Below are 69,752 nucleotides of genomic sequence, written 5' to 3'. Positions count from 1 at the left end.
ACACACACACACACACACACACACACACACACACATCTGAACTGGCACATCCTCACTGTCCACCAGCTGCACTGCAGGCAGATTAAAATGCATTATCAAATCAATGCATTCGACCCAAATCCTTTTGAATCCTCGCTTTGGTCTTTTGGGGAAATATTTAAAAGCAAAGCGAACAACTTCTCAAAAATCCTTATTTCATGTTTCTGATATCAAAAGCTAATTATTTCCACTGACTGCTCGACCTTCTAAGCCACAGCCACCCTCAAGTCAGACTCCCAAACGCAGTTCTGATCAGGACTTTCTTCTTCTTCTTCTCTTTCTTCTTGGGTTGTCTCTTGAAAATCCTTGTTTTTTCGTTCATTTAAATGTTTGTATTCCAGATTTCTTACAACCTTCAATAGGTCATGTGGTCAATACTGTTATTAGAGACTTTGTGTAAACAAACAAACGCACACATACCTGTTGAGGAACTCGATGATGGTGAAGGGGGAGGCGTCAGCTGTAGTCGTGGCGACCCAGTACAGGCCTCCCTGCCTGACGTGGACAAAGTGAAGATCTTTGTGACTCTGCAGAGAAAAACACAGACCTGATGTTGGGTTTGTTGATTTGTGAGCTGATGTTCTCTCAGCTCTCTGTGTGAATGGGTTGCCTTCAAATCAGTCCAGATGTTGGGATATTTTTTTTAATAAACATGAACACATGGTCCTAACATATGGAACATGTTTGTAAAGGTTTTAAGTGAAGCTGCAGGTGCAGCAGGGCCTCAGACTCAATACTGTCCCTTTAAAGGGCCTCATAACATCCTCAGACAGGCATGCTGCTACCATGACCACTGGAGGCTGGTCTCCGGTCAGTGCTGTGACCTTCTCGTAGAAAATACTGACGACGTCGCTTCCTGCTTGTCCGCGGACTGGTGGCGAGGTTAAGAACGAAACAAGCTCAGCAAACAGACAGCAAAACGAGAGGCTTCATTCCTGATTCGTGCATGTTGCTCAGCTGCCACCTCCACACCAGCTGATGCAATGCAGGATCTCTTCCACACAGCGTGACTGATTTTGGTATCTGTGTCGTCTTCCCAAACGATTTGAGGATTAGAACTGGAGCAACTGTTCACGATGTTCACATTCAGCCTGTCATGTAGGAGTAGTTTCACCTTTCTTGCCTTTCATTGTGGTTCTTTACAAACACATAACAGGCAGAAATAAGTACAGATAAACAGTGAAGAGTAAAAAGTAAATCACAGTACAGAAGATGATGAGATGTCTCAGGGGACGTGACAAAAAGATGCAACAGAAAAACAGAGCATGTAAAACTAATGATACCATCTTCAACAGCATACACCAAAATAATATATGATATTAATATAGAAACATGATGGAAAAAAACAGCACAGTATAGTACTGCAATATATTTGATAAAATATCACAAAGACTAGTGTGAGTACAGCATAAGACATAACAAATATTACATATACTATAATAAAATAGAATAAATATTAGATACATTTGGTGTGTAAGGAAGGTGGCTATGGAAAGCAATGACCAGGAGGCAAAAACAAATACACACTTTTCATGTGGCCTCGGTTATTTTAGTGGCGGGACAAGAAGGATACAGTCTTTATAGATGAGGTGGTCGCCCTTTGAGGACAAGATGAAGATCTGAGAGATCATACTGCTGACAGACAGACAAACAGAGACAGAACCATATCAACTACAGCTCACATTATCAATACGGTTATTTTGTTCAATATTCATCATCAAAAAAAAACAAAAAAAAAACAACATGGTCAACATCAAACGTACATTAGCTCCCTCTGCCGGTGATAGTTGAATCCCGGTAATTTGACAAAATATTACTTTGCCGTTTCATTCAGTGTCTATAATACGCAGCTTCACTTTGGATGATTCGGTAGAAGTTAGCTAAAACTAGGCATGTACCGTTTGTTTGGTCTGGGGAATAGCTCTCACCAAACTCCACTTAATATTCGACCAATTTAAACACATTCTGCTGCGTCAAGTCTGACTTATCTTCTGCCGAATTTATCATAAATACCAGAGTGAGAGGAATTATTTAACTTGTTTCTAACATGCACATGAGATTTGATAACAAGTAAGTAAGTTCAATAATCGACTGAATTGCTAGCTAAGTGAGTCATTTTACAACTTACAACTACAAGATGTTACAACTATTAGCATGCGAAAAGTTGCCACTGACTCCAGATAGTTCTCTACTTACCCGCAGTGGGCTTGTGGTGAAACAAAGGTAAAGAAGTGAAGAGGACAGAATACCTGAACTCTCTGTTACTCGGCCAAGATTGGCTATGAAAGCAAATTTACTAGCTACTGCTAACGGTAGCCTGCAACCGGCTATCGCGGCATATTTAAACTTCTAAGAATTCATATGAGCTCTCATGTGAATCCATGATAAACTGTTCAGCGCGGACGTGTTTCTACAGATAAAACTGCTTGCGTTAAAAGCGCGACTGGAATCTAACTTAAATACAGTTAGTTGTCTTATTAGCTGTCTGCATCTCAACTGACCGACTACTGTTTACCAACCGGGTCAGCAGATGGCGAATAGCGTCACAACGCCACCTGCTGTACGGGCGGACAACATAAATACACGTTTATACAGAATTAACCATTAGTCAAATAATGTGTTTTTCGTATAAATGACTATGTTGGGCTTCTCGTGGTATCTAATTTTGCATACGTCTGAATCATGTAAATGTAACTTGTAGTGAGTCATCCAAACAACAGGTGGCAGCAGAAGCGGGAAAACCTGCGGAAGTGGCTCAAGTCAGCAAAGAAGATCGTTTTCAACCATAGCATTAAGCCTGGTTTAAGTGTCCGTTCAGTGTAGTTCACCATGAAGTAAGTACACATTTTGATATTAAAATAATGGGTTGCGTTTTTACCTACTGTTACCTTAATTCATACTGTCCCGGCATCTGCTCTCCGATGTTCACTAACCCGCTAGCCAGTGCTAACAGCTACCTGACTAACATTGTCGGTAACTTAGCTTCGAAACATCTCCTCATTCACTCCAGTTGCTCCGAATCATGTTAGAGATCTCTCAGTCTAATCATTATATTTTAATCGGCCCGTAAACACACTCCAACAAAAGACATGTGACGTTAACAAAGCATTACAAGCAGTTTTTGGTTCGTATTTAAATTGAGTCATAGTTTTGTTGTGTGTAATGGCGCTGCATGGCCAGATTTGGTGAAGGAGGATTGTTTTTCTTTCAGTTATTCGAGGTCGGATGATTTGCCGAATTCAAGAGTGGAGCCCAAACTTGTACGAAATGTGTTCATGTATCTCTCACACATGTGCATTTCCTGTTTGATGAGAAACGTAAAATCTGGCGGAGTTTGAATGGAGTCTGGTGTAAAGGGTTTTCCACGTGAGGAATAACTAGAAGCTTCCCAGTATCTGTGAATCTGTGTGTTTAGAATGAATTTTGGGGACTATTGTGAGTCAGCTCATTTAGGTTCAGACTTTAGTCCCAAAGGCCAGGGTAAACCTGGTCCACCTCCTAAAATGATCATAAATCGAGCCTCACAGGAATAAGAACAAATTTATAAATAAAAACTTTTCTCTGTTTGCAGTCCTCTAACGAAGGTGAAGTTGATCAACGAACTGAACGAACGTGAGGCCGACCTTGGGGTGAATGAGACTGTTTCCTGGCACACTGAGTACAAAGACAGCGCCTGGATATTTATCGGTCTGTCATCAATGAGAGCTTGAATACAGACACTGGTTGCATGATTCCTACTGAGCTCAGTCAAAATAGACTTAACTGTCTCAGAGATGTAACAGGAGACACTCAGATAAAGCAATTAATAGGTGTGATGTTTGATTACAGATTTCAGTTTGATATTTTACTGGAAATCAACCTCATACCAGAGGAAAAAGTGCATCCACTGGATCATAATATTGTCCATTATTAATATTAGGAAGAAAGGAGGGTTTATAGAGAGACAATGAACCGTGTTGTGCTTCTGCCTGATCTGTTGGTGTTTGTCTCCGGCAGGAGGATTTCCATACGAGCTGACTGAAGGGGACATCATCTGTGTCTTCTCTCAGTACGTTTCCCGCAGCCTTTCTCTCAGTCAGCTAAGACACACCTGCAATGTTACCGCCCGTTTGTCCTCCCTTGTTGAAACAGTCATGGTCAGAGAATGTGAGCATTCACTTTCCTTTTCTCCCCAAAAACCTGTCAGGTATGGAGAGATTGTTAACATCAACCTGGTGCGTGACAAGAAGACAGGAAAGTCCAAAGGCTTCTGCTTCATCTGCTACGAGGACCAGAGGAGCACCATCCTGGCTGTGGACAACTTCAATGGCATCAAGGTGACACAGGTGTTCCTTTAACTTGGAGAGATTTGGTCAGCCTGAACAGAGCCAGGCTGGCTGTTTCCCCCATTTCCAGTCTTTATGCTAAGCTAAGCAGCTGCCGGCTGCAGTTCCATATTCAGCGTTCAGGCATCAGAGTGGTATCAAGCTGAACATCTAACTCTCAAGAAAGCAAATGAGTGTGTTTCCCAAAATGTCAGTTTTGGCTCGTTAACACAGATGGAGGTTAAGGAGGTTCAGAGAGGAGCAGCGATGTCTCTCTGTGTTGTTGCTGTCATTGGCTAATTTGAATCTGTGCTGCGTTTGCTGTCAGATTAAAGGCCGGACTCTTCGCGTGGATCACGTTAAAGACTACCGTCCCCCCAAAGACACAGAGGACATTGACGATGTGACCAAACAACTGAGGGAGGACGGCTGCGCTCCCAAAGCCCGCGAGCAGTCTTCCTCCTCTTCGGAGGAAGATGAGCAGTACACAATCCCTGTGAAGAAGCCCAAAAAAGGTGAGGTCACTCCCTGTTGTCTTAAATGTAATCCTTTTGTTGTGCTCTCTACAGGTAGACGGCAGTAACTACAGCAGCCGTGAAGCTGTGAATAAATGCTTCAAACTATTGAGGCTTAAAGTTCTCCTCATTTCATTTCTTCTCTTGCTGCTCTCTGCCTCAGACAAGAAAGAGAAGAAGAAAAAGAAGAAAGAGAAGAAGGAGAAGAAGAAGGCCGAGAAGGAGAAAGAGAGGGGGAGCAAGGTGCTGCACTCATCCTCTTCCTCACCTCCTCTTCCCCCTCCTGCCATCAGAATCAAAGAGGAAAAGGCGGACGCCGCCTATGACAAGTACAACCAGAGGGGGGCGCCACCAGGAGGACAACAGAATGGGCAGAGAGCGAGGGAGAACGAGAGACTCCGGGGAGAAGAGGAGAGGAGGAGGGAGGCAGACAGGGAGAGAGAAGAAGACAGGAGGAGGAATCGTGAGAGGGAGGGCGACAGGAGGAGAGAGACAGTCTTCGAAAGAAAAAGAGAGTTTGATAGGGACAGGGACAGTTATAGAAGAAGAGAGACAGACAGAGACAATGATAGAAGAAGAGAGACAGACAGGGAGAGAGATGGTGAGAGAAGAAGAGAGACAGACAGAGATAGAGATGGTGAGAGAAGAAGAGAAACTGACCGGGACAGAGACGGTGACAGAAGAAGAGAGACAGACAGAGACAGTGACAGAAGAAGAGAGACAGACAGAGACAGTGATAGAAGAGACAGACAGAGATAGAAGAAGAGAGACAGACAGAGACAGTGACAGGAGGAGAGACAGACAGACAGAGACAGAGGAGGAGAGACAGACAGAGACAGTGATAAAAGAGACAGACAGAGACAGTGATAAAAGAGACAGACAGAGATAGAAGAAGAGAGACAGACATAGACAGTGATAGAAGAGACAGACAGAGATAGAAGAAGAGAGACAGACATAGACACTGACAGAAGAAGAGAGACAGACAGAGACAGTGATAAAAGAGACAGACAGAGATAGAAGAAGAGAGACAGACAGAGACAGTGATAGAAGAGACAGACAGAGATAGAAGAAGAGAGACAGACATAGACACTGACAGAAGAAGAGAGACAGACAGAGACAGTGACAGAAGAAGAGAGACAGACAGAGACAGTGACAGGAGGAGAGACAGACAGACAGGGCGTCCCTGTAAACACTGAAACCAGCTGCAGTAATGTGATGATGAAACTGTTGGTCAGATGATGTAAAAACGTGTAAATGTTAAACTCAAGCTGATATCGTTGCATCATTTTCCAGTGTTTGTTAATGACGGAGCACTGGAAGTGTAAAATCCTGCTGGCGCCATCTAGAGGCTGCAGCCCTCATTACACAGTACACTGATTTATTCTTCGTGGCCGTGCAGCAGAAAGCAGCACTGGGTCCACTAACACTGATTCATGAGGCTGTTAAAGAGATGCTTTCTGTCATTCAGACAGAGACCTGAATGTTCCTTTGGGCTTCATTCACAGCTGACTCTTTCTTAGTTCACCCAGTTCAGTGTAAACCAGTCAGTCGATGGGAGCAGAGATCTCCTAAATGTCCCAGAGCAGGACGGCTGCCAAGTGAAACGTGTTTAATCAGTGACATCCATTCCCATCTTCCCCCTAGAAAATTTAAATGTTTGTATTGTTTGAATGAGTTTTGTAATAAAACAAAGAAATGTCTTCGCCTGTGGCATCTGTGTTTTTTTTCTCTCACTGTATAATTTACAACAAGACTTAAGATTATTCAGTCATGCTAACGTTTGAGTACAACTGAGGCTGATGGGACGTCCTTAGTTATGCAGGTATTTGGACACATTGAAACAAAATGTCTGAACCACATTTCTTCACAATCTGTCCAATAGTAGTTGAGATGTTTCCATCTGGAGCAGACGGAGCATTGCCATCGCTCGAAGTGTGCAAGGCTAAAAATGAATGCTTCAGGTGTTCAATCACACAGCTCAAGCAAGCTTCGGCCGTCAATTGATAATTACACGATACAGACATGGATGGAAACCAGTGTCTGCCTGCACTGTAAGAAAAGCACAGTCAGCGATGTGATGGAGGAGTCACACGTCTCAGCGTGTCACCACAGGCAACAGCCAGTTAGCTTAGCTTAGCATTAAGACCCAAATCAGCTTGAACATCCAGAAACCAGCTCCTCACTGATGAACTGTCAATTAAGAAGTAAAGATCAGAATGACAGAGAAACAAACCGCACCCTTTTATTATAGAAAGACCACAGAACTGAGCAGAACACCGAGGACAAAGAGGTCGAATCAAAACATCCTCATTTCACAGTCACATGATGATTATTAATCTACTGCCCTGCTGCCATGATACAAACTCCCATAACAGCTGATGATCTTCACAGATTTATTAGGAAAAACAATCAGATTTTTAAAGGCAGCTTCGCAGTGCTTTCATACATCCATTTTGATATCACTGTATTTTACATCTTTTTTACTTCAGCTTGGTGGACGGCTCTAAATACTACAATGCCCATGAGCTTCAGATTCATCACTAAATTAATCCAAACTGCTGAATGTTTTATCAGGTTTCTACAGAGTCTAATTTTTACAGGATGTGACACTTTGTGGTTGGATTTTGTTGCTGAAATGCACCCTGGGAGATGTAGACTACTTTCCAAGAGTTTTTATGCCCACAGGCATCTTGTACCTTTGAGTTTTCATCAAAGAGCTGATATCTTCTCATGATTCAGGTTTTCTTCAAAATTAGCATGAGGAATAAATGCAGCGGCCTTTTGTTTTTAGAAAATATACTGTCATTATAACTTCATTTACAATATTTTCAAACATTTCATAGAAAGTCAGCAGGTTGTAAAGTGGAAGTGATTATCAGAGAGCAGCGTTTCCTCTGTGGTTATTATTCAGCGGTGAAGTTAGCGGCGTGTGTTCACGCTGCAGTCAACTGATATTGGCTAATATACATTAGCTTGATTGATGATGTTTGTTTTTTCTTCTAATTAGCGTCTTGGCTAAGACCAATTAACTTGCCAGATAAGGTTTGTTTTCCAGCTAACTAATTAGCTTCTTGGCTAAGACTCATTAGCTTGCCAGATAAGGTTTGTTTTCCAGCTAACTAATTAGCTTCTTGGCTAAGACTCATTAGCTTGCCAGATAAGGTTTGTTTTCCAGCTAACTAATTAGCTTCTTGGCTAAGACTCATTAGCTTGCCAGATAACCAGGGATACCAACTTTTCAGCTGAGTTTGGAATCAGATTCAGGATCAGTTCAGTCAGTGCATTTTATGAGAAAGCCATCTGTGACATGACTCACTCCTGTAAGTAAAATACGTCAATGACTTTTTTTCTTTAAGACAGACAGCGTTCAGTTTTCGCGTCTGTAATCTCAAAGCGGTCGACGCCTCTTTGAAATGAATCTGATTTATCGCCATCTCCATCAGGGGTGGAGGATTTTTTTTTCTCGCTGAACAAAAACAGAGGAAACGCCGCCGAGGTCTGAGGGGTTTACGGTTCTGTTACAGACGTGTCTGTGGTCAGAGGTATCTGGTGAAGTTGGTTTCTTCCTGGTCAGGCGCTACAAAGGTTTAGAGACAAGGAATGTTGGGAAATCGTTTTTTCTTTCTTTTACCCACCATGCCACATGAGCTTTGAGCTAAATAAAGATAATATTGTCTGACCATGGTACCAGTGTGGCTTTGAACGAGCAGTTTTTGAAAACTCTTTTTTCTGATATCAGTTCAGTCAAACAGTCTTGGTGGTATTTCCCTGGGCAGGTTTTCAGTGAAAAAATATCAGGTGAAGCACATCAGCACCATGACTCCCTCAGAAAGAGCTCAACAGGAAGAAGAGGAGATTAGCGGTAGAAAAGTAAGGCGCTGGCGGCTAAACAGACTGCAGGAAGAGGGATCGGAGGATTATTCCTCCATTTCACTGCTTTTATCTGAGATTAAAGACGGTCTGAGGATTAACTGGATTCCACAGCTCAGTCGGTTCCCCCAGAGGTCGAGCATTGACCTCAAATATGTGAGGATGAATCTGCGGTGAACCCAAGTGTACAGTCACAACCCTGCAGGATGCTGTCAGTCACTGTCTACACATAAACTGCTGCAGGGATTTGAACCAGCAACCGTCCACTTAGCCCCATGCAGCCCACGGCTCTGTTCCTTAGAGCACAACGTTACTGAACAGGTGCGTTCACATTATTCTGCTTTACCTGAACTGCCAGCAGCGTTTTTCAGGTCGAGGCCTCTGGAGTTGGATCGCAGCTTCATTTTGTTGTCTTTTGTCTTTAAATCAGATCAAGACATGTCAGCCAATAGTCATTTTTTAGTACAAACACATAACATGAACAATCTTGATCTCTTAGATTAAAGAAGGGACCAAGAGGGACATTTTACAGTGTGAACGTAAACTTATAATGCACTACAGTTTTCTGTTATCAGCTCGCAACAACACACGTGTGCAATAAGCTAATGTAAGGTAATCAATTTACATATGTGTCATTTATAGACTCTGCTGCAGACTCGACCCTGGCTGAAAGCACAAGAACTGCAGAACTTTTCCCAGCAAAGATCAGAATATCGTGAACACGTCGGGCCGACAGGAGGTCTGACGAACCCGACAGAGGCTCATGGGGCTGCGGTGGTAACGAATCTGTTTCCTTAAATGAGACCAGGATCCTTTCTGCTCAGGAGAATAAACTGAGGACAGCTCCGTCTCTGTCCAGTCCAGATGTCCAGGCCTAGAGAAGCAGGTCTGGACTCTTTTCCACTGACTCAAGAGGGACAGAGGCCCCATGCTCCTCACTGGTGGAGGGTCTTCCACTTTTCCTCTGGCGCCCAATCGAGGGACAGAGCGACGACCCGTTCTGTCCCGTCATTCATCACAGATCAAACACAGACATCTCCCAGGCGGAGCTGGCCTTCAGTTGCTGCCGTTGGGTTGTGTGAGAAGTTGTCTCTCAGCTTTTAAAACTGCTTAAAATGTTGTTTTTCCTCACAAACGACTCCAGCGGCTCAGCCAGCTGTACCACCGACACTGCAGGGCACTTACAGCAGAGGAGTCCCTGTAACCACAGAACCAGACAGACGGTGAACTCGACACCTCCCTGGCTCCCAAACTGATCCTATATTGCGCCTCCGTTGTGATGTCCCGTCTTCTGTGTATGACTGCGACTGCCTTAAACGCTGCTCTGCTCCCTCAGCACATGGAGATGGTGACATTGATCCCCAGGTTGCCGTTGTCTGCAAACAGATGGGCGATGGAGGTGTCGAACACCAGGCAGTCGCTGTTCATGATGGCGGCCGCCACCCCGTCGTGGATGGAGCGTGGCGTGGCCTCCCAGGTGAGCCGTCGGCGGTTGCCGTTGAGCTCCAGTCGGTAGGCGAAGTTCTCGGCCTGCTTGCGAGTCCCGATGAGCAGTACAACAGCGAAGAACTGCTGGTGGCCTTCGTACTTCTCCTGCTTCTCCAGGACCAGCATGAAGTGGTGGCTAAAACACGACTGCATCATCACCCAGTCCACGGCGCCCGGCAGGTTGATGTCTGTCGCCAGGAAGACGATGTCCTCCCCCTGCAGAGACAGACATCACAGCCTATACATCCGGACCTCCAAAGAAAGTCTCAGCTCTCGTTTTTGTGGATGGTAGTCGGCTCGTTGCGACACTTTCAAGCCCTCATATTTGTTCACAATCAATATGAGAAAAATACCGTCATGGGAATGAAGACCTGGACACAAACAAGCATTTGGCCTCTAGTCCAAACTACAATGATCCTTTATTTGGTGAACTGTAATTTGGTATAAATTACAAATATGATGTATAATGTATATAAAAACATTAAAATAAGACAAGGAAGCAACTCTGTACGTGGAGCTAAATGCTAACATGCTCACAATGACAATTCTAACATGGTGATGTCTAGCAGGTCTGAGTTCTACCATGACCCACTGATGTTAACTGACCTGCAGCGTGGTGATGGACTTGTGTGCGTGCATCAGGTGAGGCATGACGGCCTCCAGCGAGCCGTGCCACTTGCAGGTAGCTCCGGGACACGGACAGGTGTACGGCCTGAACTCGCATACCTCCTCGTGATCGGGCTTCTCGCTGTGGTGAAGAGTCAGCAGACAGCCAGCCGACGAGTACTGTGGGGAGGACACAGAGACGGGACTGCGTGTTAGAGGCTCAGCGTGTGGACGCCTTCCTGCTGACCCGTGAACCCACGAACAACTAGAACAAGACGTCTGGTGAATCTGTCATTATGAACAAATTCATTGAACACATTAACAATGAAGGCTTTGTTTCATGAACTCCTGTTTGGAGAAGAACAGGAGTTCAGAGCCACATGTTAGCATGGCTAACGATATGCAACAACAGGGCTGAATGAATTCTATGATGCAAAATCTGTATTAACTTGAGGATGAACTCTTCTGATGATGTTGCAGCTGTTGGCTGTTTCTCAGACACTGCATATCTGACTGAGGGCTGAATCTGTTCAGCAGCTGTGTGGAGGCGGACGGATGTGTGAGGATGGGAGGAAGAGCTAGACGACAGAAAGTCAACAGCACAAGTTTGGATTAAACGCAAAGTGTTTTCTGAACCAAAAAACAAAAACCATCTGTACTCCGGCATTTTCAGACTTTGAACGTTTGCTTGATGAGATCAGCTCATTATTCCTCCTTATTGTGTTCACTTTTATTTTTCTTTGAGTCAGTCTTACGGTCTCCAGCATCAGAGCGCCGTTGTTTCATATCAGGTTCTCTGACCTTTTTCACAGCAGGAAAAACACAAGCGGAGCAGAAAACAACAGCTCGTGTGATTAGCAGCACCTCCCTCCATTTTGAAACCCCTTAAATCGTCCAATCATTTTCTCAAACCATCCAACGTTCCGTTTGTGAGAACATTTTTTCGATAAATCACAAATGAGCTTCATATTTTCAAACACAGCCTTTAATCTTCAAACTGAGTGCACTGCGTTGTGTACGAGCTGTCGCCTGCAGCCGAGAGCAGAACAGCCTGCGTGTTACATTCAGTCCTCGTTTCAATGATCCAGATGGAGCGCTGATATAAATAAAGCCGCAGAGTGTTTCTATTCTGGTCGTTCAGGAGCAGATGACAATGTGTGGCTGCAGCTTTCTTCTCAAATGTGTTGAGATACTGAAGGTCACAGCGATGCGATTCTCCCTCCTCCTCTTTCATCTCCGACAGCACAGCACCTATAGACAGACCGGGAGCCTATAGCAGCGTACGAGGGGGGAGCACTGATGAGGACAGTAAACGAGGAATGAAATCAGCGAGACGACGAGGAGCTCAGGAAGAGAGAGAGGGACTCCAGGGAGGCAGGCGGCGGCGTTAGTGATGCTCTTTGAACATCTGAACACGAATCATGGCACAGAGAGAGCATCCATAAACATGAGGACAGGCAGATCCTCAGTCAGCTTCACTTCAGCTGCTGCAGGCAACAGCAGCCTGTTCACTGATTGGTCACCAGAAACCAGCAGTACATTTTCCCTGCAGACGGACTGTGACGGGACCAGAGCACAAAAACAATAAAACTGAAATCATCACCAATATATAAAGACAGAAAAATCCCCCTTCGACCGATCGGCTCTCAAAATGGCTGCAGATTGATTTTCTGTCAGATGGCTAATTGATCGTTATCGTTCATCAGTGTCTATGCTCACGTCCTTATCGTTATTGTTAGCATTCCTTGTGTAGATGGTCTTTTAGTCTCTAGTTGGGTCAAACACTGGATCCTACATTTCCCATAATGCAACTGGATAGTGTCTTTCATTAGAGCCTCCCTGCTTGGTAAACACCACCACCTTTCGATCTCCACACCTTCAGTCTGTACCTGATGACATCACTACGATGAGTACTTTGACAGGTAAAACTCTCTTTGAAGTATTCACGTGAGTTAGAATTCATTTTGGAGCTTCCACTTAATCGACTGTTGATCACCTCAGCTGTAAATCACCACACAGATCAAACTCTTTGAATGTGAACACGCTGGCTTAACAGACAGGATTTAACAGCATCTGTCTGTCACAGTGACGGACGGACGGACGGACGGACGCTGTTCCTGCCGCACTGCTGGGTGTCGACGGTCGTCTCCAACAGCACGGCGAGTGGATTCGCTTCAGGAGGGTGAGGTGCAGGATTGGGCTGCTTGTTTCCGCCACGTGTGCAGGATGGAGCAGGAACAGGCAGCGGGAGGATGACGGATGGCGGATGCTTCCATCTATTCATGAATATATCATTCTAACCTCTTTCTCTGGTTTTGTTTACCCAGGCCCGATGACACATTTCTTATTTACAGCAGCGGGCTGATGACAGAGCAGCTGCCCCAGAATCTGTCGACAGGAGAGAAAACAGCAACACGACCCGCTGCGAGGACGCGAGGCCTGACATGAAGAGCAGACCCCATCCAGACGACAGAATGAGAGACAAACACATTCACATGAAGGCGAAATCTCAAGTATTCAACCCCCGCAGCCTGCAAGACTTCTCAATTCTGCTTTTTCCAAGAGAGGCCTGGAAGCAAAATTATTCCCCCCAGATTCCAGCTGGTAATCTTAGTTTCTGTGCTGCCTCCTATACTTCCAGAGGGATTCAGAAGTTGGCCAATCAAGGACTTTCCAGGAACAATTCCTGAACCAAGGTTTGCTTGACTTGGACCTTCGGCTCTGGATCACTGACTTCCTGGGAAGTCCAGTGATTACCAACCTTCAGTTTACACCTGAGGGCATCACATTCTTCTTCAACATGGCCTCCATGATCCCATTTCACCAGTTGGGATGGGATCCACACGTGAAAATAGTTCCAGTTTAGCCTCATCACTCCACTTGGGGTGATATTTTAGTTCTTCCTGCAGGTCTTCTGATTCCCCTCGGAGAAACTTTGCTGACTGGGATCATAAATAAAAGACCTCGGAGATGAGGCAGGGAGCCAGACTACGACTTCCTCATAAGAAAAGACGCATTACCTGGCGTGTCTACAATGACATCATTGCACCATTTGATCTATTGATAACTGGAACAACGATCAGAATCATCTATTAGTCATGTGCTGAAAACAGAGGAAGGTGACACAGCAGGAGGTTCGCTGCTCATCTCATTAAATATTCATCAGCTGCAGGTCAGAACGCAGCAGCAGCTTCCTGAAAATGGCTGCAGGCTGGAACACGGACGGATTCATTAAGACCAAAGTGCTGCTTGTTTTCATGGTGTACAGTGAGGACAGAAAAAACCTCGTCCAGTGAAGAAGGATGAAAAATGACGCCTCTTTAGTAAAATGATGCCAAACTGCCAAAACTAAGAGTTCCAGAAGTCAAAATGTGTCAAAATTTCAGTCATGGTTCATATTTACACGTCTGTTTTATCTTTGTTTTGTAGCTATGAGGCAGAAAAAAGGTCTAATTTCATCTTCACACCAACAAATGGAAAACAGAACTTCAGTGGTGGAGGACTTTTCTGTGTGTGCGTATGTGTGACAGCAAGGACGTTTGAGAAAAGCGAGGACATTTTTTTCCAGTCGTCATTCCTCAAAGCCTGTTTTATTCAAACATATAGGGCTAGAATTGCAGTTGCGCCAATCAATACACTAATATCAATAAGGCACTGAGTGAGTCAGGTAGTAAGAAAGCCACAGAGATTACCACTAACTTCTTTAACCTCCTTCAGCTCCTAGTTTCGGTTGAGCGGAGCATTTCCCACCATCGCTAACCACCATAGTCCATACACCTCGCTCACGCTCACCCAGGCCTGGTCTTTCTTGTTCCTGACCCTGTAGAGGGGACAGGAACTGTCACACAGCTCTGGGTGAGCGGTGACGGCAACAATTATCTACTCCTCCATTGTTTCTGGCGGTTTGGTTTGCGCGGCGAGAGAACACCAGGACGTCCGTACGTCAGCACGTCGATGACGATCTCAAAGCTGATAGGCTTCACGCGAATTCGCCGCAAAAGTTCAATTATTTCAACTCGAGCGATGAAGCGATGCCGCGATGGGGAGACGCGATGGGACCGATTTTCCAGCGCATCGCCCGGCGCGATGACGCCTCAAATCGCGTCTTTGCATTGACTTTGTATGTAATCTTGTCGCGCGATCTTGCGACATCGCGTTTGGTGGGAACACATTTACACCGTACCTCCTGTACCCATCAGGTCACCTGAGCTGAAAAACCAACCCAGCAAGAAAAACACTCTGCAGAACCTCGATCGATGCCAATCAGGCTAAAAGCACTGTGTGCGCGCGTGCGTGCGTGGAGAGACAGGCTGGTAAATGGGTTAGAGGTAAAAGGACTGCCTGCATCAAGCTTCACTTCAGAGTGGTTCACAGCTTTTTCATTAGCAGGAAATCAGTGGAGTCAGTTTGTTTTAGATCAATAATGAAATCAGCTTCATTCAAAAACAGATGAATCAGCTCGTCAATGCATAACAGGACAAACAGCCGGAACGCTTGCTCGTGTCCCTGAGAGCCTGCAGTGTTTACAGTGTGTGAAATTACCCCAAAAGTAGTGATTTAGCTGTTTTTAATCAGACGTTTAGACAGAAAATATCACTGCAGAAAAAAAGCAGACCAGAACTGAAACACGTGGCTCTGTGCATCCCGACCAGGACGTGCAGTTTGTGTAATACATCCATGTTTTTTAAGGTTTATCACACGCCAAACGCTGCACAGATGTGTGGAATACTGAGACTATCAGCATGGCAACTATTTTATCTTTTGATGCAACGACTGGAGGTAACAAGTAGAAATCCAGCACTGGTGCACGTCACCCAGGAGTGGAGCTTTACTTGTATCATTCCACACTGCAGCAGCATCCAGCTGTTTTCAGACTGCTGCAGAGTAACACAGGGCCGGCCTCGCTCAGGAGCTGCTGCTTCAAACCAGGCAAGAATCACAGAGACCAGCGGCTACACCACGGTTCTCCATCCGGTCCAGACTCACCTGACTGCCAGCCAGCGGTTTGGTGCGGCCGACAGGGCGACTGGCTCTGCCCCTGACCTCTGACCCCTGCTGCCGCTGCTGCTGCTGCTGCTGCTGCTGTCCAGAGTTAGCAGTTAGCCCTGCGGCGCTAGTGGTACCAACTCCATGGTGGCCGTGCCAGCCCAGCAGGCAGCGCCACTGAGCAAGCTCCCTGAGGAGAGGCAGGCAGGAGGCCGGACACAGCATCGAACTCACACACAGCTGACTGACGGACACACACACACACACACACACACACACACACACACACAAAAAAAACACACCTTGATTACTTCCAAACTTTTAGTCCAACAGTCCAGAAACCTCAGCCAGCAGATAACGAGTATCAACGCCAGATTAAACACAACAGCCAATAAGCTTTTGACACTCCCACAGAGCAGCAGAGGAGGCAACAAATCCCACAAAAAGACCCTGATCCACAATCCTGGGAAGAGAGCCAAATCTGTGGATGGCAGGGTATGTTGTTAGCGACCTATAGGCTTGGTTTTTGGTTTTTGTTCCACAGTTACATAAACCATATCTTCTTTAACATGTAACTAATGTTTAAAACACTTCGCTGTTTTATCGTTTGGTTGCAACTTCCCAAAGTCGAAAGCGACATTTTCAAATGTCTCACTTTGTTGTCTGGATGCCTGATTATGTCCGTTATTAATACTCAAAAGGAGAGGAGCCATCAAAGACAAAACCCTGATTTAATAAGCTCAGCGTGTATACAAGGACATGTGCTGAATGACCTGAAAAACAGGCAGAAGGCCCGAATCAGGCAGCTTCGTCTGCTGCTCTGAGGATGAGCGCCAAGCTTGAAGTCCACGCACACCCGAAGCTGTAATCTGTATTAACATGATTATTTTAACTGTTCTTTTCTCAAAACTGCTTTACAGTGCAGGTCAAAATTACACATCTCGCTTCCCAAAGTCCCAACAGCCAAAGCTACGTGTTGGTCAGCAGGTATCTTATTCAATCCTTCACTGCGTCTCTGTCCTAGAGTTAGCGGCTCAGACTCTGAAGGTACGTTTCTGAAGTTATTTGTCCCTCTGCGCCCTCTGTACTTTAACCAGCCGGTCAGCAGCTGTTCAGACAGACTGCAGAGCCTCGTGGAGATCAAATAGCAGAGAGATTAAAACGACTGGCTGCACATTGGACCAGCTTTGGTTTCTGCAAAAACACATGAAATCAAAGGATTCACCCCTGAAATAAATCCTGTTTCCACTCAGACGTTCATGACACCGAGTTTAGTCTGAGCCGTCAGATTACATCAGGACCAAACCTGACCTGGGAACCGCAGTCCTCAGGCACCTCTGAACAAATGTTTACGCATGTTAAAAGAGGACTTCAGGCTTCACGTCTGATCAGCACGTCGAGCCTCATCGTTTCACTGCGCTGCATCCTGCTCATACAGCCACCGCGTTCGTCCGCAGGCTGTGAGAACCAGATCTTCACTTCATGAGCCGTACAGGTGGACAGACCAACGGAGACATTTTGGGTCTGACGGCAGGTTTCAGGGCTTCACAGTCAGCACATAACAAAGACATAATATTGTTAAGTGGAGCTTAATGATCGACTGATTACAGTTCATCTACTGAAGAACCAGCAACAATTCTGATCGTCAATCATTTCAGTCTTTGATTGAGAAAAACAGCGAGTCTCTACCTTTACTGAAGCTTCGCTGCCCGTCTCCATTAGGACAAAACCAGACGTGAAGACGTCGCCTTGGACTCTTGGGAAACTTTGACACTTTGGTCGTTATTTTCTGATGTTTTATAGACTAAATCAATCAGTTAGTCAAAAGGAACCATGCCCCAATTCATTTTCACTGTTTCAAAGTATTAACCAATAAAATAACGGCAGACTGATCACACAGAAGATTACTGTAAATGATCACAACCATCGATACGAAACAAATGTCTATGAACAGTTATGATAATCAATCGTTTCCGTCCAGTCAAGATACCAAAATATCAGCTGGCTGCAGTTTGTCCGACAACAACTGAACAATTCATCAAAACAAGAGCCAATAGATAATCAATCAACACAGGACTTCTTAGAGCGCGCGCGCGCGCGCACACACACACACACACACGTACCAGCTCCTGTTGGTGAAGCAGACGCAGCAGTAATGCAGCTGAACGTCGCTCGCGCGCTCTCTCTCCTGCTGCAGCAGAAGAAAAAAAAACTGTTTTCTTCTTCTGAGGTAAAAAAAAAAAACGAAGCTCCGAAAACACCCAAACACACACAGTGACTGTCACACACACGCAGAGCCGAAACACAAATACCGATGCGCGCGCACACACACACACACACACACACACACAGCTGTGTGGCGTTTGTCCGTCCGTCCGTCCGTCGACCGGCGGTGAATACCAGCGACAGACACACACACACACACACACACACACACAGCGGGGTGAAACACACTCTCCCTCTCTACGCTTTCAGTAAATGTCTCTCGCCCTCTCTCCTCTCTGGCTGAGCGGCAGAGAAACATTCACACTCCAACCGACCGCACAGCACCATCACGAGACGCGCGCACACGCGCGCACGCACACACACACACACACACACACACACACACACACACACACACAGTGGGGGCGGGGAGAAAGAAAAGAGAGAGAGAGAATAAAAGGAGAGCATCGCTCAGCCCAGTGCGATCCTCCTCCTCCTCCTCCTCCCAGCATCTGTCAACACCCCCCAACACACACATGCACGCGCACATACACCTTCCTTTCAACTCTGCAGTGTGTTTACATCACGTTGTACCTGTATGTAAAGGTGTGTGTGTGTGCGTGCGCTGAGTTGACAGCTGCTGAGAAAAGCGACAGTTTCCTTCCCTCTTTCTCTTTTATTTCTTCTCTGATTCATTTCTATTTTTCTTCTTCTTCTTGTCAGACATGAAGCGAAGAGACATGCTGTCGTCTGATGAGACACTGCTGAGGCTGAAGACAGGACAAAAGACAAAACCTGACTCTGCTAAAGACCTGCAGCCTCCAGTCCAAAGACTTCACTCATTAATTAGTCTAATTCAGCAGCATGTGAAGGGACTTTGTAGCTTGTATATGCTCGTCAATACAGAGAGGAGGTCTCACTGTAATTGCCTGACATATACTGTATATATTAAAAAAAATACTAGGGCTATTCCAAACAACTTTACAATACATGAATGCATTCTTCTCCAAGCATTGGTGAAAAAATAAACTAAGAAAACATATTTATTAGCCATAGTTTTGTGTTTGTAATATCAATATATCCCTTATTGACCCTGAAATTCTGTATGGGTGCATCTCCGGTGATTTTTCTACGATGACAGAGTTGATTGTCTATTTTAAAGGGTCCTGTTAATCCAGTGTTACTGTAACTCTGTCCTGCTCACTCGTGAGATCAGATATCAAAGATACAGTTCATCAGCAGACACTGACAGTGTTGACCAGGAGCAGCCCACCAGCGCTGACACCAAACCCTGCTGAGCTGAGCAACGTGCTGACCGAGCACACGAGGCCTGAATCTCTGCTCCAGGTCACGATGTGAAACAGAAAACAACACAAAACAGCAGAGGAAGACAGAGCCCCGCCCACACTGTTTGACTGACAGGTGCAGAAACTCCACAGATGAGCCCTTGGCAACAACGATGAAGAAAAAATAAAAGGAAATACAAACTGTTTCCTGTCCACAGCAGCTCAGAGGATGCTCTCACACATCTGCCCTGCAGCTGCAATGCATGCTGGGTTATTGAGGCTGCTACTTGTCACTCTGGTCTCCAACCTGCTCATGTGATTATATAGAACTGTTCAGCTGAGAAACTGCACAGTGAAGGTATATTATCACCCCTACAGATGGAATAATGACTTCAGCTGAACTGTGTGTTGAACTGCAGTTCTTCTCATGGCCACTAGAGGCTTTGCTTAGGCTTCATCAGAACCAGAAATACTTTATTGATCCCCAGGGGAAACTGTTTTTGTTACAGGTGCTCCTTACAAGAATAGAAGAAATAGAAGAGATGAAGAAGAGATAGAAAAGATATAGAAGAGATAAACATGTAGTGCAATTAAAAGAGGAATATATACATATATAAAAATCCCCTTCTCGCCCCGCCTGGGGCGGTATTGTGCCTCCTTCAAGCTCGGGTCCTCTACCAGAGGCCTGGGAGTTCGAGGGTTCTGCGCAGGATCTTGGCTGTTCCCAGGAGTGCGCAGATGTTCTTCCTGGTATCTGCTGGAGCCATTTTCCCAGCTTGGGGGTTACCACTCCGAGTGCCCGATCACTACTGGGACCACTTTTGCCTTTACGCCCCACATCTTCTCCAACTCCTCCTTGAGCCCCTGGTATTTCTCCAGCTTCTCGTGGTCTTTCTTCCTGATGTTACTGTCACTTGGCATCGCTACATCCACCACTGTGACTGTCTTCTGTTCTTTGTCTACCACCACTATGTCTGGTTGGTTTGCCACCATTAGTTTGTCTGTAGAGGGTGAAGAGGAAGGGAGAGAGGACAGTCCCCTGGGGGGCCCCAGTGTTGCAGACCACTCTGTCCATCACACAGTGTTGCAGGTGCACATACTGTGGTCTGCCAGTCAGGTAGTCCACAGTCCAGAACACTAAGGTGGGCGTCCACCTGCATTGCTGTCAGCTTGTCACGCAGTAGAACTGGACCAATGGTGTTAAATGCACTGGAGAAGTCAAAAAACATAACCCTCACAGTGCTCGCCGGCTTGTCCAGGTGGGCGTAGACACGGTGGAGCAGGTAGATGATGGAATCATTCATTCAGTCCTGTCAGCGACATCAGCGCAGTGCAGAGAGTTTAGGGCTCAAATCAATATCAGGATATTAAAAGAAACATTTTTCTAACATTTGAAAATATATCACAGCATTGCAAACCTATGCAAAACAAGAAAGGCATCGAGCTGATGTTACATGCAGAGATCTGTTTCCCACAGCGTCTGGAAGTGGAGCTGCAGCGATTAAACGACTGGTCAGGTGACAGAAAAATCAGCTGGAAGCCGAACCCTTCATAACTGATGAATCTGTAGCCTGGTTTATTCTTCATAAGGAATCAATAATCAGGTCTCCTCGTTAATCAATGTGAATACTGCTGCAACCCACCAGACGAAGCTTAACGATTTAATTCTCTCAAATATCCATAATCAGCCTCAAAAATCCAGCACGGGTCAGACACACAGCCTCACAGCAAAGGCTGATGGGTAACCACACACAGGGCAACGCACACACACACACACACACACACACACACACACACACACACACACACACACACGGCTGCAGGTAGGTGGTGAATGTGTGCATGAATGCAGACGAGTTTCTTCGGGTTTGAAATGGAAATGAAGGAAAAGAGAAGCTCATCTCCACCGACAACATGTTCATGACTGTAGTGTTAAGATGAAGACAGAAACTGAAGCACAAATCATCCTTTTCCTCTAAAAACTCCAGAATGCCACCATGTTGATCCAGATGGGATCATATTTCATTTAGGTTTATCAAAACAGGCTGTGGGCGCCACGGTGATGCAGCAGGTAGTGCGCGTGCCTCACAGCAAGAAGGTTGCTGGTTCGAACCCTGGGTCGGGCAGGGCCTTTCTGTGTGAAGTTTGCATGTTCTTCCCGTGCATGCGTGGGTTCTCTCCGGGCACTCCGGCTTCCTCCCACAGACCAAAAACATGCTCGTTAGGTTAATTGGTCTCGAAATTGTCCGTAGGTGTGAGTGTGAGTGTGTGAGTTGTCTGTCTGTGTGTCTGTGTATGTTGCCCTGCAATCGGCTGGCGACCGGTTCAGGGTGTACCCCGCCTCTCGCCCATTGCTAGCTGGGATAGGCTCCAGCCCCCCGCAACCCCGAAATGGGATGCGCGGGTAAAGAAGATGAATGAATGAATGAATGAAAACAGGCTGTTTTTTAATGTGCAGCTATTTCAATGAACCTCCTGAAAGAATCATCATGAATAAAGAAAAGTCTTGTGTGAAAAAGCTGCTCTCCATTAATCTCAGAAATCAGACAGTCCTTGAATGCATCAAAAGAGAGAACACGTCATCGCACGACAGTAAGAGTCGAGATTTACAGAACAATCCAATAAATTCTTCAAATATCTTCAGCAAGTCTCAAATGAAGTGATTTTCCTAAAAATAAAATGACATTTCATCATCATTTCTGTTTGAACCAAACATGTAACATCACATTAAATCTCTAGTCAAAGCACACACATTAGTTTCAGCACCCAGCCCAGTCCTCCTCCTCCTCCTCCTCCTCCTCCTCCTCAGCTTTCAGTCAACCTCAGAACCTCAATTCAACATTAATGCGTCTGAAATGGAGTCAGAGCTGTTTCTGACAGCCAGCCGCATCACTGCACCTCCCTGTCTGTCTGTAAGCCGACGGCGATGACAGACGCGGCCAAAAGTATGCGGACGCCTGCACATTACGGCCATATGTGGGAACTGAGCACGTCATTCCACAACCTATTTTATGAGCCACTTCTGGTCCTCATGATGTATTTGCATGGAAGATAAGCTTGTCATTATACTCAAACTGATGATGTTACGGCAGAAGTTTCCACGAATGATATGACACCGAGCGTCAACCCAACCAAGCATTTCTTTCATTTGTTCCACTTCCTGTTTTGTTTTTTAACATCTGGGTACTCTCGCTGCCTACAGTAAACACAACCAAAACATCTACATCTCTGTCCTGATTGGTTCACACAGTCTTTTAACACTTCTCAGACTTGCAAACACATGTCCATGTTCATAAGGTCATAGTATACAATATACTGTATATCTCACTGATAATATACTAGAAAATAAGTAACTCATTACACAATAATAAGAACGCTGTGTGTTTTTTGAACATCCACTCAAGCAACACGTAGTTAACACAAACACACTACAAGCAGTTAACATGGCGGTTATAGGAGGAAGATGAGCAGCTGATCGTGGAGCTGTGAACTGATCGAACGGTCAGCAGGTGCTGCAGACTGCCGGAGAAGAAACTGTTCCAGCTCTCTGAGTCCTTCAGCTGTGAAACCCTAACCCATAAAACTCATCAGACACTTGGTCAAACGCAGGCAGCAGGACGCGGCACGTTCTCACTTCCCGTATAGACAGGAAGTTAAAAGACACTATAACAGAGCCAGATCAGCATCGGGAGCAGTGGGTTTACTTAATGATGTTGTCCAGCATTAAGAATGTGCGTCTGAAATTGAAACAGTCAACAGGACACCAGCACACGTCTCTGTGTTACTGGTAACCACGAACACTACAGGCTCACAGACACGCACACCTTCCAAACGTCAACAGAGTGCTTCAAGCAAGCTAATTGGGTAATCCAAAGCAGGTCGGGAGGCAGGTTTCAAAGTAAAAACACCTGCACACTCAGAAAACCATTAACATTTTAGAGACACGTGAGTGTTTGCTTACATCTGGCCTGGAGAACACCTTAAAGGTGTGAGTGTGATCAGACACACAGAGCGTCCCCAGACTAACACAAGTCATTTTCCTCAATGTAAGGACTCAAACATAATGTTCCCAGTTAAAAACACCATCTCAGCTAGGATCAAGACACCGCTTCATCGTCTTCATCACTCGTTCCTGACCATCGGGACCGACTTGTAAAAATCGGTAGAGTGTCCCTTTATGAGTCAGCAGGGGACCTCTATGGAGACAGACTGGTCAAACAGTCCTGCAGCGCAGACACTGAGACAAACTCCGGATTTGTTTTGGTCCTGGTGGCGCCCCTGTGACGTCACAGGACACGCGCACACCCTGCGCCAGTTAGCAGGTTGCGGAATGAGGAAGTTGTCTGGAAAGTGGACAGAAGTGAGTGCTAAGGCTGTGTTTGTGTCGGTCATCTGTTAGCGGGTGACCAGGTGAGTCTGTGTGTGGTTTACCTTGCAGGGGAACGGCAGTGTGGAGGCAACCTTCTCCATGGCCAGGTTCCGGATGCTGGGGGTGAGCGGGCCTCGGCAGGTCGGACAGCAGCTTAGCTTTTGGCGGCACGGGTTGCAGACCAGGTGACCCGCCTGGCACTGCAGGATGGGCGGCAGGACATAGTCGAAGCATACCGGGCACTCGAACAGCGCCGTGAGCTCCGGGGACTGCCCGGGCAGACCGGCCGCAGTTAGGGACACAGCGGAGGAAGGGGTAGCAGACCCCGACCCGGCCACGGAGCCCACACCGGCAGCTGCTGCCGCTGCCGCGGCTGCGGCGACGGCGGCGGCGGCGGCGGCAGCGGCGCCTCCCGACCCACCGTGCTTTCCTCCGCCAGCTTTCCCGGCCCCGAGTCCTCCACCTCCGGCTCCAGCTGAGGACGGACGGCTCATGGCTTCCAGCTGCGGTCCGTTTCCTGTGAACTGCCGAGCGAGCGGTAACTTCATCTACTGTTTACTACAGGACGTCGCTCCAAGCCCCCGGAGACACAACATGGCGGCTGCCAATTTGTATCGCCTGCCGTCTGCTGTCATTGGGCACAGCATGTAGATTGACAGGGCGCTCAGCCAATGAAAGAGTGGAGTCGTGTCATTATGTAATCTTTGGCAGGAAAGTGAAAGAGAGGTAAAAAACCAAAAACGGGGTTCAGTTTTAGTCAGCAGCACGAGATGAAGACAACAACATTTCTCTAATTATGAATGAAATACTTTTGAACATATTAAGAATTCTACACACACACACACACACACACACACACACACACACACAACCGTCTGAAATAGTATTGGTGTTACTGCTATTGGTACAAACTGTACACCTTGACCACTGCTACCTTTATCATTATGTCATTATATTTTATATACTGCTGCCCAGCTTCGTCTTTTCTTGAATTTGGCATTTCCTGCTACTTTACATTTTCACTTCCCTTTATTTCAAAGGGAAATTTTCTCTTTATGTCATTACAGTTTCTTGAAAGCTTAACGGGCTACGACGCAGGTTCTGAATTTGAATACAAAGCTTGCAATCAACTGATAACATCATACATCATCATGGGTTAATGCTATAACATTAAAATACTGTTTATACATGAATAATTCTAGGATAATTATCCAATGTGCCTACAGTAGCACGCTGACGGGGACCATCCTGCAAAAGGTGTACGCTCGCTTACTAAGAGAAAATATGATATACCTCTGGCGCCCCTCAGTGGAGGCCAAGGTGTAATTGCATGCTGCTCTCATCTCTGTTTTCTGTACTGCTTCCAGTCATCAGCCTCTCAAAGTGAGAGCAACTTTCACTCAGGGTTTCTTCAGATATCATTAATCTGTCCTCCATACATCCTGATCACTCTAATGAATATTTGCTCTTATTCTGATCATGACACTTGACCCAGTTTCCACTTCATGTGATCCACAGTGTCTGTACTGTATGGGCTCCTGTCCCGTTTCAGGATGTGAGATTTGGACTGTTGGCCTGTTCACTGACCTTTTACTGAGCTTTTGTTCAGTGAAATTGGGGCATTTAAATCCGCTGACGTCATTGAATTGAGGACCTCAGCTGGCCTCTGCAGGTAGGAGACCACGGCCATCAAAACCAAACAGGAACACAGCAAATGATAAAAGATGACTAAATGAAACTAATCCTGAGTGTGAGGGTTCATTCTCCACCTTGGAAACGGGAGTTTGACAATTAATTATTGTCCGAGCAGACTCACCTGGTTTTCCTGAAGTTTCCTGAAGATTTCACATTTTGTGGCATCACATGAAAACAACTCAAACCTTCTCAGTGACAGCTGGGTCAGCTCGGTCCATCAGTGAAGGCCATGAGATGCGGTCGGTCCATCAGTGAAGGCCATGAGATGCGATCGGTCCATCAGTGAAGGCCATGAGATGCGGTCGACAGCTTGGTTGTTCAGCTATTTTCTTCCTCTTTGATCAAACTGACTAAAGAGTAAAAAATACATTTTAGAAGTTTGTAAAATAAAAAAAACAAACTATACAAGAGCAGTTAAACACACATTACAAAGCAAGGAGTTCACACATAAAATATCATATTATACTGTTCTATATTTAGATTTTACTAACACAAGCAACACTAAGTATTATTACTTAGTATGATTCTGGTGTTCACTGTTTCCGGTGATTTAGCTTCTACTAAACACACACTGAGTCGTTTCTATTTTTTCTGCTTTATTTTATATACTTTTAACTAATACTTTTTCTCTTAATCTGTACTTATTTCTGTCCTTGTGCTGCTGCAAAACCTGAAGCTCCCCTCTGAGGTTTAATAAATGAGTGCCTTAACTTATCTGATCTGATCTTGAGCCGCCCAGAACGCTTTAATCACCTTACATCCAGTCTTTTTCAGGACAAAAACAGTTTCTGTCTGTTTCTGTTTGGACAGATCAGGCTGAACGATGCTGTTTCTGGCTCTTCAGCTCCGGGATACATAAAACATGAACAGACTTTCTCGTGAATTCAAAATGAAACAGAAATCAATCTATTCAAGCCCATGACTTAAGTGATGCACTCACCACAGCAATAAGTGACCTGATGAGAGAGGAATGAGTTCAGTCAGGCTGAGAGCATTTCAAGGTCGGCCAGACTCACATACAGTGTGTTAGTCTGCGCTCCTTCCTCAGCCGCTTTACCTTTGATAGACAGCTGCAAGTACGTGAACAGAGCGTGACTTTGATGAAGCTAAAGTTGTGTTTCATAATCATTTCAAAATGCATGATTGGTGATTTTCATCATCTGAAAAATGCAAACAAACTCAGAGTCTAACAAAAGGTCCCTGACATGATGTGAGATGTCAACATTTCAGGTCTCTGTGTAGTTGCTTTGGCCGACAGTTGCTGCCCAAAGGAATCCCACCAAGGAGGAAAACCAGCCAGAATCCGATTCAGTGTTCTCAGGTGGTCTCGGTCCGGTTCTTCAGTCCACACCAGAGTTGATCTGGCAGCTTTCACATCGGCCTAAATGACTGAACCTAACTGGCAAACAGATCAGGTGTGAGAGCGAGCTTGCATGCATCTGCTCCCAGTATCAGAGTTTACTGTCAAAGTTTGGCTCCAGAACTGGTTTCTGTTGGCTGCTTCAGCCCAGCTTTGGCCCCCAGCCCGCCTGAGAGGCTCTTTCCTTTATTTCCAGGAGGACTTAAAGAATTGGCCGACAGCATCGTCCCAGCTCAATTAACCTTCACATGCCTTCAAGTGCACTCACCAAAAGCTGTTTGAAAAGAGAAAAAGATGAGTAAAGCCAGCGGGGAGTCTGATGTCTTGAAGTGGATCACATCAGTCCAGCTCTCAGATCTTTGCACTGACTTCCTGCTTGTCAAAAATGGATTTTTAAAACACTCGGTCGGCTTGTGCCTGATCTGCTGCTCTGTTATGATCCCCCGGACCTCTCAGGTGGTCTGGGATCAGGTCTGCTCACTGTCCGCAGAGTCCGCGCTGAACCTGCAGAAGCATCGTTCACTTTTTATTCTCCTCATCTCTGAAAGCAGAAACCTGCAGGTCTGCTCCAGCTCTCACTTATTTTAAATCAGTTGAAACTCTTCTGTTCACTGCTGCCCGTATCTCACTGAGCTGTAACTTTTCCTTCTTTTCATTCCATTTTATCTAATTTTTATTTCAGTTTTTTACTGAAAAATTTAAAGCTAACCAGTTTTCCTTTCTGTTTTTTAACTGGACCTTCTGTAGTTCAGAAAATAACTCACTGAAACGTACACTCACATTTAGAAAACTAAAACCAAACACATCGAGCAGGAAAATTAAATTCCATTAAAAGAAAATAAAGAGGCTTGTGTTTTGGTTTTGACTCTTTGACTTCATCACCACTGTGTCTGTCAGCCAATTTATTTCCTGCTAATCCGTTAATCTCCTTTTAACGTCACTTCTCAAACTTTATTATTTATTATTTATTAATCCGACTCTGCTTGTCAGATGTTCACGGCGAGTGTGTCTCATTTCCTTCACAGTAACGTCAACAGAGGGCAGAGGGCAGTCAGAAAACATGGGGGGAAGCTCGTCTTGTTGAGATGTTTCAGATGGATATCACTTTCATCTCTGTGGAACTGAGAGAGAGAAGCTGAACAAACTTGAATTCTTCATCTGCTGCTTCTGACTGTATTCATAATTCATGGGCACATTTGCTGAAATTGAAAACAACAATGGGTGAGGGGTGAGGGGTGAGGGGTGAGGGGTGAGGGGTGCCTGTTGGTTGACGGGGGATGTAAGTAGTTGTCACCTGGTGTGTCTGAGGTACGAGCAGCTTTTGGTTCCTGTTACGAAGGAATCAGACAAGCGGTCGTGCCGGCCCTTTAATTATTCACCCTGTGAACAAGCTCGCTGATGTATTTTTAAAAACCCTGCTGATGGATACAAAGATCCTAAAGATTGACAGCCAACACACAGAACAAAGAAAGAAGAAATGACCCAGCACTTCTCTTTTAATAACACTCTGCAGGGAGACAGAAGAGTGCTTTTCTTTTGATGTGAAGCCACATTTATTAAAGTCTGAAACAGTAAAGCTGTGGGCTCGACAGCTGGACGAGGGGAGCTGCAGACTCACCTGATAATCCTCTGCAGGTTCATCTCAGCCAGAGACACAAACACATGGACATGTCATACGCTGTACCATGAAATATCAATTAACGCTCTTCAACTGAACGCTGAGTGGAGCAAACCGGAGCTGCAGTTCAACGCAGGCTTTTCCCATCAACATGTTTTTAGCCTCCAGCACTGGTGGAAGGTGGTGCAGTGGTGGAAGAAAGCTTAGAGAAGACAGCTGATCACCAGGAGCTCGCTGGTTCAAGCCCCCAGGACAGGGAGGATAAATCTGGGTCAATACCACGACGGAGGTGCATTTGGGGTACTCGCACCTTACTTGAATATTTCCATTTTATGCAACTTTATACTTCCTCTTCACTACATCTCAGGGGCAAATACTGTACTTCTTACCCCGCTACATTTGTCTAACAGCTTCAGTTACGAGTCACTTTTCAGTTTACAATTTTTCATACTCTTCCTGTCCAGTGAAAACCATGTATCTCCAGATGATTTTGAATGTTTGTGATAAACTGAAGGATGAAGTGTTTCCTTTACGGGTTGAGAGGATCTTCCTCCTCCTTAAGCCAAATAAACTCTTTAAAACGCCTCTTGGATCAGCTGTGAAATGCATCGTCACAAAGCTGAAAACAGCCTTTTTTTCTCAGCTCATTAAAAGTTGACTTTTTGGAGATACGTGGTTCTCACAGGACAGTGACGTGACAAACGTGCTGATCTTACAGAATATGATGCGTTGCTGTAAATTAAACTAACCAACATTATATAGTAAACAGCAGGGACAGAAAAACTGTGACAGGGAGCGTTTTACTGCAACAGGAGTACTTTCACTTTCACTCTACGTACTTTTACCACTAAGTATTGCAGATACATTAAGATGTTGCATGTTGGAGCAGTTTCACAGTGGTTCTGTGGCACTAATGAGCCCTCATATGAGCCACCACCGCACTACAGCAGACACGCACTGACCCGCATCATCATCATCATCATCATCAGCAGCAGCAGCAGCAGCAGCAGCAGCAGCTCTCTCTCTCTCTCTCTCTCTCTCTCTCTCTCTCTCTCTCTCTCTCAGTGTGTTTTATTCGCTCTGCTCGCGGGTCGGATGGTGGCTGATCTGATCTGTCATCACAGCATTGTTATCGATTGTTATTTCTCAGATCAATAACATCAGAGCGGGATGAAGCTCCTCTGCAGCGGATCGATCTCGTACCTCCTGCTTCTCTTCTACCTTCCAGGTGAGAAAATTCTCCGCTTCACTTACAACACTTTCAAGGTAAATATAGAAATATATTAGTTAAACCTATGACGGCACTTTGGCGTGAATACAGGACAGTTTGTGCGATGATTACAAAATAAGAGCGCCTTTTTTTTAGGTTCACTCGTACATTTTCTCAGAAATTTGAACTTAAAAGGCTGTGACACGGGACATTTTTTACACGGGATTATTTCATTATAGAATCAAACTCAAGATGTGGTCACAGCCTCCTGACTGATAGAAGCTCAGGTCTGAAGTGGGAGTGATTGGCAGCTGTCAGTGATGAAGAGCACGGTGCAGATTGAGGGTTGGACTCATCGATCTGTGTGCTGAGCCTCTGAAAGCCTGAAGTGTGCTGAACATTGAGCGCATTGTGTTCTGGCTTCAGAAGTGACCCCCATTTTTGTTCCAGTCTTCATGTTTTTGGCAGTGACTTTTTTTTTTTTTTTTTTTTAATCTGTAATTTTGGCAGATCTGTGGCTCAAAACTTTTGGATTTTACTTGATTAATCATTCTATTTATAGAAAGTGTCCAAAATATGGTGAAAATGTCCATCTCACTTCAGTCCAACGTGTTACCTTCAAAGAGTTTTTGTCCATTATCGGTTGACAGTTCAGAAGCTGAAATTAAAGCATGTTTGAAGCCACTGGGCTTGAAAAGGGTTTATTTCATGGCTAAAACTAGTTGATACCTTTCTGTCCCAAACAAATCAATTTATTGATGAATAATTTCAGCCTCAAAAGTCCAAACACAGTAAATCTCAGCTGACAGCCTTTATCAGTGTCCTTCATGTGTTGACTCTTTTTGCTGTGTCTACTGAACGGTGAATTGAACGGCGCTCAGGATTCATGTGCTTCTGAGTGATAAGGACAGGAGGACAAGAAGAAGAGAGAGTTTACAGCCCTGAGGTGGAGCTCAGGGACGGGAGCGGATCTGAAGCTGATGTGATCGTTTACAGGCCTGATCCAAACTCAACTCTTCATGCTTTTATTGTGGTGGAACGATGAGACTGATGAATAGATGATGTATAATGAAGTCCGCTTCATTTAATAAGTGATCTGTCACTTTCATGTTCGAGCATTTGGATATTTTAGGGATTTCAGTGTCGCAGTAGCAAAAATGTGTCATTTAAATGTGAAAGTCTGTCTTCTCTGTCTAAACACCGAGAAGCGAAAATAAACACTATAAACACTCTTTCCTAACCTTAGCCGAGCAGCTGAGTGCACAGGCCGAACCAAACCTCCACCATACAGGGCGAGGATTAAAGCTGTCAATCACGCTGTCCGTCCAGATCAGAGGAGTGACCACCGGAGGTCAAACAGCAGAGATAATCCAAACACACTTCAGCTAGACTCTGACACACTCATCTTCACTGCGAAGATCCTGTCTGCTGTAAACACTCTGACAGCGTTCAGAGATGATCATTCTGCCGGGAGGGAAGCCCGACAGGAACATTCACAGCGTTACAGGTCTAATTCTATTTCATAAGTACAGGCATACATTTTCCCCTGATGGAAGGAGTCACTAGTGCAGATTCATCCTCTGGGGATCATGAAAATCCACATTAGTTGTTGACATATTAAATTGTGAAGCATTTCAGTGCCACATTCACAACAAAAGTGTTCTGAAGTGTTGGACAGACGGTGGGAAGAAGGTCAGCTTCTGAACAGAGCTGCAGAATGTGTGGAGCTACCAGTTCAGGGAGTGCTTTTCTCCACTCTTTATTCCCCTTCACATGTTCCTTCTCAGTCTTTCTAGTGTCTCTTCTCAACAATCTAGCAGCTGCGTTTATATCTAATGTATAGCAATTTTGAGCCGCATTTCGACCAAAAACGGCAACAGATAAAGTGAATGAATGCTTGTTTCCATCCACTACTGTTCGGCTATTATCAGGAGTTGCTTCGTTGAGATAAGCAGGAGGTGTTGCCAGTTCTCCAGGTGGGAAACCATTGCATCGCTGCAGAAGAGGAGGGCGCAACAACATGATGTTAAAAGTATAATAAAAATGCAGTAAACATGATGGAAATATGACGTTCCTGTTTGTTTCCTGTATTAACGTGAGGAAGGCTCCATCAGACCTTTGTGGAGCGATGAGGAGATGTCTGTGGAAACAGCTTCTCCTTCCTCTTCTTATTTTTCTTCATCTTCTCTCTCAAAGCGGAAACAACCCATCAGTCGTGTGAGTTAAATGTCGCTGTGTCAGAACGTATTTTCAAAAGTGTTTCCGTCTCCCGTTAAGGACATTAACTCTTTTTCAAATAAGGCAAAAACCGAAATTGATAAAGTTTTGTCAAATTTTACAGAAACACAGTTAGTGTTACTGAACATAGACACTCAGGTTGCTCTTGTACCTTTGACTTTTTATTAAGGAAACAGAAACATAAGTGTTTATCCTTAGACGAGGTGAAGTCTCATTCACATGACATTCAGTCACATTCGCCAACTTCCTTCCTCACGTCTGAATAAGAGTTTTACCCATTAAGAAAATAAACAAGCACACACACACACACACACACACACACACACACACAGACACTCGTGTTTTTGGCCACATTTTGTCCACACAAGGAAGGGGAGTCCCAACAATGTGACTGTGTGTCCACAACAAGAGTAATACATGTTCACACACTCACACACGCACACACACACATGCACACAGCTCAGGCCATATTGACTTTACATGATTCTGGCCATCTGTGCACTTAGGATATATGGTCTCGCTCATTATCATGACAATGATGGTATGATGGGGATTTTAATGGTGATGATGAAAGAGATGAAGCTGATGACAAATATGTGCTGCAGTGAAAGAGAGAGAGAGAGAGAGAGAGAGAGAGTGTGTGTGTGTGTGTGTGTGTGTGTGTGTGTGTGTGTGTGTGTGTGTGTGTGTGTGTGTGTGTGTGCGCACGTGCCAGCTGGCATGCTCTCAGAGCGGTTAGCACTCACACTTTAACTCCTCAGGGAGTCGATGCTGCCTCACAAACTGCTGACTCATCCGCTCATTGGACCATGAAGACATTTGTACAGTGAACAGAGACAATGAGAGGCGAAGCTGCAGGTCTTCAGAGCTGCAGTGAACTCACCTGATGGGGAAGTAGCACCGAGCTATTTTAAGTGGATGGTCGATCTGAGATTATTTTAATGGATCTGATTTGGTTAAGATACGCGATCAACACATAGTGATCATTTAAGAAGTTCTATTTGTTGCTAATGAGGAGTTTGATAGGTGGTTCTAGTAGCCCTAAAGATAAACTAGTGGTCTTTGATACCTTGACCCCTATGGGATATTTCACAGCAATGTGATACTTTCCCCATCACAAGGGCCCTTTTGGAGGTTTAAGTTGTTCTTTAGGAGACTTTAGCTGTCAGTGATGAGGCCCTGTTGAGGTCATTGAGGAGGTTCTTGTGGCCACAAAGGAGGCGTTCTGGAACTCCTTTAGGTGGTTACAGTTTGTTTGGGAGATTGAAATGGTCATTGAGGAGGTTCTGGCGGGGAGATTTTAAGTGGTTCTAGTGGGCCTTACAGATGTTCTAGGGTTTCTTTAGTATGGTGAACACCTGTGGGAGATTTTGGAGCAACAGCGATCTCCACCCCCACCATCAAAACACCAAATAAGGTAATATCCTGTGAAAGAATGGTGTTCATCCTTCCAGAAGAAATCCACATCTGTGACAAGGAACGCTGAAGCTGTTCTCAACACCTTACTAAAACACTTTTTGTTGGGCTTTACTTTCATTTGTCACCAGTCCATATATACAGTGTCAAATTTAATGGATATCTGGCCTGTAGTTGTGGGACATCTTGCCTGGAGTGAAAGCGTTGGACAAAGAGTAGGGTTGCCAACTTTCTCACTACCAAAGAAGGGACAGAAGGTGCCACAGTGGTGTGTTTGTAATGTGTGAATATGCAGTGCATTGCTTTCATTTATCATAATGGTAGCTAATCTCTTACAGTCAAAGTAAACATCAATTCTCATCTGTCAGGCATCGGCGGTACAGGTTTGAGTGTAGTTTGTGTTACTTTACAACAGGTACCTTAAACACATCCCTTATTTGGAAGCTTTAATCTAATACAGTTTTTCATCTCTGTCAAAACACTTGTGACTCTTGTACTGCAGGTTAGAAAAAGGCGTCCTCTTCATGTTAATGCTACAGGTGACAGACCTGAAGTAACAGTAGCTTATGTTGTAATTTGCAGAGGAATCAGACTCACAGAGGATGCAACCTGAACAGAGTGTACATTCATATTTTTAATCATATTCGGTTGGAAGGGCAAAAACATGTATTTTCAACATAGTCTATGGATTTATGTGTACGTGTTTTAAGGGCCTCTGTGAATAAACCTCAAAATAAATGATTGAAGAAATCACAGTTTGGACCTTTAAAGGAAAGAAAAAAAATTAAAACATAAAAACATTTCAAAAGAGGGACATGACTCAACAAGTCTACTTCCATTTTTTGCCATCCTTGACAGATTCAAGCAATCCTTTGTCCTTGTGCACGGTCCAATGTATGCAGTGACAGAGTCAGAACTTCTCAAAGTCCTGTTGCTGCTTGGACCTTTGTGTTGACACTTGTTTGTCCATCAGCTGCTTGGTCTGCCCCGTTTCTGCTGAAGCATCTTCATTTTGAGCTTTCAGACTTCCTGCTGTCCAAAAGCTATTAAAGACATCAACGAGCCGCACTCTCTGCACTGGATGACATGTTCCTTCATTAACATGAACTATTTCTGACTTACACAAACATCGATTAATCCGCCGCTGGAAATAGTCCCCAACAAATGCACCATTTCCTTCTGTTTGTCTACACTGAGCAGCTGTTAGGAAATTACTGAACTTTTTTTTTTAAAGATGAAACTATATTTGTGAGCTGTTTTTACAGATTATGTCTTGGAACTTGGAGCTGAGAGCCACAGACAGATGGGATGTTTTGGCAATAAAAGAAATGTTAAAATAATGCCTGAATTATCTTTTACGTACGTGCGTGATGTAGAAGTACGGTTTTGGATAATCAGCCTTAAAAACGAGCAAACAGAGCTCAGGATGTTTCTCATAATGAGATAACCAGTTTTTCATGTCTGTCTGACAGATTCAGAGCCTCACTTCCACATTTCCATTTATGTACAAAGGATGTTAACACTCAACAACCCCCCAGCCCTCAACCCCCGCGCGTGTGTGTCTGCAGTCGTGTTGAAGTTTAGTAGTATATTATTTTCTTGTTATCTGAAGGTCGTTGAACTGACTGTGGTGTTGTGTTCTTCCTTTTTTGTGCAAGACATGTTGTTACATCTGTGTGTGTGTGTGTGTGTGTGTGTGTGTGAGTGATTAGGACAGCTTATTTTTGTCCTCAATGTCTCTTGCAGTTATGAATGTCTCTGTCCTTGTTGTTGTTGAGCGTTCAGAGCAGCAAACAGAAGCTTTTCCTGTTGGATCATTGTTGTGTTTCTCACACAAATAAACACAGAGAAATGGAATATTTTTATATGATAATTCTGCAAGTCAGTGGTTCCCAACCTACAGGCTGGGGGCCCCTAGACAAATGAACGGGGCCATCAAGAAGTCATAAAGTCACTGAAAGAAAAAGAATAGTGCCGCTGCAGAAGTGGATGCAGAGCAGAAATGTGAGAACACGTCATGATGTAGTCGCCAATGTTCTGCTCTGCTTCTGTGCTGCTGCTGCATCAGTGTCTACTGCTAAGACTTGTTCTCTTCACCAGGTATCTACCTGATGTATCTACACATGTTCATACTGTTAACAGTGTTCATACTTTATATCTTAGCATATTTATATCTACCTCTTACTGTTTATCACCACATATGCACTCTACTCTGCACGAGATGCTAAACTGCATTTGGATGGCTCCGTAATTGTTCTCTTAGCTGGGTTTACCACACTGGCCTGAACAGAAAAACCCTGACTAGAAATGCGACACTTTCGTCGGAGCCAGTACATGGAATATAGTACTATAACTATACTATACTATAACCAGGTTGTGGTTAAGAGGCTACAGCCAACAAAATCTTTCAGTGTGACCGCAGAGGATTTTCTTTGGCGGCTGAACTTCATTCCACAGCTGTCTAAAGTGGACTGACTGCAGCTGATAGTGACGTCTTTGTCTTTAATGGATTTTATAAACATTTACGCAGCTGAAGTGTTGGCTGTTTGAGGGTTTCACTATTTACTTATATGGTTACAGGATTAAAGATGCAGCTTTATCTGCTCTGACTTACAGCACCTTTATCTGATATGGACTTTGGAGAGCATAAAATAGAATTGTGTCATTTTATCATTCTTTATCTGAATGTTTTTGTCCATCTCTTTCCTGCGTTTCTCTGACTTTTTATGGATGCTGAACCTCATCAGCATTCTTTGTCCTCATACTTTTGACTGTTTCCACATCCAAACACTCCTCAACACTTCATGTGTGTTTGTGTCTTGACTCCAGGGCATTACTGGGGGTTGAAATTAGGACGGTGAAGCAGCTTCTTTGTAAAGTAGGACCAGTCCGGCCATGCTTAAAATGTACAAGTTTGTCCAAAGTGTCATCCCTGACACTTGTAAAGGGAAAAGTGTTTATACCTCTTTTGACTGACATCATAGGAAGGGATGAGGCATGAAGAATTGTATAAATGGTGATAATCATGCACACTCTCCTTGAAGACATTCATGAATGAAAAAGATCTTGAGAGAGGAGCTCAGACTCTGCCTGTTTTCTGACCTTCACACACTGGACTTCCTCTGAAGTGATTCAGGCTGGGAACATCCATTACCTTTGCCATCCATCCCTCCTTCTCTCTCTCTCTCCCTGCATTTTAAAATAATAATAAACAAAGAAAGCGATCATGTTTGTTCCCTAATCAGATCACAACCATACAGAGGTTTCCAGATGTGGATGTTGTATTATTAATTGAAAATCATTAACTCTGAATGTAATCAGAGTTTTCAGAATCATCTAAAATAGTATTCAGAATCCTCTGAATATATATATTAAACGATGCGCCGATCCACATTCACACTTGTCTACCTCTAGAAAATTCAGATCAGGTTTCTATCACTTTCTATTCACATTGTGTACTTTTTTTGTAGTGGTGGTCTTGGACCTGGAAGAGAAATTTTGCAGACCCATACTAGCATTCTTTCTGTCCACCACCATCATCATGATTTTTATCAGTTGTCACAGGATTGAAAGGATTTATCAGTCTGCTGCTGCTCTGCAGACTCTGATTAATGTGTTAAACTTGAGGTGATAACCAGGTTAATTGATCTGGGAAATGTGGTTTCTGTGTGTGTGTTGTGGTAGCTGTGTGTTCAGTGTGTTTCCATGAGGTGGATTGACTGCCATATGTACTACCGGAAACACGAGATGTTTCAGGGTTAAGAATCAATGCAGTGAAGAAAGCAGCAGAACAAAGGATTTTACACACACTTCCAACCTCATAACATTAAAAATAACATGCAAGAATCAGGATTCGGGTTAACACTTAACAGGTGAAGAGTTACATCAGATTTGGGAAAATCAGATTATGGCAAGAGCAATGTTTGTGTAGGTGTTTGTTTAATATTATTTGTCAATATAAAGGCTAGCAGCAGAAAGCTAACCCTAGAGGCTGCAGTGTGCATTGCAGCCACAATATGTTGAACAGGTCAGCCAACATGCTAATGATTTGGCCATTGTCTCTCTCTCTCTCTCTTTCTGTTCCCCAGTTTACTTGGCTGCTCATGGTCGCTTTGCTCAGAAGCTGATGACTGACTTATTCTCCAAATACACTAATGCTCTGCGGCCCGTGGAGGACACCGACCACATCATCAACGTCACACTGCAGATCACCCTCTCCCAGATCATCGACATGGTAATCATATCCTGACTGCCCAGATGCTCATGTGTGTAGATTCATGCCTGTGCTGATGTTGATGTGTCCTCTCACCAGGACGAGCGAAACCAGATTCTGACCACCTACCTGTGGGTCCGGCAGGTATGGATGGACGCCTACCTCACCTGGAAGAAGGAGGACTATGATGGCCTCGACACCATCCGCATACCCAGCAGCTACGTATGGAGACCTGATATTGTCCTGTATAACAGGTAGGTGTGGCCTCCTGCTTGGCAATTGCCCCTGATGCAGAACGCTGGTGGGAAATTTGACTCCTCTTCCCATTCCCTGACTCCACTTTTCCATCACAGTGCAGACGATGAGTTCTCCAGCTCAATGGAGACCAATGTGGTTATTAGGAACGATGGTCAGGTCATGTGGGACCAGCCAGCCATCACTAAAAGCTCCTGCTCCGTGGATGTGGCCTTCTTCCCCTTTGACGTGCAGGAGTGTCACCTAACCTTTGGCTCCTGGACTCACAATGGCAACCAGATGGACTTGATCAATGCCTTAGACAGCGCTGACCTGACTGACTTTGTCCCTAATGTGGAATGGGAGGTGAGCGGCTGCCTTGTCCATGTGCTTAGAAAAACACCTCATCCTTGAGTCTAATTCTTTGAGGAAATCCTTTCTCCAACCAGGTTCTGGGCATGCCAGCCAAGAAGAATGTCATCCTGTATGGTTGCTGTTCGGATCCATACCCAGACATCACATTCACCCTCCACCTAAAGAGACGCGCCTCCTTCTACATCTTCAACCTCCTCATCCCATGCATGATGATTTCCTTTCTGGCTCCTCTGGGATTCTACCTGCCGGCCGACTCGGGTGAAAAAGTATCTCTGGGCGTCACAGTGCTGCTGGCTCTCACTGTGTTTCAGCTGCTGGTGGCTGAGAGCATGCCGCCCTCCGAGAGCGTCCCACTGATAGGTGAGAAGACTGAGGAGTCCTTGATTTAAGTCTTGTTAGACTTGAATGTTGAAAGTTGTAATATCCTCCTTATGTGTTCTGCATGAAAACATCATGTCGGTTTCAGAAACCTGGATTAGACCTTATCCTGGTTTTGAGAAACCTGGACGTACTACCGGGAGTACTCAAATAATCACAAGGATAAAACACACCTGCTGCACACAGATAATCAGGACACTGTGTACAGGAACATGAATAATGTTCCATGTAAACGTGGTATCTGGAATAACACCAAAAACAGGATAAATACACTGAGTAAGTAACACGTTTTTACTGGAGGGATACTTCAAAACCTTTTAAGATCCATACGGAATACAGACTTCACCTTATGAACTCAGGTATGAGTACCACATTGAGCCATCAGCCATCGTCAGTATCTGCAGTTAAAGAATTTACAACATAAGACGTCTGACATCTAATCACCAAATTAGTCATATAGTATAATAAATCAATGCTGATTCAAAAAATGTTACCCCAGAAGATTATGCTTGAACCTTGGACGTGTTTTGGTTTAGAGATAAGCTGTAAAAGTTATCCCCTCTAATATTGTACTGCAGCTTCTTTCATCCCCCCTTTAGTGTAAAGACCTCATATCAGATGAGACCATCAGTGGGACAATGAATGTTAAATTAATGCTCAATATGCAGAGAAACAGTTGACTGTCATAAAGAAGAAAGTTGCTGGACAAGCAGATCTGCAGTTGCTCTGTGTGTGTGTGTGTGTGTGTGTGTGTGTGTGTGTGTGTGTGTGTGTGTGTGCGGTCTAAACTGAACAGACTCTAAAGACTTTGGTGAAAAGTTTTAGGCCCGGCATTAAACACCCTGTTTATGTTCGCAGGCTAACAGCATTGTACCGAACAAGAGGCCAACGGGTCGATGAGGCCCGTCAGCGGTTATTTAAAATCCCAGCTGAGGAATCAATAATCTCTCAGCCATCAGAGCAGCACTTCAACCGGCAACTCTCAATGTCGCCAGCAGAAGTTTGTCCATTAAATCCTCAATTTTTAGCTGAGAGCTTTCTGTTACGAAGAGGTACGACTTGTCCCAAAAGTTTAGCTAGAAGTGAACCCAAAATTAAAGGTACATACTTGATAGATTGAACTTGCTGCGAAAATATGTTCTGTCCAGCTTTTATCCTGTGCCACAAGGTGTGACATTGTTCACCTCTGTTGTTTTTACACATGGTTTTACCTCTTGAGATGAACAGTGATCGGCTGGTCGCAGGCGTGGCAGACTCAGGTTGCCTGGAGCAATGTGCATTGATTTGATTGGCAGCTGAGAGAGGGTGCAAACAAAAGAACCAATCAAAAACACAGCTCAAAATTTGGGCGCATACTGCTCATCGAATGGTGCCTGTTTAGACGTAGAGACAGCTCATTGTAAGCCATCCGACTCTTGATTTTGACTTTAAAGATTTCACTCTATGCAGATTTTGAACTCCAAATGATATTGGATTTCCTTTTTCAACAGGAAAGTACTACATTGCCACCATGACGATGGTCACTGCATCGACAGCGCTCACCATATTCATCATGAACATCCACCACTGCGGGTCTGAGGCTCGTCCCGTCCCACAGTGGGCCGAACGGTTCATCCTTCACTACCTCGCTCGCATCTGTTTCGTCTACGAGGTTGGGGAGAACTGCCTCAGCGGGGCCTCATCCAGGAAACAACCTCTGTCGCAGCAGGAGTCTGAAGCCCGATCAGCCAATGGTGGCAACACCAAAGGGATGAACTGGGACGTGAATGGACAGGCATGGGGAGGGAGGGTGGAGGAGGATGGGGCCGGGGAGTCTTTGAAGCCAGGGCAGGATGCAACCATCCAGACGGACTGGAAGGAGGATCTGTTTGTGACCATTGACCACTCAGACGGGGAAGGAGCTGCTGGAGGACATGAAGTGGAGCGGGAGGAGTCAAAGAGTGCCTGTGGAGGAGGACAAGAGTGTGTGGAGGAAAAGAAAGGCGTAGGAGGTGAAGGAGGAGGTGGCGCCGGGGAGAACAGGAGGGAGATCTTGGTGAAAACCCAGTGTGTGTGCCAGCACCAGGGACTGCGGAGGGATGTGGAGTACATTGCCAACTCATACCAGGACCAGCGAGCCGCACAGCTGCGCATTGGGGAGTGGAGGAAGGTCGCCAAGGTCATGGATCGCTTCTTCATGTGGCTCTTCTTCATTATGGCTTTCCTGATGAGCATCCTCATCCTGGGAAAAGCCATCTGATGGAGGTCCGCCTTCAAAGAATCACATAGGAGAATGATGGAAGCGAGTTGGTGCACCGATATGTTTAACCATCAAGTCTGAAATCGATCTTCATTTTGTTGAAATGAATGAAAAATTATGGTTTTGTTCAGATAGTGATCGAGTTTGAGAGGGGTTTAAAGGCTTTGCAGCACACCGCACTCAACGATGTGTAAACGATGATTTCCACCAGAGGGTTTTAAAGATACATTTGCCACCTTTTTTTAGAAGAACATATATTGAGTGTTTATCTTTTAAGACAGCTTAAAAATGCATGCAGGATTTTTTTTCACTATCGATCACTTTGAAATTGATGATATTGCAACTGCAACTAATAATGCTAATTTTTCTATTTCAAATTTATCTTTTATTACAGTATATAAAATGTAAAATATGCTCCCATATTCCCTTCTCAAGTCTTCAAACTGGAGAAGCTTGAATCTGAAGTTTGGAGATCAAATCTGAGAAAAGACTTCAATCATCAAAATAATCATCTGTGAATTTTGTGCTGATCAACTGATACCTTCACAAGCCACAAATGAAACAGAATCTGCCAGTCGTGAATTCTAAAATAGGGAAATGATATTAATGGTAAGAAATAGAGGTTGTCTCTAAGAAAGTGTGGGTGGAAGGAAGGGAGAAGGAAAAGAAACACCTGATTCTGGATGCCAACAAAGCTGGACCACAGAGCCCATTTCAGCTCAAATCAACACCCAGACTCGATGTGGTCGTATTCTGGCCACAGTCAGCTCACAGTTGGTCCCGTGAGCACAACTGAGTGTGTCGACACATTTGGCTTGACTCTTCGGATACCTGGGGAATGCTCCATTAAAACAAATCCTTTCCTCAGATGAAGTGATAAAACAATTATAATTTAAAGAGTTCTGCGGTGCAGCAGAGCAGATCGTCCGCCTGAGGATGTTGTCACAGTTTCATGATGATTCAGAGAAAATCCTGCACAGTTTATCTCTCACTTTATCAGTTTTCAGCCACAGATGAGTTGACCGCAGTGTGAGCCACTGTAAGTGTTACAAGCTGAATGAGTGATAATCATGATAATGTCCTTAAATCATGAAGAGAATTTGGATTATCCAATTATGACAGGATCCAGCCAGTTTATCCGCTTTCACAAGACTTTAAAAAGTGTGGTATATGGTCTGTTTAAAAAGAGTAGACAACAAAAATCCTAAAAGTAATTGTTTTTACACTATAATAAGTCCTGATTGGCACATATCTGGATCACAATCTTTCAATGATCAAATTTAAGGCACGCTAATAAAAAATGTTTGACTGAAGTGAAAGAAAAAAGATCAAGTAAATGAAACTAAATGAATCCAAAATAAAGTTACTCATCTTTTGCAGTGTTTGTAGTCTCAACGGTGTAAAAACAAGAAATGCCAAATTTACCACTGTAACTACTTGTTATGTGTCCTGTTTGTGTGGTGTTGAGCATTTATCAGAAAACATATTTACATATGACGCACTGTTAATGCCATCAAATACATTAAAGATTTCTTATGGAAACAAGTTTGTTTACTGACATTTGTTGGGAATTTTCTTTTCTGAATTTACGAAGCATGAATATGTAATTTAGCACTTTTATGAATCTATCTATCTATCTACTCAAAACTTGATAAATAATAATAATAATTATTATAGTTGTAGAGAAGGAGGCGTTTGAGTGAGGGTTTGGATGGGTGGGAGATCATCACATAATTTTGTGACTGAAAAAGGAAGTTGGACAAATACAAGAGGATGAAGAAGAGTTTTTATTTGAAAATCTAAAACCTGTGAGGCAGGTCCTTAGGTTTTGTAAGCAAATGGATTTGAAAATATCAGATATTGGGAGCCATTAATAAGTATCACAGTCAGACTATCAGAGCTGTAGTCTGGTCTTTCTGCAGCAGAGGGCGCAGCTGCTGCAGTTTTGTATTACTGTTATAAACATGTATTACTGTATATGCTTTGAGTATTTTGAGGTGGTTGTAAACTCTACAAAACTTCATAAAACTTTATTGTGAGAACAAAGCTTTTCACCTTGTGGTCTTCATCACAAGTGCTGCCAGAGAATTGACCTTCTTGGACAATATATTTACCCTCTCCAAGCAATGTGAAAGTTGTGCCAGAAGTCGCTGCTCTACATCTGCTCAATGTATTTAGCAGTTCCTCATTAAAAAGACATTAATGTGAGTGCAAAGCCGCTACCTCATTGCAACAATGTCACCATGAAAACTGAGAGAGAAACAATTTCCAGAGTGTCACGTCACACCCCAGTGTGCTGTTTGAGTTCATGCTCTGTGCTTTGAGCTGAAGCTGCCTCGGTCAAAACACAACTGCGTCGCAGCCGAACATGAGCAGCAGATGGCGCTAAAGAATAGTAAAATGACTCATGAACGTCAGTGTCTCTGCACCGGACCTCCACAGTCATATTCATCACACATTTCTCTGTCTTTTCTGACACATAAAGCACACCAACAAACATTCCTGTTATTTTCTGAAATGCCCCTGAGCTGTAGTAATATCCCTCATCCAAAGTGGTGAACCTCACTCCATCCTCGCTGTGAACAACTGAGCCTTTCCAGGATGCCCCTTTCATACCCAATCATGATACAATCACCTGTTACCAGTAAACCTGTTTACCTGTGGAATGTTCCAAACAGGTGTCTTTGGAGCGTTCCACTACTTTCCCAGTCTTTAGTTGCTGCTGTCCCAACTTGTATGAGATGTGTTGTTGGCATCAAATTCAGAATAAGCAGATATTTACAAAAATCAATGAAGCTGATGAGGTCAAACATTAAATATATTGTCTTTGGACTGTTTACAGTTGAGTAGACGTGAAAAAAGAGTGCAGCTAGATAGATAACTAGTGGGGCGAGTAAACCTAGTTCTTCACCGCGTCAACATGGCTCAGCCGTGGGATGGCAGACCTTTGGTCATGACTGCTGCTGTGATTGTGTGTGTGGTCCCGGCTGCACTGTGGCTGTGACACATTTGTTTACAGTGGGTGTAACACTAACTACATGCAGGGGTTTTCACATGGTTGTGTTGGATGAGCTTTGCACTGAAGCTATTTCTGAACTCCTGCAGTTCAGTCAATTCAGTCAGTATCAGATTGCCTATTTGAAACTGTAACTATAAAAACTGATTAGTTGAATCGTTAAATTAACACGTTAGCCACCATTTGCCAAAAACTGATCAAAAATGACTCTGGCCCACACAGAGCTGAAACCCTGCCGTCATGGCTGCGTGTTACTCCTTACAACATAAAAGTAATCTGAATACTGTTGTGTTCACTATACTTGATGTGACCTCTTGTTATGGGGATCCCTAACAGGTCGATCTGGTCATGCTGGTGCCATTCTGCACACCGTCCACCCACGGCTCCCTAGTCAAGACAATCATCATACCTGTCATCCTGAACTTCAGTTTCTTCCCCCTTGTAGATGATATAGACAGACAAAACTACCAGACACTAAAACAGCTTCTTTCCTTGTATGTGTCAGAACACCTGACCAACAAATGCGATTATAATTCTGATTGTTCAAGAGCAGGTTTGGCAAACTCTATAAAGCAGCCCTAACATGGGATATATTGTACAGTGGTAATAAGTTAAATGGGCCTGCTGTGCAGAGTTTTCCATTGTAAAACTTTGTTGTGAACAGTAAACAAAGATAACTAGAAACCGTTGCATGCTGGGAGCTCTGGGGACCACACTGCCCCCTGATGGTCCCCCAGTTTCCTCACCGTGGTTCCAGTTGCCACAGCAGCCAGTAATGAGTGTTAATGTTTCAGAAACAAAGATGATCATTAATGAGGTCCACTGTGAGCTGCTTCTGAACAAAACACTTTAACAGTTTCTGATGGTAATTAGGCCCCTGGGAGCAAAGAGAGAGGGCCGCTAATAGATGTTTGTCAGATCGGAGGATAACACTGACTACATGAGGTGTAATGAAAGCTCCTGTGATCCACAGGGACGCACATCACTGTCAATGCACGATGAACCTTTGGATGCTGATTTTCCAAATACTGTGCTTTGATCCACAGCAAGAAAACTCAATCGATGGCCAGATTTTGATGAAATTTACTGTGGATATTTATGGCCCCTGAGCAGTTTAGGTGAACATTAACTAGCTCTAGTGCCACTGTTTGCCATTTCAACATGAGACTGTTCTTCTGTAAAACACATGGCCTTTTTGTTCAGGAACTTCTGATTTTTCCTCGCAGTCTTCATGCTACTAACAATATTTTAGACAAAAGTGTGCATCTACCTTTGTGGCAGTTTGGGTAAAACCCTCTCCACATGACAATACCCCCATGCACAAAGACGTGGTCCACAAGAAATGGTTTTCCCAGTTCAGTGTGGAAGAATTTGACTAGCCTGCACAGATCCACCACAACCTCAACCCCGTCCAACACCTTTGGGAAGAACTGGACTGCTGACAGACATCCAGGCTGCAAAATCTGGCGGAAATCCTTTTAGTTACACACCCGTCTGAGTTCATAGAGGGTTGAAATAACATGATGGACAGAGGAAGGAGAGAGAGATGTGTGAAGGCTAAGAGAGAGAGGCCTGATATGCAGGCTGGAGTGTTTTCAGAGAGAGAGAGAGCATCTTGTCCGTCGCCCCCTGAACGCCTCACTGCAGCTTTTAATTCTATTAACCTGCTGGTCAATGAGACACCTGGGAGCTGAGAGGCCTCCAGGACACTCATTACAGCAGAGTAATAACACGGGTTTACAGGAACCACAACATGCACACACCTTTCCTAGGGATTTACACTAACCCTAACCTCACCCACTGAGCCAAAAACCTGTGTTTTCTAATTGGGGATCACACCAGCCATCCTCAGATAACTGGTCTTGAGTCCGAAATGCATCCCTGTTTGACTCGACTCCATGAACATGCAGGTACACAAGGAGAAGTCTGGAGGTTATCATTTTATCATTTTATCTTCTTATCTTTTTAATCTTTTATTTATTATGTTTTATTGAGTTTATTTTACTGTACAGCACTTTGGAAACCTTTGTGTTTATTTAAAATTGTTCTTTATAAATAAAATTGGATTGGATTGGATTGGAAATAAGAGAAACAAGGGATTTCACTCAATCTACTGCCACGTCCATTTACTGCAAAACATTTTTACAAAAATAAAGCCGGATGCAGCATTTCAGCAACCAGCAATGGAGGTAAAAAAAAAAAAAAAAAGCTGACGTTCCTTGTGTGAATAGTGACAGCGAGTGATCTCTGCAGAGGAGGAGGACACTAAAGTCTGACATAGAAATACTGTTATCAGGGTTATAATACTGGATTGAGATGTGAAGAGGATATCCTGAAAAACAGAGATTAAATGATTCTGAATGGTCACCATCGTATTTACAATTGAACTTCCTGTTTTTTGTGGAAATAAATTACACATTTCCAGGAAGTTATTATCTTAAAATCACTGCCAGACAGTCTTAGTATCAGCTTGGGGCTGCGGAGGGCGGTTGATGTTTCTATGACAATGCTGACTGTGGGCAGGGATCAACTGATGATGGACACTTATAACACAGAGCCAAATCATCAAAGGTGAACACGCACTCCTCGACAAGTCAGAGCATCGTCAACGCTCTAACGAGAAGACAGGAGCGTGGAACAGGACTCTTTGGGCCTCTCATGAGAACCTTTGTATCCATATCATCATCATTATCATCATTATCATTTCTTTCACGTGTTTGATGAAATATTGAATTGCTGTCTACTCGTTAAGTGTCAGTTGCCCGTTTTACTGCAGGTAACTGTGTGATGCATTATATTTATCTATTTATTTCAGAATCACAAACACAAACATCAATGAGGACTGGTTTTGTTCACATTTCTGTGTTTAACAACCCTTTACTGGAGTTTACAGTAGCATGTGGTCAGAAATTTAAAATAAGATAAGATAATAAGATATAACGTTACTGATCCCACACTGGGGAAATTATGCTGTTACAGACAGCAGTAATGCCAATACTGGTAATGATATTTAAAAACAGTGTTTTTCTACCATTGCACAGGATATTTACACAGGATTTAATGGATATTAGCAAAATGCTAAACATAAATAATGCAGTAGGTTTGTGACACAGTGCTGCTGACAGTTAAATGTTAAATTATGCTTGAAGTTACACTTTCTCTTGCAGAACTGTGCTGCTTCGGATGGAGAACATAACAGTGGTAACGCCTCTCAAGCAGCCCATCGTGTTCGAGCTGGAGAGCTTCCATGTTCCGCCAGGCTATGGCTCTCTACTGTTCATCCTGGCCCTGCTGAACTACATGGTGACGCTGCTGGGGAATGGCATGGTGGCGAGTGTCATCATCATAGACAAGAACCTGCACAGACCCATGTACGTCATGGTTTGTAACTTGGCATTCTGTGATCTGCTGGGGTCCACGGCGGTGCTGCCTCGCCTCATGTTCTACTTCTTGACGGGGCAGAAGAAGATCGCCTACATCCCGGCCATCGCTCAGGCCTTGTCGGTGCACACGTACGGGGTCGCAGTGCAGACTATTCTGGGTGCGATGGCCTATGACAGGTATCAAAATGCATCAGCACACAAGGAGAGTTAATCACAGGGTGAAGTTCTTGTCTTGCTGTTGTGCATAAATAATAGAGACTGACAGATGAAATATCTATTTTTACTGTTTTAAATGGGGATTTCAGCTTCAGTGTCAGGTCAGACTGGGTGTGTTTTGGTCTTCAAATGATATGAAATATTATTAATGGGTTATGGAAGGCTGCATGTCACCCTCCTGCTACCTTCTCATGTCTCGAGTCTGTATCTTGGGAAAAGAAAAGTATTTTTTAGATCCAGGCAACCTTGAGTTGAAACAAAATTTCTTCAAATGTTCTTCTAGGGACTATTTTTATTTATCTTTCTACTTCTATGCCAAAGAATTCCTTAATACTTTGCACAAAATACACACACACAAAAACAGTCTGTATGCCATCGATGGCCGTATCATGTAATGTGGTATTTATTTTGCAGCCATAAATTATGTTTGGGTTTTCTTTGTACATGAGCAAAACCTAAATGAGAGTAACTTTAGGATATTTTTATAGAAATAGATGCAAATAGTTTCTGATGCTATATATCTAACTGGAAAAAATAAAGGGTGTTTTTATGTCTTTAACTCTCTCTGCAGGTACGTTGCCGTGTGCGAACCTCTCAGGTATCCGACCATCATGACGTCGGCTCGGCTACACCTCTGCTGCGCCCTGGCCTGGTTCACCGCTCTGCTCTGTATTTCTGTGCTCTTCGCCTTACACATGAACGTCTCACTGTGTGGCAACACCATCAAACACGTCTACTGCAGCAACCGCAGTATCCTGAGCCTGGCCTGCTCTCCCACCACCATAAATAACATCTACGGTCGGTGCTAATGTTGAACATCATCCCTTCAGATTCACAGTGTGACCTTACTTCAGATTTTCAGTCAGATTAGATATAATAAAATGCTCTTTTTTAATTTGAATAATTTAAATGATAGGGTGGCACGGTGGCGCAGCAGGTAGTCCCCGGGTCGGGCAGGGCCTTTCTGTGTGAAGTTTGCATGTCCATTGACAACTGGGATAGGCTCCAGCCCCCCCGCAGCCCCAAAAGGGATAGGCGGTATAGAAGATGAACTTAAATGAAAAATCACTCTAACTGCAGAACAAAGTGAAGAGATTTACATGATGTTTAACTGAAAGGATAACTGTGATTTTTATGTTTTTTTTAGGTCTGTCCATGTCCTGGGTTGTGAGTACAGGCATCTTCCTCATCATTGCTTTTTCCTACTTCAGAATCCTGAATGCTTCAGTAAAACAGGGCATAGGTGACAGCATCATTCGCAGCAAGGCCTTTCAGACATGTGCATCGCACCTTGTTGTCTATGTGCTCTACGAAATAGCTTCAGTGGTCATCATTTTGAGTATGAGGTTCCCCTCAGTCTCCCAAAATATCAAGAAGTTCTTCAGTATCCTGTTTGTCATTATCCCACCAGCCGTCAACCCCATCATCTATGGACTGGTCAGTAAAGACCTGCGTGCTAGCATCATCAGGAGTTTCAGCGTACAAGTCCATCACAAAAAATAAAAGGGGTTTTTTAGGGCCTTGTGTGGTCTAAGGTGCAAACCATATAATCACATCCCTCTCACTCTTTCCCCATGTCTCCTGTCTGTATCTGCTTTCAAATATAAAATATTCTGTATTTCAGCTTTTATTTTGCAGTTTAGTCACTGGCCACCCACAACCTGTCATTAGTTTCTCTTGAAAAATTAAATGGCAACATATTTTCTAAAAGTTTTACTCTACAAATGAAATATTAAAACCTTAGTTATTGTTGTTGTTTCAGTTAAATACAACTGTTATGTAATTGTAACACATGTAAAACCAATAAAAACCCCTTTACAAGCTATCTGACTTGGTCCTTTTATTGTGTTATCATATGGTGAATAAAGGTGAATATTTAGTCAATAAAGAATGTTCTAAACCAGTGGTTCTCAACTGGTTTGGCTTCAGGACCCACTATCACCCCTTCATGACAAGCCGCGACCCAAATCGAGGAAAAAAGATGGCATTCTGCTGCATAAAGAATCCCCTTCAAAATAAAAGCACAGGATATTTTTCTTGACTTTGTTGGCCAGGCAAAAAGTTTCTTAGTTTTCAATCTAGTTACTGCATAAAAGTCACTCACACAAGAATCAGTAAATCAGTCAATCCTACAAATTGCTCCAACCAAGCTACTGGCAATAAATGTTAGCTAGTTATATTGGCTGACATTTTACTTTCAGGCTGCCTGGCTGATCAGCATTGTCTGAACACTGACTGCTTCGAACAGGGCAGGGGTCTTTGCAGTCTCAGGGTTGGAATAATGCTACTCCAGACTGCATTGTGAGTATGTTAGCATGCTAATGTTACCAAACTGATGACTTAATGTTACATCACATGTTATCGAAGACAAAGTGAGTCCCCTGATGTTAAAACTGCAGCCATAAAACAGTGGGATTCTTTCATTGCTGCAGTGAATGCTAACTGTAGTGACAACTAAACACTGATGCAGTCACAAAGCAGGTATTTATGTATAACAAGCATGAAAAATGCATTTTTATACGTTCTATAAATATGTAGAGATGTTTAATTTTGCATGTGCCGATGTTGCTATGTTTACTTTTTTATTCAATAGAAAAGTTTTTATTTGTTTGTTGAACAGCAGCTAATATCATTTAACACAGCAAGTTTCTCTGATATCTTGATTGACAATATTTTATGAATCTCCTAACCTGAACAGAAGACTGTTATCTTGTTATTTCAGGTTGATGGAAAACTACACCTACAACAGCTTCATCCTCCTCATCGAAGGGATTGCGGTCACGAAGGATTCCATGTACCCCGTCTTTTTCCTCTTCTTCATTTCTTACATTTTTCTGATGGTTGTAAATGTAGGCATTTCAGTTCTAATTTTGATTGACAAGAGCCTCCACCTGCCCATGTATCTCATTTTTTGCAACCTGTCGGTCAGTGACATAATGGGAAGTACTAATATTTTGCCCCGTTTGCTTGTGGATGTGTTGCGGCCTCCCTCTGAGCGCCTCATCAGTTATTATGAATGTGTGGTCCAAGCTTTCATCACACAGTTGTTTGGTACAACTTCCCACACTGTGCTCATGATTATGACATTTGACAGATATGTGGCCATCTGCAATCCCCTGCGCTATGCTGCCATAATGACCAACAAGATGGTGATCAAGCTGACAGTGTCTGCCTGGGGAGTGGCCTTTGTTTTGGTTGGGATTCTGCTCGGTCTGACCATTCGGCTGAACCGATGCAGGACTGTGGTCACACACCCCTTCTGTGACAATGCCTCCCTGTTTAAACTCTCCTGTGAGAGTGTGTTCATCAATAACGTCTATGGCCTCACTTTCACTGTGGTTCTGTTGACAGCTTCTATAGGCAGCATGGTTCTCACCTACACTAAGATCACACTAGTCTGCCTGACCAGTAAAAGTAAGTCCTTGAACAGTAAAGCCTTGAAGACCTGCAGCACTCACCTGGTTGTGTATCTGATCATGCTGATGTGTGGATTTATTCCCATTATTCTGCATCGCTTCCCTCAGTACAAAGAATACCGAAAACTCTCTGCCATTCTGTTTGCTGTAGTGCCTGGTAGCCTCAACACCATCATTTATGGGGTGCAGTCTAAAGAAATACGAAAAATTATCTGGAAATATTTCAGACCTTAAAGTGTTTTCCATTGTGTAAAAAATAAACATTTACTTTCTCAAACGATTCAAGTAAATGATATAAATCATATCAAACCATGAACTGAGATTTTATTGAATCAAAACTCTTTTGCGTCAAATATTCCGTTTTTAATGTAAATAAGTAGAGCAAAAAGTTCTACAGACAGTGAACACAGAGTATTAGAAAACAGGACAACCACAAATCAAATAATGAAACGTGGGATATTGGTTATGTCGATGTGAACAGCTTAATTAAAGAGCTTGTTAATGTAAATACTGTATATTGTTTGGTGTAAATGGTGTATTCAGATTTGTGATCTGCATCAGTTTATAAAAAATGCAACAAGATGGCACCAGTGGAGCTGCTCTGCTCACACTTTGTTTTTCTTTGTTTCTATGCACACATGAGCCCACAACATGTATCTTAATTACTCCAGAGTTACAGCGTAACCTTTTGTACTGACGGTGAAGCAGCACGGCACAACCAAACACATGTTGTACTGGGGAACAAGACCCGAAGTTATGAGGGTAACAATTCAGGACCTTACAATGAACTTAAACTGTAGTTATTTTTCAAGCGTATGTTTGATCTACTGAGCAATAACCTCAACATTTGGGAGGAACTACTGCTACTACTAGTGTTTTAACTACTGATTACTGTCCGTTTACTTCAGAACAAAGGTCCAGGGGACAGTGGACTGTCATGGATCCTCTGAAGACCGTCTCAGCTGACGTTCATCGCACCAACAAACTCACTGGACGTTTGTTTATGGCCTTGTAGAAATCACTCAGTCTACATGTCACTCATGGTTCGATCCAACCACATGCTTCTGTCACGTAGCTGTAATGTTAGCTAGCTTGTGAATGTTATCCAAAGCTACGTGACGGCGGCTTCACGACAGTCAGTTCATATACAAACACACTGGTAGGAGGGACAGCAGGCTCAGGTTATAGCTGCGTCAAAAGACAGGCAGATCATTTCATCTCATTGAGTTTAAAGGGAAACTTAATACAGCTCCAGGGTCAATTGTAAGGGACTGATTTAGCATTCAGCGATAGCATTAAGTGTGGCCACAGAATAATAAATATGAATATAGAATGAACCTCACGGTTGTGATCAGGCATTCTGTGTAAGTGTGGATGTGATGCTACAAACTGTCATACTGTTATTACTGATTATGAGGGAAACTTAACTGTCTATGTCACAGGCTCCAGGACAGGAGCAGACGTCTGTCCACTTTCTGTGAGTAAAGCTGAAGTTCAATCTCCTCAGCAGGTTTGATTCAGGCTCTCATTATTTTCACTTTCAAACAACTACCCGTACAGGATCCTTGAAACTGATGCAGGTCTTTGAGCTTGATGGCTGACAGGCTGCGGTGGAATGTTGGGTTTCCTGTTGTGATGCAAAAACTGACAACAGCGTTCAATTCTAGAATGTAGATTCTTTATATATGGAGCTGCTCCAGAGGGAGAAGCTCCGACACTCACTGTTCACTGAGAACACCTGAGTTATCTGTCGAATATACGTTAGGATATACATCGATGACCCTGCCACCTCGTGGTATGAGCAGGCCACACTGCATCACGAAACGTAACCATTTTTATTTAGGGATAAACTTTCTGTTCATCTCTAAGTGACACTGAATTCCCATCGTAGCTGGAGCTCATTCACAGCCATCCTGTCTGCAGATGAATGTGCTTTTAATGGGGCTCATTTCCCCATCGCTGACATCGTTGTCAGGGTGACGTTAACTGCTGCACACAGTGTTTTGTGTTGATGCTGCCAAGTTCACATGATAACGTTACTCAGATACGGTGAATTCCTTTTCTCTATAATGAAATTTCTAGTGTAAATGAGGTTGTAAGAATAAGTTTGAGTCAGAAAGAAACTTTGGACAAACTGCCCATTGTGTGCTGGCCCAATCACGTTAATTAATGGATTAAATATTATTTTGTCGTGTATTTTTTTATTTATTATTTTGTTATTTGTACTGTTTATTGAGAACCCCTGTTCTAAAGCTTACCACAGTTTTATCTTTAAGGCAATGCAAGTTTTAAATCTATGTTTATTTTAAGATTAACAGCTGTTCTTCTTTTGGTTGATTTATCTGCTTTAAATTTTAATTGTTCTCTTTATTTCCAAGGTTTTATCATTTTGCTGATTTGTCTTTGTAAATTTACATTTTTCGCTTTCTATTTATGTTTCTCGTTGTCCAGGATCTTTTGGCAGTTTTTTATGTGGCTTTATTAACATGAGTTCGAAATGAGGTTAAAATGAAAGTTGAATTAATGAATGAATAAATCATAAACAGCAGTACACAATAAATAAATAAATAAATAATAATAAATATAAAGTTTTTTAGGTATATATGAATGCAGTTTGCGCTTCTAAGTGAAACCTCCTCTCAAATTAAGTCACACTAAGTAAGTCACATTTCACTTTTTAATAGTTTTTAATGACTTTCAAGCCAAATATCTGCGAATTTAATCAGAATCATCATTGTTCATCTACACAAAGCAAGAGGACAGTACGTTGAGTAAAATCTCACATCTGACACAGCAAAGTCGCATCTTTTTTCTGGTCTGCTTTAGTATCAAATGTCACAGAACCTGTTTTCCACTTTTAGTGCAAATTTGGTTATTCATCTAATTAGACTGAAAATGTCACCATACCTACTTATTGTCGTTTAATGGTTAAGGTGGGTCAATCCGTTTTTTGTCACTATCAGATGAAAATGAACCAAATACCACTAATTTTAAATTTTCATGTTTGGAAAAACAAAACAAAACAAAAAAACAAGAACTCAGATTAAATTGTGGGCTTAACTTTTCTGAGATGGAATATATTTGACAAACACTTATTTATTTCTTGGGACTGCAGCCCGTAGATGACAGGGTTGAGGCTGCCGGGAACGACGTTAAAGAGAATGGCTGAAATCTTCCTGTACTCTGCATACTGGGGGAAGCGATGGAGGGTGATGAGGATCATCCCACTCACTAACATCATCAGATACAGGCACAGGTGAGTGCTGCAGGTCTTAAAGGCTTTACTGTTTAAAGACTTGCTCTTACCTGTCAGGCAAGCAACTGTGATTTTAGAATAGGTGAGGACTATACTGCCAATAGAGGACGAGAGCAGGACTACAGTGAAAGTGAGGCCATAGACGTTATTGATGAACACACTCTCACAGGAGAGTTTAAACAGCGAGGCGTTGTCACAGTAAGGATTCATGATCATCGTCCTGCACCTGTTCAGCCGAATGGTCAGACCAAGCAGAATCCCAACCAAAACAAAGGCCACTCCCCAGGCAGACACTGTCAGCTTGATCACCATCTTGTCATTCATTATGGTTGAGTAGCGCAGAGGATTGCAGATGGCCACATATCTGTCAAAGGCCATAGTCATGAGCACTGTGTGTGCGTTGGTGCTGAACATGTGTGTGGTGAAAGCCTGCATCACACACTCATAGTAGTGCATGAGGCGCTCAGAGGGAGGCACCAGGATGTCTGCGAGCACCCGTGGAACCAGGAGAGAGTTTCCTATAACATCATTAATCGACAGGTTACAGAAGAGGAGATACATCGGCTGGTGGAGGCTTCTGTCGCTCCATATCAAGAGCACAATGCCCACGTTGGCAATGAAGATGAACACGTAGGCCAAAAGCAGGAAGATGAAGATCGGGTACTTGTTAGTCTCGGTGATTCTTAACCCCTCCAGTTGGAGAGTGAGACTGTTGTATGTATCGTTTCCCATCTGAGCTTGTCTGAAATTAAACCAGAAGAGAGGAAAGAAGAAAAGCAAGTATAACATACAAGCTGTCATGGAACAGAAACTGACACAAGGAAAGAAGAAAAAAAATTAAATCACACTCGAATAATATGAAGGTTCTTTTTCACTTCTTACTGAAATAAAAGTACACAAGTATTAACAGAAAAGAGAAGTACCTACACTCAAAAGTAATATCTGGTATATTTTTTAACAATCAGATGCAATCAGAGAAAAAAACTAAATTATTGTCTTTTATATATAAATACATGAGCATTGACGACATGAAACTAGAGCTAAACTAGTCAGTTTTTTTAGGCCTTGTTAAAATTTACTGTCAAACAAAAAACAAATATAGTGTCATGACGTTCGGTTCACAAGAAAAACCTTGTTGGGTTCAGGTCAGTAAACTGTCAATGATCACCTTTCTGTCTTTAGCGCATCAGTCATGAGGCTTCTCCTCACTCACAACAGTTTAATCATGTACGTCGGCTTTGTAGACATCACTGACCTCATGGGAAACCTTCGCCATTGGCTAAGAAAACATTATGTAATGTCTGTGTGGTCGATGAAAACTGTCATCAGCTGAAAATACAATACACGTAAAAACACCTCGCTTTTGTTTTGCTCTGTTGGAAAGTGGACGTAAGTGAAATACATCGTCTTATCTATGGATAGTGTTTTGTTTTTGAAAATACTCAACATTACTGCAGATTTCCTCAATGCAGCATACCTAAAATCATGACAAATACATTCACTTTTTCACCCAATCACAGCACAGTCCAGCTACTAGTCCACCTACTATAACAGCTGCTTGAGCCTCATGTTTGACCATGTTTGTCATCTCCAATGTAAAAAAAAAAAAAAAAAAAGACTTTCTACAGTTATTTTGAAGTTGGGTCATTTTCAAACAACACTCAGTTTGCAATAGTTTCTAACCCACCATGCTGTGACCCTGCCTTACTCTGTGTACAACGCTGCAGCTAAAATAAATAGTGTGTTGATTTGACTAACAAAATATGGATTGACTCAAGGGATTCTCTGCTCACGATTCGAAACATCAATGTTTTGGGGCAGCCGTAATAGATTTAGACTTAAATGTACAAATCAAAAGTTTATATTTTGAGGGATCCTTTTTGGGAATGTTGGGAGTTTCAGAAACTTGAGCTTCATTGTGGAGGAGGCTTCTCAAAAATCTGGTCAGAAGGTTCTTGGTGCCTGTTACACTGGCAACTTGAGAACTCAATAATGGATGTCTACGGTGACATAAAGCTAATGAAGCCTTTTCAGGCTTAGTTAGCCCAGAATATAACTGCGCAACTAAACCAGTGTTGTGGAACACTCCAAAAACAGGTTCATTGGTAACAGGTGATAGTACCATGATTGGGCGTGCAAAGGGCATCCTGGAAAGGCTCAGCTGTTGGGATAGAACGAGGTTCACCTCATCTTCCTCCTCCATCGAGCTCTATTTCACCTGGAATCGCCTGGGAGCTCTGTTCGGGTCCTTTTCCTGGACCTTAGCAGTGCTTTTAACACCATCAGGCCAGCCATCCTGAGACACAAGCTGGAGCTTTCAGGGGTGGACCAACACCTCACATGCTGGATAGTGGACTACCTTTCCAACCGCCCACAGTATGTGAGGACAAGGGACTGTGTGTCAGGGACTGTCCTCTGCAGTGTGGGGGCCCCCCAGGGGACGGTGCTGGCACCGTTCCTCTTCACCCTCTACACAGCAGACTTTTCACACCTGTCTCCCACCTGCCACCTGCCACCTGCAGAAGTTCTCTGATGACTCTGCCATTGTCGGCCTCATCACAGATGGGACGACAGGTCATACAGAGGACTCATCCAGGATTTTGTGGACTGGTGCCAGCAGAACCACCTCCAGATTAACGCGGGTAAAACCAAGGAGCTGGTTGTGGACTTTCGTCGGCGCCCGCACTCTTCACCATCACCAGTGAACATCCAGGGAAGGGACATTGAGATGGTGACATCTTATAAGTACCTGGGTGTTCATCTGAACAACAAACTGGACTGGACTCATAACATCACTGCACTTTAGGAAAAAGGACAGAGCAGACTCTACCTGCTCAGGAGGCTGAGGTCTTTTGGGGTGCGTGGGGCACTCCTAAAGACCTTCTATGACTCTGTTGTGGCCTGTGCCATTTTCTATGGTGTAGTCTGCTGGGGGAGCAGCATCACTACAGCTGACAGGAAGAGGCTGGACAAACTCATCAGGAAGGCCAGCTCTGTCCTGGGATGCCCTCTGGAACTGGTGGAGGAGGTGGGGGGGAGGAGGATGACAGCCAAGCTGTCCTCCATGACAGACAATGACTCCCACCCCCTCCAACACACACTCACTGCACTGAGGAGCTCCATCAGTGACAGGATGCTACATCCAAAGTGTGTGAAGGAGCAGTATCGCAGGTCATTCCTCCCTGCAGCTGTCAGACTGTACAACAAAAACTACTCCAAGCAATCAGTGCAGTAGTCTGAACAATAAGCTGTGCAATAAAACATGTACATAACAGTCTGTAAATACGATCTACAATTTCTTACATTTTTTTTTACAATTTCTTTCTTTTTATTTTTATTTATATACTGTTTTTGTTTCTAATTTGCATTCACTTCTTATATTAATCTTTACTGATGCTGCTGTAATCTGGAATTTCCCCTCGCGGGACAAATAAAGGAATATTGATCTCGATCTTGATCTTGTTAAGTTCAGTGTTTGCAAATGGTTGCATTCTGTTGTCTTCATGTTTTACACGTTGTCCCAACTATTTGGAACTGTGGTCATATGTGATGGGGATGATGAGAATTAAAAATGGTTATGGGTTATTGCAAAACTTGTGTTGGTCCTTTTGTATCAAGTGGTGAGCACTGCGTTTTTAGCCAAGGAGGTACAACGACAAACAATCTGTGTTAGGGACAGGATTGTCCTTTTTTTTTTTTATTTCGCCCTACCAGGCACAGACACCAATGGTTCTTTAAAAACAACAAAATTAAAAAGAGGTGTCCTTAAAACAGTCTCGGGGCCACGGAGTCTTCAATCTACAGGTTAAAATCGGTTAAAAAGACTAGCTAAAACAAGCACAAGGCCCGATTTAAAACCGATTTAAAAACGAAACCCGCTGACGGTCGTCGTGCTCCTCGCCGTCGCCACGCCACTCTCCGTCTCCTCCTCCGACTCGCTTCGTGGGAGGACGGACCTTCGGCCAAGATACCTGGACAAACAAAAAGAAACACAGCGGCAGTGGGGGGGGTACACGACACAGTGCAGCCGAGACGCCTTCTTTTCCCGTGCCAGAGTGTTACTGGGTCCCAAAGGGTACTCACACGCTAGGCAGAGCTCCTCGCTCTGCCGCTGCCGTAAGGTCACGTAGTAACACTCTGGACTTCATCGGCTCGGCTGCAATCACCACCTCCGTCACGGTCTCTGGTCCGCGGCCGCCGCGGGCATAGCCCTCTCAGGCCGTCTCCCCACTGCTCCCTGTGTTTGTTTCTTCTTGCGCTTCATAGTTACCGCGCGAGTTTGCACCGTTTGACGCCTTCCCTCACCTGTCTTCTTCTTCTGCTTCTTCTTCTTCTTCTTTTGGTTTAACGGCGGTTGGCATCCAGCTTAATGGTGCATTACCGCCACCTTCTGTTCCGGAGTGTGGACCAGATAGTAGACTTACAGTCTTATTCCTTACCTGACCAAAGCCTCACACACACACACACACATAGTAAAAAAAAAAAAGAAAAAAAAAAAAGAAAAATTAATTCAAAATCCCCACACCCATGTCAGCTATAACCCCCTTTCTAATATCCCTGCTTATCCATCAGATTCTATCATAAACGCCTGTCCCCCTTAAGAATTCTATCAGTGCCCTAATCTGTGCCCTCTCTCCCACACTTAGCAATCCTTTTAATGTAAATTCCTGTATCCCTAATTCCTTCATCTTATTCATCATCTCCTCTCTCTGCACCTCATACCTCCTACACCTCAAAACTACATGCTCCACTGACTCTTCCTCCTCTCGACATCCCTCACACAGGCCTGTCTGGTGCTTCCCTATCAGTTTCAATGTTTTATTTAGTGCACTATGCCCCAACCTTAACCTTGTCAGCACAATCTCCTCTCTCCTGTTTGGATGTATGTGAAATATCCTGTATGTGAAATATACTGTTTGCGTTTTTTCCACTGAGAACCTGCACCCCCAATCATATCCCCACTCCACCACTTCATCAATTGCATCTTGAACTTTCCTTATAGCATGCTTCATGTTCCTTCCTCTTTTCCACAAGGCCCCATCATCCGCAAAGAGTGACCTGCCTATATCTGCTGACACTTTTGAAAATACATCATTTATCATGATGATAAAGAGTAGCAGGCTTATCACACTCCCTTGAGGTGTACCATTTCCGACTGTATACTGATTTGACATTTCTGACCGAATGCGTACTTGAATTTTTCTTCCAAATAGAAAATCCTTTATCCAATTGAATACTCTCCCACCAACACCCATTTTTATTAACAACCCCTCCTTCCACATCATGTCATATGCTTTCTCAATATCAAAAAATACTGCAATAACGGATTCTTTATTTGCCTGAGCCTTCCTTATTTCAGATTCTAACCTTACCACTGAATCCATGGTATTCCTGCCTTTCCTGAAACCACTCTGATAGCCTGCCAAAAGTCCCTTCTTTTCAAGTTCATATGACACCCTTTCCGTTATCATCCTTTCCATTACCTTGCACATATTTGAGGTCAATGCTATTGGCCTGTAACTATTGGGTTTGGATGGATCCTTGCCTGGCTTTCTTATTGGAATCACTACTGCTTCTTTCCATATTCCTGGTAACCTTCCCTCCTCCCACACTCTGTTGTAAAGCTGCAGCACCTTCGCTAATGCTCCTTTCCCCAAATGTTTTAACATGCTGTAACACACCTGATCTTTCCCTGGAGAAGTTGGTCGTGATCTCTTTATAGCCCTCATCAATTCTGCCAAGGCAAATGGCTCATCAATCATGCCAGCTGTGTTTTCCCTCCTGTTTAAAACCCCTGGATACTGATTCATAGTTCTTTTTCTTCTTTTCTTCTTCCCTTCCTCCGACAGATTTTCTGAGCTATGCACCTTTACAAAAGCCTTAGCCATGATCTCCGCCTTTTCCCTGTTGGAAACTGCTGTCTCCTCCTCAGATATTATGACCGGATAGTCCCATTCCCTTCTGTCCCCTCCCATCTTCTTTATCATTCCCCATACTTCTCCCACTGGTGTAGTTCTTCCTATCTCATCACAGAAATTCCTCCATCTTGCCCTCTTAGCTTGACGAACTGTTCTTCTCACCACTGCCTGTGCCTTTTTGTACTGTATCAAATCCTGCATGTTATGGGTTCTTTTAACTTGTCTGAATGCTCTGTTCCTATTTCTTACAGCCTTACGACATTCTTCTGTCCACCACGGTACCATCTTCCTGTTCCTCTTGCCTTTACTCTTGGGTATAGCGCTCTCTGCTGCCCTTACAATTGCTGAGGTTACCTGTTTGTTTATTTCATCTATGTCTCCATGCATTTCTATCCTGTTCATTGATTCCTCACTCAATCTCTGAAACTCATCCCATTCTGCTTATTGAAATACCCATTTTAGGGTCCCCCCACTTTTTCTCACTTCTACTCTCTCTCCCACCATGCATAAAACTGGGTAACGATCGCTTCCTATTGTTGATGCTGTCCAAACTTCCCAGTTACTGATTCCGGCTAATGTGTTAGACACTAGAGTTATATCCAATGCTGACTCAGTACCCGCTGTTATGTTTATCCTTGTTCCTCTGCCATCATTCACACACACCAAATCCCTTTCATCCATCAAATCTTCAATGACCTGTCCATTCGTGTCTGTCTGTAACCCTCCCCATACCGTGTTGTGAGCATTGAAATCTGCACACCAAATTACCTTATTTCTGTCTTGTCCTTTTATTCTTAATAGGCTATCCAAGACCAACTTCTTACATGGATTATAGTAGTTAATTATAACCACTTTCTCCCCTCTTTCCCATACTTCCACCACTACATATTCCTGGTCCTCTCCCTTTTCCAGTAGCCTATATGGAATGTCTTCTTTGATAAATGTAGCACAGCCTCCTCCTCCCCCTTGACTTCTATCTTTCCTTAACACTGTATACCCATGTACCACAAAATCTAGATTTGGTTTTAACCACGTTTCCTGCACACACATTACATCTGGTTTTTCAGCCATCTCCTTGATGAAATGCTTGAATTCCTGGCCATTAGCCAGTAAGCTCCTGGCATTCCATTGTAGGATTATTACCATGATTAGTATTACCCAACCCATGGTGTTTCCTGACTTGACTGATTGGTGAGGTTGTCCCTCACTTCTTCCCATGTCAGTCCCACTAATCCCAAATGATGCACTGCTGCTTTAACAATCAGCTGGATTTTTTCACTTTTTGACTTCACCTCAGCCGTACTGTTGACCACCCCTGCGATGAATGTTACCAAATCCCTTTTATCTACATACATCCTGTCATTTGTTCTTTGTTGCCCCTCTCGACTTCCCATTACTCCTTGATCATTGGTTCCATTATTCTGCTCCCTTGACACTCTTACAGCTTCAGCATATGATATCTTTCTTTCCACTCTTACTTTTTGGATATTATTCTCCCTTTTCATAGCCTCACATCCTCCAAATGCCACGTTATGGGCTCCTCCACAGTTACAACATTTTGGTTGCAGCCCAGTTCCACATTCTCCATACTCATGGTCTCCACCACACCTAGCACATCTCCTCTTCTCTTTGCAGTTCTTGGCTATGTGTCCAAACCTTTGACAGTTAAAGCACCTTAATGGTTTTGGTACATAACCTCTCACTGGGTAACTCATAAATCCCAGGAAAACTTTCTTAGACACACACTTTCCTTCAAACTCAATTAATACAGTTTCACTAACCATTCTCACTCCTTCTTTTGTTGTCTTCATCCTTTGCACATTCATTATTTTTGCTCCTTTAACATTCCTCTTAAGTTCTTCCATACTCACACTCAGTGACACCCCTGTTATCACTCCTTTGCACCCACCACCATTTCGTGCTCCCACCCTCCCTGTGTTTGCAACTTTGTTTTTCCCCAATTCTTTCAGTTTGAGTGCCTTCTGAACTTGCTCTTTATTAGCACATTTCACCAATAAATTGCCATCACTCAGGACCTTTGCAAACTGTATCTCTCCGATTTTATTTGCTAGAATTGTTGTTAGCACAAAGGGGTTGAGCTTCTTTATGTTTTCTTGTATCTTTTCATTGAACCGTATAATGACAAAATAGTTCTCTGGTGTCTCGTTCTCAATATGCTCATCTCCTTCCTCTTCACTGCTATAGCTGTATTCGTTGCCATTCTTCTTCCTTTTATTCCTCCCATTACTCCATCCACTCGCTCCCCTTTCGAACTCACACTCTCCCCCTTCCTCCTCCTCCATATCTGCCCAACTGCCTACTTCTGATCCATTCACGGAACAGTTGTGCTCAACCGCCAGGATATTATTTTCAACTCGACTGAGATCTCCTACAATCTGCCGATTATTTTTACCCCGTCCATGCCCGGCTGACGCCGCCGCCATCTCCTGCCAACCTTTCGGATCCACCGAGTTCGATTACTTCCGTCTGTTCCATTCTCTGTCTGCTCTCCAAGCTTCCCTCACCTGCTCTCCTCTCGCTGCTCTTATTTCCGGGTGCGCCCAACGACGTCCCTCCTCCCCGTATCCCGTTGGTCGCGCACCACTCCATACTCCAAGGCCATTGGCCAGTCTGTACTAGGCAATGCACCCCACAGGTGCAAGTCATCAGTCCAACCACAACGGGTGCTCCGGACGGAAGTAAAACTCAAAATCACATCATGCTAAAATCATGCAATAAAACATAATAAAAACACCACTACAAACACGATAAAAGCATGCAAGAAAATAAATAAATAAAATGCAATAAAACAGAATGATTGCATGATAAAAAATAAATAACTTAAAACTTCCGCCGTGCGACACATACAAGCAGTACATTTGGGCGTGTTGACAGTTGCAGTGGACATCATAATGATGTCTTAATGTTGCATCATACTTTATCTGAGGTAATGATAATTGTTTCCCCTTAAGATAAAATCATGTCTATAAAACTTTGCAATGAAGAAGATTTTGGGAGGAGCTGGTGGACATTATCAGCAGTGAGCTGAGTGAGGGCTGATTGAAAGTGGAGACACTGACAATAGGTACTGCTATTCTACAAGACACTTTCTTTTTTCACAGTTTCTCTGATTAAAGTCTGGTAATGACATCACTGTTTTGTTCTTTCAGGTTGATGGAAAACTACACCTACAACAGCTTCACACTCCAGCTGGAGGGTTTAAATGTCTCAAAGGAGTCCATCTATCCTGTCTTTCTCTTCTTCTTTTTCTCCTACCTGTTCATAATGGTTGCTAATGTGGGCATTGCATGTCTGGTTTTCATTGACAAGAGCCTTCACCACCCCATGTATCTCCTTTTTTGCAACCTCACCTTCAATGACATCCTTGGAAACTCCATCATGGTGCCTCGTTTGCTTTTAGACATGTTGCGGCCTCCCTCTGAGCGCCTCATCAGTTATCGTGAATGTGTGGTCCAAGCTTTTACCTCACACATGTTTGGTGCTGCTTCCCACACCGTGCTCATGATTATGACATTTGACAGATATGTGGCCATCTGCAATCCCCTGCGCTATGCTGCCATAATGACCAACAAGATGGTGATCAAGCTGACAGTGTCTGCCTGGGGAGTGGCCTTTGTTTTGGTTGGGATTCTGCTCGGTCTGACCATTCCGCTGAACCGATGCAGGACTTTGATCGAAAGCCCATACTGTGATAATGCGGGGCTGTTTAAACTCTCCTGTGAGAGTGTGTTCATCAACAACGTCTATGGCCTCACTTTCACTGTAGTTCTGTTGACAGCTTCTATAGGCAGCATGGTTCTCACCTACACTAAGATCACATTCGTCTGTCTGACCAGCAGGAACAAGTCTTTGAACAGTAAAGCCTTGAAGACCTGCAGCACTCATCTGGTTGTTTATCTGATTTTGCTGGTCAGTGGAATGTCTATTATTATTCTGCATCGCTTCCGTCAGTACTCATACTACAGGAAACTCGCTGCTATTTTGTGTACTATCATCCCTGGCAGCCTCAACCCCATCATTTATGGTTTGCAGTCCAAGGAGATACGAAAATTTTTGTCAAAATTTTTTGAGTCCAAGAAAGTTTTGCCATCATTATAAAGATTTTTTTTGTAAATTCACGAACACAACTGTGAACCAAGGGCTGTATTAGCAGTCACTATGATGACTTTCACATTACAGGTCAGTAACAAGGGGTAGCCTCTGACAACTAGGTTATGTGGAAATTACAGATGCAAGTAACATCTTGGCAATAAAACACACGGAGAGAACATGCAAACTTCTGTGTGGAGTTTGCAAATGGCGTGTGTGTGTGTGTGTGTGTGTGTGTGTGTGTGTGTGAGTGTGTGTGTGTGTGTGTGTGTGTGGCATGTGGATGTAACTGTGTGACAAATAAAGGGGACTGTCCCTCTGATTGTTCTTCTAAAAATATTCTTCTTCTTCTAATGAAATTTACTGTTTACAAATACAAACAAGACAGCTGGGCCTACAGTAAGACCATACATCCATGTAAAATAAAGAGCTCCTCAAAGTGGCACCTTTAAGCATGAGAGTACGAGAGTATGAAAGAGATTGTTTTTTGAGCAATATTTGAGAGAAATGGTCTTTTGTGTATATAGAAAATGTTTTAGATCTTTGAATTCAGCTCGTGAAAAATGGGAGCAAATAAAAAAGTGTTGCGTTCATATTTTTGTTCAGTGTATTATTTAAACTGTACTTTAACTGATCCCTGCTCTCTTCCTTTCCTTTGTCTGCCTGTCTCTGCCTTTCTCTCTCTCTCTCTCTCTCTCTCTCTCTCTCTCTCTCTCTCTCTCTCTCTAGCTTCTTCTCCTTCCTCTGTTTTAGGACTCTGTTGCACAGTAGAGCTGTGTGCCTCTCTGACAGCTTTTGCATCAGGGACTGCTTCTGCACTTGTCGACGGCCCCGCTGCTGCAATCGAACTTGTGGCCGCAAACATGTTTGTGGTTTTGGTCACGTCGCTGCGTCCACTTGTAGGCTTTGAGCCTCTTTTTTCGCAGCTTCTCTGCGCCTCCTTTACGCTTTTGTGGTTTAGGCCTATCCATTTCCACAGAGGGACTCTCACTTCTCTCTAACTCCGGTCCAACTCCAACGGCAAAGCTTGATAATCATGCCTGGAGGGGAGGGCTGAGAGATTTCACTGGACTAACACATTGTCCTTCAGGAAAATCAACCAATGGGCTGTGCTTCATGTCTCAAATCCCTTCGCAGCCGATAAAAAATACTTAGAACTTTTTTTTTGTTTTTTTAAATTAAATTATGACAGCACCAGCCCAAAAATGTGCGTTGGTCCACTGGGCATTGCCCGGTATGCCCGATGGCCTGTCCATGCATGGTTCTCACCTACACTAAGATTACAGTCCTGACCAGTAAGAACAAGTCTTTGAACAGTAAAGCCTTGAAGACCTGCAACACTCATCTGGTAGCTTATCTGATCATGTTGTTCAACGGAATGTTTATCACAGCTCTTCATCACTTTCCCCAGCACTACAACTACAGAAAGGTCTCTAGCATTTTGTTTCATATCATCCCTGGCAGCCTCAACCCCATCATTTATGGAGTGCAGTGGACAGAGGTAAAGAACTTCTTTTCAAAGTTGTTCAAGTCCAAGAAAATTTTTCCACCATTAAAAAGATAGTTTCCAGTTTTGTCTAATTACAAATACAAATACACAACATTTGTGCTGCATACCACAGTTTGTATGGGAAAATATGACAAACCTTCGGAATCACAAGAAACTTTCAGTAAATTAGCACCAGTTGCCAAAAAATTATGTGGTAACCATTCTAAATATTTGTTTGCATCAAGGTAATACCATCAAAATTTAACATAAATCAGAAATATTGTTTCTGTGCAATGACTCAAAATATGGGCTGAAAAATGCTGAACAAAATGTTCAAAACTGGGGTCTGGATTGTGATTGAAACTACTACATATAGCAAAATTAGCTGACACCGCAAAGCAAAATGATGAAAATATACACTTCCTTACTTTATTAATTGTAGGAGAAGACAAATAAAATAATATGTTGAAAAAAGATGATGATGATGATGATGATGATGATCTATTTCCTTTTCAAAGAAAAGGAAATAGATCATCATCATTTTTACTCTACTGAACTAGTGAAATGACTTCTTCTTATTGAGAACTTATGTTTTTAGAACAAATTAGTTTGAGGTCCCTGCTTAGTCTCAGTGTTGTGGTATATTCTGAAGCCTCACTGAAATTCCTCCTGGATATTATTTTCTTTAAGAGAGGAGTTCATTTTTTTTACTGAAGCAAAGGTTTTATATCCGCTGTTTTGAAGGCTTCTGGGAAGATGCCTGTTGGAAGAGATGTATTTCTAATCTTCTGTTTTAAAAACGCTTTCTGCACAGGGTTAGCACATGAGTTAAACTCAGTGGTGGTCTTGCAGAGCTCAGCAGATCTAATAGAGGTGAATTTTAGGTGCCAACTTCACCCCCTTTCCTGAGTACTCAAGCCTCATTGGTGGGAGCTGATTCGATAAGGGCTGCTGCACTAACTGTTTTCAGTTAAAAACATAAAATCAAGGTCATTCAGATTAGATAAAGTAGCTGTGTACTTTAAGCACATTTTATTCCTCCTGATGCTGGTCAAAACAGGGACGACAGAGGCTGCAGCAGCTCCTCGCTGTCTGAGGTGAGCGGCACCAACAGCAAATGAGGCTGCATCTATTTGTTCCTTTACTTACATAAATGGATGATCGATAACTTCTTAAATGAGGACAAAACTGAAGTCCTACTGGTTGGTCTTCTAACAAAAAGAGAAGTTCTGTTTAATAATCTGGGGAAAATTAGCTCGCTGGTATAAATCTGAGGATACAAGTCTTGGTATTATCCTGGACTCAGATCTAAGCATCATGCCCCACATTGACAAAAACTTCCAGCTTAGAAACATAGCTTAAGTACAACCATTTATGAATTAAAAAGATGCTGAAAAACGGATTCACGCCTTTATTTCAAGATGGCTTGATTACTGTAACACACCATTTAATGGCCTCCCAAAAAAATCTATAGAGACTTCAGCTCATTCGAAACTCTGCAGCTCAGCTATTAATCAGAACCAAGAGGAGAGAGCACATTAGTCCAGTTTTAGCTGTACTGCACTGGCTTCCTCTAACATTTTAAGGCCCTCCTTCTTCATGGGCTAGGACCAAGCTACATTGTTAACTTCCTTGTTCGCAACCTGCCTTCAAGAACACTGTGATCATCTGCTTCTGGTCTATTGGAGGTTTCCAGCGACAGCCAAAAGAGAATGGGAATGCAGCCTCTATCAATTACGTCCCAAAACTCTGGAACACACTGCCTATAGATAATAGGGAAGCAGCTGACTGAGTATTTTTGAAAGAAAGCTAAAAATGTTTTTTACTTTGGCCTTTAACTAGCTATGACTTCCTGATAGGAGTTGGGTTCCAAACGTACTGTGAGGGTCTGTTGGGAACGTCTGCCGGAACCCGCTGTCAGGGAGGTCTTCAACTCCCACCTCCGGGAGAGCTTCGACCAGATTCCGAGGGAGGTTGGAGACATTGAGTCCGAATGGACCATGTTCTCCACTTCCATTGTTGATGCAGCCGTCCATAGCTGTGGCCGTAAAGTCGCCGGTGCCTGTCGTGGCGGCAATCCCCGAACCCGGTGGTGGACACCGGAAGTAAGGGATGCCGTAAAGCTGAAGAAGGAGTCCTATCGGGCTTGGTTGGCTCATAGGACTCCTGAGGCAGCTGACGGGTACCAGCAGGCTAAGCGGGCGGCAGCTCGGGCGGTTGTAGAAGCAAAAACTCGGGTCTGGGAGGAGTTCGGGGAGGCCATGGAGGAGGACGACCGGTCGGCCTTGAAGAAATTCTGGCAAACCGTTCGGCGCCTCAGGAGGGGGAAGCAGCTCTCCATCAATACTGTTTACAGTGGAGGTGGGGAGCTGCTGACCTCGACTGGGGATATTGTCGGGCGGTGGAAGGAATACTTCGAGGATCTCCTCAATCCCACTGTCATGTCTTCTGCAGAGGAAGCAGAGACTGGGGACTCGGAGGTCGATTCGACCATCACCTGGGCTGAAGTCACTGAGGTAGTCTGCAAGCTCCTCGGTGGCAAAGCTCCGGGGGTGGACGAGATCCGCCCTGAGTACCTCAAGTCACTGGATGTTGCAGGGCTGTCCTGGTTGACACGCCTCTGCAACTTCGCGTGGCAGTCGGGATCGGTGCCTTTGGACTGGCAGACTGGGGTGGTGGTCCCTCTGTTTAAAAAGGGGGACCGGAGAGTGTGTTCCAACTATCGGGGATCACACTCCTCAGCCTCCCTGGTAAAGTCTATTCCAGGGTACTGGAGAGGAGAATCCGGCCGACAGTCGAACCTCGGATTCAGGAGGAACAATGCGGTTTTCGTCCCAGCCGCGAAACACTGGACCAGCTCTATACCCTCCACAGGGTGCTTGAAGGTTCATGGGAGTTTGCCCAACCAGTCCACATGTGTTTTGTGGACTTGGAGAAGGCATTCGACCATGTCCCTTGTGTCATTCTGTGGGAGGTGCTCCGGGAGTATGGGGTTGGAGGCCCTCTACTGAGGGCTGTGCAGTCCCTGTACAACCGGAGCAGGAGCTTGGTCCGCATTGCCGGCAGTAAGTCGGATCTGTTCCCGGTGCATGTTGGACTCCGCCAGGGCTGCCCTTTGTCACCGGTTCTGTTCATTATTTTCATGAACAGAATTTCTAGGCGCAGCCAGGGACCGGAGGGGGTTCAGTTCGGGAGCCGGCAGATTTCGTCTCTGCTTTTTGCGGATGATGTTGTCTTGTTGGCTCCATCGAGCCAGGACCTTCAGCATGCACTGGGACGGTTCGCAGCCGAGTGTAAAGCAGCTGGGATGAGAGTCAGCACCTCCAAATCCGAGGCCATGGTTCTCGACCGGAAAAAGGTGGCTTGCTCCCTCCGGGTTGGGGGAGAGATCCTGCATCTTAGGATCTTGTTCACGAGTGAGGGAAAAATGGAGCGTGAGATTGACAGGCGGATCGGTGCAGCGGCAGCAGTAATGCGGCCGCTGTATTGGTCCGTCGTGGTGAAGAAGGAGCTGAGCCGAAAGACGAAGCTCTCGATTTACCGGTCAATCTACGTTCCTACCCTCACCTATGGTCATGAACTTTGGGTCATGACCGAAAGAACGAGGTCCCAGATACAAGCGGCTGAAATGAGTTTCCTCCGCAGGGTGGCGGGGCACTCCCTTAGAGATAGGGTGAGGAGCTCTGTCACCCGGGAGGAGCTCAGAGTAGAGTCGCTGCTCCTCCACATCGAGTGGAGTCAGCTGAGGTGGCTCGGGCATCTCTACCGGATGCCCCCTGGACGCCTCCCTAGGGAGGTGTTCCAGGCATGCCCCACCGGGAGGAGGCCCCGGGGAAGACCCAGGACACGCTGGAGTGACTATGTCGCTTGGCTGGCCTGGGAACGCCTCGGGGTCCCCCCGGATGAGCTGGAGGAAGTGTCCAGGGAGAGGGAAGTTTGGGCATCCCTGCTTAGACTGCTGCCCCTGCGACCCGGTCCTGGATAAAGCGGGTGGAAATGGATGGATGGACTTCCTGATAAAGGCCTGAAACTTTGGGCTTTGCCTTGTACTTATGTACTGTTGCACTTTTTTGTTAAGAATTATCTTTCTTCTATTTTAGTTCTTATTTTATCTTAGTTTTACTGTTATTGTCAAGTGGGTTTTATTCTCCTTATTTTACATCCATTTTCTATCTCTGTTTTTATGCTCATTCTACGTATTTTTTACGTGAAGCTCTTTGTGCATGTAATGTGTTTGTTGCAAAGCACTTTGAGGAGTTACTCTCAGTTACAGTCTTGCAGAGCTCATGTAATGTAATATAAGT

At 44.0% G+C, this 69,752-nt stretch overlaps 8 protein-coding genes across 11 annotated transcripts in view; 5 read left to right on the top strand and 3 right to left on the bottom strand.

The window, feature by feature from the left end:
• The window catches only part of ap4m1 (adaptor related protein complex 4 subunit mu 1), a 16,237-nt gene extending 13,670 nt beyond the window's left edge, over positions 1-2,567 (bottom strand). The window contains exons 1-4 of one of the 2 annotated variants that reach the window (XM_076750639.1): positions 2,236-2,567; positions 1,613-1,674; positions 825-910; positions 460-566 (exon numbers count right to left, since the gene is read on the bottom strand). In XM_076750639.1, coding sequence (XP_076606754.1) covers positions 460-566; positions 825-910; positions 1,613-1,670 — 251 coding nt within the window. In that variant the 5' untranslated portion in view covers positions 1,671-1,674; positions 2,236-2,567. The remainder of the gene's footprint in view (positions 1-459; positions 567-824; positions 911-1,612; positions 1,675-2,235) is intronic. The other variant, XM_076750640.1, reaches the window with a different exon arrangement.
• Positions 2,568-2,740: 173 nt separating this feature from the next.
• rbmx2 (RNA binding motif protein X-linked 2) lies at positions 2,741-6,558 on the top strand. 3 transcript variants are annotated; one of them, XR_013078268.1, is made up of 7 exons: positions 2,741-2,873; positions 3,611-3,726; positions 4,036-4,087; positions 4,226-4,355; positions 4,672-4,858; positions 5,022-5,696; positions 5,817-6,558. XR_013078268.1 is itself a non-coding variant. In XM_076751454.1 (6 exons), the coding sequence occupies exons 1-6, from the start codon at positions 2,869-2,871 to the stop codon at positions 5,615-5,617; spliced, it is 1,086 nt and encodes a 361-aa protein (XP_076607569.1). In that variant the 5' UTR covers positions 2,741-2,868; the 3' UTR covers positions 5,618-6,558. The 3 variants fall into 3 exon arrangements, 2 of the variants coding, with proteins under 2 accessions (XP_076607569.1, XP_076607568.1); XM_076751454.1 differs by having other exon boundaries at positions 5,022-6,558; XM_076751453.1 differs by lacking the exon at positions 2,741-2,873 and adding an exon at positions 3,141-3,299 and having other exon boundaries at positions 5,022-6,558.
• A 517-nt stretch (positions 6,559-7,075) lies between these two features.
• On the bottom strand, positions 7,076-24,263 carry siah2l (seven in absentia homolog 2 (Drosophila)-like). Its single transcript, XM_076750844.1, has 3 exons — positions 23,731-24,263; positions 10,823-11,002; positions 7,076-10,432 (listed from the first exon to the last, which is right to left on the bottom strand). The coding sequence occupies exons 1-3, from the start codon at positions 24,214-24,216 to the stop codon at positions 10,061-10,063; spliced, it is 1,038 nt and encodes a 345-aa protein (XP_076606959.1). The 5' UTR covers positions 24,217-24,263; the 3' UTR covers positions 7,076-10,060.
• Positions 24,264-29,511: 5,248 nt separating this feature from the next.
• LOC143333016 (neuronal acetylcholine receptor subunit alpha-10) lies at positions 29,512-40,644 on the top strand. Its single transcript, XM_076750932.1, has 6 exons — positions 29,512-29,569; positions 37,294-37,439; positions 37,518-37,672; positions 37,772-38,018; positions 38,102-38,387; positions 39,896-40,644. The coding sequence occupies exons 1-6, from the start codon at positions 29,512-29,514 to the stop codon at positions 40,642-40,644; spliced, it is 1,641 nt and encodes a 546-aa protein (XP_076607047.1).
• A 6,199-nt stretch (positions 40,645-46,843) lies between these two features.
• Positions 46,844-48,762, top strand: LOC143333071 (olfactory receptor 2K2-like). Its single transcript, XM_076751001.1, has 3 exons — positions 46,844-47,220; positions 47,831-48,057; positions 48,407-48,762. Exons 1-3 carry the CDS (start codon positions 46,844-46,846, stop codon positions 48,760-48,762), a joined length of 960 nt encoding a protein of 319 aa, XP_076607116.1.
• A 1,220-nt stretch (positions 48,763-49,982) lies between these two features.
• LOC143333070 (olfactory receptor 8G17-like) lies at positions 49,983-50,909 on the top strand. Its single transcript, XM_076751000.1, has one exon. The coding sequence runs from the start codon at positions 49,986-49,988 to the stop codon at positions 50,907-50,909; it is 924 nt and encodes a 307-aa protein (XP_076607115.1). The 5' UTR covers positions 49,983-49,985.
• Positions 50,910-53,392: 2,483 nt separating this feature from the next.
• LOC143333170 (putative olfactory receptor 52L2) lies at positions 53,393-58,794 on the bottom strand. Its single transcript, XM_076751141.1, has one exon. It carries the CDS (start codon positions 54,730-54,732, stop codon positions 53,719-53,721), a length of 1,014 nt encoding a protein of 337 aa, XP_076607256.1. The 5' UTR covers positions 54,733-58,794; the 3' UTR covers positions 53,393-53,718.
• A 4,226-nt stretch (positions 58,795-63,020) lies between these two features.
• Positions 63,021-63,968, top strand: LOC143332852 (olfactory receptor 52N5-like). The gene has a single exon (XM_076750666.1). The coding sequence runs from the start codon at positions 63,024-63,026 to the stop codon at positions 63,966-63,968; it is 945 nt and encodes a 314-aa protein (XP_076606781.1). The 5' UTR covers positions 63,021-63,023.
• The last annotated feature ends 5,784 nt before the right edge of the window (positions 63,969-69,752 follow it).

The sequence above is a fragment of the Chaetodon auriga genome, chromosome 15 (assembly GCF_051107435.1).
Source record: "Chaetodon auriga isolate fChaAug3 chromosome 15, fChaAug3.hap1, whole genome shotgun sequence".
In the NCBI taxonomy this organism is placed as follows: Eukaryota; Metazoa; Chordata; class Actinopteri; order Chaetodontiformes; family Chaetodontidae; genus Chaetodon; species Chaetodon auriga.
This window is presented reverse-complemented; position numbering and strand designations above follow the sequence as displayed.

Excerpts from the sequence above, each read along its gene's own strand:
- rbmx2 (XM_076751453.1), top strand. The coding sequence starts at position 3,265 with ATGATTTGCCGAATTCAAGAGTGGAGCCCAAACTT. Across the intron at positions 3,300-3,610 it reads CAAGAGTGGAGCCCAAACTT|TCCTCTAACGAAGGTGAAGT; the intron begins GTACGAAATGTG and ends CTCTGTTTGCAG. Across the intron at positions 3,727-4,035 it reads CAGCGCCTGGATATTTATCG|GAGGATTTCCATACGAGCTG; the intron begins GTCTGTCATCAA and ends TGTCTCCGGCAG.
- siah2l (XM_076750844.1), bottom strand. The coding sequence starts at position 24,216 with ATGAAGTTACCGCTCGCTCGGCAGTTCACAGGAAACGGACCGCAGCTG. Across the intron at positions 11,003-23,730 it reads CACTGCCGTTCCCCTGCAAG|TACTCGTCGGCTGGCTGTCT; the intron begins GTAAACCACACA and ends TCCTCCCCACAG. Across the intron at positions 10,433-10,822 it reads AGTCCATCACCACGCTGCAG|GGGGAGGACATCGTCTTCCT; the intron begins GTCAGTTAACAT and ends CTGTCTCTGCAG.
- LOC143333016 (XM_076750932.1), top strand. The coding sequence starts at position 29,512 with ATGAAGCTCCTCTGCAGCGGATCGATCTCGTACCTCCTGCTTCTCTTC. Across the intron at positions 37,440-37,517 it reads TCTCCCAGATCATCGACATG|GACGAGCGAAACCAGATTCT; the intron begins GTAATCATATCC and ends TCCTCTCACCAG. Across the intron at positions 37,673-37,771 it reads GATATTGTCCTGTATAACAG|TGCAGACGATGAGTTCTCCA; the intron begins GTAGGTGTGGCC and ends TTTCCATCACAG.
- LOC143333071 (XM_076751001.1), top strand. The coding sequence starts at position 46,844 with ATGGAGAACATAACAGTGGTAACGCCTCTCAAGCAGCCCATCGTGTTC. Across the intron at positions 47,221-47,830 it reads GGTGCGATGGCCTATGACAG|GTACGTTGCCGTGTGCGAAC; the intron begins GTATCAAAATGC and ends CTCTCTCTGCAG. Across the intron at positions 48,058-48,406 it reads CACCATAAATAACATCTACG|GTCTGTCCATGTCCTGGGTT; the intron begins GTCGGTGCTAAT and ends TGTTTTTTTTAG.
- LOC143333070 (XM_076751000.1), top strand. The coding sequence starts at position 49,986 with ATGGAAAACTACACCTACAACAGCTTCATCCTCCTCATCGAAGGGATT.
- LOC143333170 (XM_076751141.1), bottom strand. The coding sequence starts at position 54,732 with ATGACAGCTTGTATGTTATACTTGCTTTTCTTCTTTCCTCTCTTCTGG.
- LOC143332852 (XM_076750666.1), top strand. The coding sequence starts at position 63,024 with ATGGAAAACTACACCTACAACAGCTTCACACTCCAGCTGGAGGGTTTA.